The sequence below is a fragment of the Panthera leo genome, chromosome B3 (assembly GCF_018350215.1).
Source record: "Panthera leo isolate Ple1 chromosome B3, P.leo_Ple1_pat1.1, whole genome shotgun sequence".
In the NCBI taxonomy this organism is placed as follows: Eukaryota; Metazoa; Chordata; class Mammalia; order Carnivora; family Felidae; genus Panthera; species Panthera leo.
In genome coordinates, this window is record NC_056684.1 from 35,218,869 (window position 1) to 35,290,349 (window position 71,481).

The following is a 71,481-nucleotide window of genomic DNA, read 5'->3' on the forward strand; positions in this document are numbered from 1 at the left end:
AAATTTTTCAAATAGACAAAAGGATATATATGTATATTCAGTATATATATACTTACATATATATTTACGTGTGTATACATATATATATGCGTATATATATATATATATATATATATATATATATATTAGCATATGGCATAAAAATAGAAAAACGCCCAAGTACTCATTACCCAGCTTAAGAGACACAAACCACTATTAATGCCTTTGAGGTCCTCTGTATTCCTTTTCCCTACCAAGAGTAACCACATTTCTGAATTTTGTTTGTATATACATATACACGAGTGTGAGTGTGTGTGTGTGTGCACAAAGAGAGACTGAGAGAAGGAGAGAGAGAGCGTATCTCTTTAAACATTATATTGCTATATATGTTTTGAGGTCTTTATAGGAATGATATTGACATCTAGATATACTTCTGTAACTGACATTATTTTATTCAACATTTTGGAAATCCTGGCCTTGGTTTTGAAAACTGTCAATGTGGCTGTGAATACTGTAGTTGATATATGCCACAATTGATCCTTTCTCCTGCTGATGGCTTTGTGGGTCACCCCCTACAGTTTTGTTAGCACAGTGTCGCTGGGAACATTCTAGTGCACGTCTCCTGGTACACAGGGGCAACTCTTTCCAGGCTAGAGTGTACACGCAGGGTTGGAACAGCAGGGTCATAGGATACGTGTGCTTTTAGGGTACAAAAAGCATAAGACTGCCCATTTAAAAATGAATTGCTGGTCTTATTATTGATTGTAGGGGCTCTTTACGTGTGGAAGAAACGAACACTTTGTGATATGGGCATCTTATTGTTTAAATGCCCGGAAGAGTCCTGCAGCGAAAGAAACCTGTGTAAGCTGTTATTTCCCTAAGTAAGCTGAAACGGGCTGCTAAAGGAGATGTTGCCTTGCGGGCCAATTTCAGCAGCAGGACAAAGGCCCCCGTCCTCTACCCGGGGGATGAGCTTGCAGGGCAGACGCTCAAGACAGGTCTCCTGGTCTGCCCTTTATCTGACAGCTTAAGGGACCCAGCACCCACCAGGTCAGGCCCTGTGTGTGCGTGGCCCATCCCTCGTGGCCATCCCTAGAACCTGGAAGGAAACAAGGTTCAGAGCAGGGAGCTTTTGCCAAGAAAGACAAGCGGCTGTCTGATTCTACAGCCCGTCCTCGCTCCATCACATGACGTCCTGCTGGACGTACTTAGAACGAAAGCCTGAGCTCTGACTCCCCACGACACTGGACACTGGTTTGTCCCTCGCCCCTCTGGCCACAACCGTCGATCTTTGCCAGTCCCTCTCCTCCGGCTAGTGGTCTATGTTGCCTGGCGGGCTGCTTATTTTGACACGTACGTCCTGGCTCTCTCCTGACCCAGAGTGACAGGTCTGTGCCTTTCCCCTTTGGGCTCCTGGCACTTGGGACACAGGGAATGACTGGATCAGGGGTGGTGACGACAGCGAACGTGCATCGGGGGCTCGCCACGGGGGGCGGGCTCCGTGCTAAAGACTCCATGAGGGTCACCCCTTATCACTGTTCGCTGCAAACCCACGTAGGGGAGGAGACTGAGGCAGAGGGAAGTTTGGTCGTTGGTCCAAGGCCACGGCCACTGAATGCTGGAGGCAGGATTTGGATTCTAGAGTCAGGATTCGTACCCACCTCACGTTACCCACCTGACCAGATGGAGCCTGGGGCCCCCCCCCATCCCCCCCCCCCCCCTTTTAGCAGATGCCACACAGACAGGAACAGCTGCCTGGTGACGTCACAGGAGTCCAGGAAGCTTTCTTTGGCACTGCAGGGGGGCCAGTGGGAGCAGGCAGCCAGGGGGTGGGGAGGGCCCCAGGCCTGGTCTTTTGCCCCTTCCCTAATCCCCTGCTGCCAGCTGGGGTCACGGGCCCAGCCCAAGGACACTTGAGGCTCAGGTGAGGGTCTCCAGTTTGCAGCCTTGGTGGTGGCTTTGGGCAAGCCGCAAGCAAACAGCTGTGACTCCGGTCCCCAAGGCTCTCCCGCCCCCGTGTAACATTACCTGTGTCAACACTTTCGTTTTTTAAAGCGGCACAGCCGAGGCGGGGGCCGGGGTGGGCAGTGGGGAGGGAGGGAGCCAGGCCCTTATCAGCGCCCGGGTCCTTGCATATGTAACACCGTCATATAATTAACAGTGAAGATCATTTACATTGTCGCTTAGCTAATTTTCATAATGTTTTCTTTATTATCAGAGGAAGAAATTAACCCAAGAATTTATTTACATAGCAGCCTCAAACAGTAACAGCTTGCTAATTGCCTGTTAGGTGATTAATACGCTTACAGCAGATGCTAATGCGTCGTGGGCTTCCCGTTTCAAAGGTGCTCTTGCCGCACGCGTGTGTTTTTTGGCAGCTTAATTAGTGCAATAATTATGTACTTGTTGCTCCTTCTTTCGAGCAAATACTGTCAAATGCTTAAAAGATTAAAGTGAATTATATCCCGAGAACTCACGGCGCTAAGGTTGCCCGCTCGTGCTAACTTCGCTGTTGGTTCAAAAATAGAAGAGTATAAACTCGAGGGGTCTGATCTGTGGGCGGGGAGACACGACCACCCTGAGCGCCTGAGTTCTCGCGCTGGCTCTGCTCCTCACCGACAGAGAGACCTTGAACCCTGCCTCAGTTTCCCGCCGATGACAGAAGGGCATGGGAAAGAGGGGAGGGGACATTTTAGCATCGCAGGGACTCACCCATCATAGCAACTAAGTACGATGCGGGCATGGCGCTTGGGTCCTGGTTTGAACCAACCAATTGTTTGACATCTTTGAGATAATCTGAAAAGCTGGACCCTGGGCTGTGTTCGTAGGTGACCTCCAGAAGTCACTGCGGGTTTTGTTAGGTGTGAAAAAAGGGCATCCTGGTTGTGGGAAAGAGAAACAGCCCCGTCCTTTAGATACACAGGCTCTAAGTGTTTAGGGCTGAAATGATATGCTGTCTGTGACTCGCCTTCGAGTACCTCAGCCCCCTCCTAAAAGCAGCGGATCTGGTAGGTTAAATAAGATCGCAAAACGTGGATCAACGTCGGAGCTGGGGTGACTGGCGCCGTGGGGACCACTGTAACGGTTTTCTCCACTTGTGCGTAGGTTTGAAAATGCACATAACAGAGACGCGAGAACGGTGGAAGGAGAGGATAGCAATGCTATGTAGACACGGGCTTGAGAATCCAGCTCCCGTGTCCTTGCCATCGCCCCAGGCCAGGTGAGTGTGAGCTGGGCGGGCAGAGCCAGGATGGCACTGACCACCGAAGCGGAGACAGGGAGACCTTGGCCGCCGTGTGGCCTCCAGCCCAGGGGGCCTCGTGGATTTGGGAGAAAGAAGCCAGACTGAGTCGGAGGATGAGGGGTTGCCAGCTGGGACAAGGGCCTTGCAGTGCCCAACCTGGAAGAATCCCACAAAAACCACAACGCGTCGGTCCCCGGATGAATTTGGCTGTAGAGGACGCTCCGGGACCCTGCCGTGGCTGTGTCCTGCCTGCCCAGCTGTGGCTGCGGGAGGCATAGATACAGAAGCCATGACCCAAGTTGAGCCCCGCAGTTTCCTCCTCCCCGGAATTTGACACTCAAGTGAAGGGCCCTGGGGCAAACAGCAGTGACAAGAAGTCCCTCTGAAGACAGAGCCCGGGGGACGAGGAGGCCACCAAGCCCGGTTGCCGGGGCTTTCAGGGTGGCCCTGGGGGCGGTTTTCCTGAGGCCACAGGTCTCTTGTCCTGGGCCCCCTTGGGATCTTCAGCGATTCCAGAGGTTTCCAACAAGTCCGGTTTCTGCCTTTCTCACCTCCCTGTGTTGACTGAATTCCTCGCTACGGCCTGGCATGATACCGGTACCCCTCATCTCTGGCATTTCCCAGAGTTGCTTGTTTTCATTCATTTGCCTGACTTTTTGACGACTGCGGGTCTGTGGCTCCAGAGGGCAGAGACCAGATCTTGCTCTGGTCACCACCCATGGTCAGAATGTAGCACTGTGTCTGGCACATAGGGATAATCACTAATTTTTTTTTATTTTTTTATTTTTAAAGTACTTCCGTGCAGTAGAACAGGGAAGGAAAGTCAAACACACCCTTAAACTAGCCGGGGTAAGTTTCTGTTGCTGGCAACCAAATGGGCCTGAGTCATGAATGCCTTTCTTCAAAGGAGCCTCTCAAATTAGAGCGTATGAGAGAAAAGCAGAGGAGAGGGCATTGTTGAATGCCCCTGGATCCAGCCATGTCTGAAACCAACAATCCTTGGGCTTGTCGGTTACATAAGCCGGTAAGTCCCCCTTTCTGCACCGGTGATGTTGGGGGCAGGGTTTTCTGACCCACAGTAGGAAGTTTCCCATTTGATACAAAATGCTCCGGGAAGTTTGAGGTGGGTTATCTCGTCTGGGTCAAGGAAGCTTCGCGGAGAGTAAAAGCGAAAGGAGAGATCATTCTAGGTGTCGGGTTGGAGAGTAGAGGATATAAGCAAGGGGGTGCTGGTGAGAAAGCGAGGTAGAGACAGACGCCATGGCAGAGAGAGACCAGAAGGCACCAGTACCCAGAGAGAAGCCTCCAGAAGCAGAGCCCGACAGGAAGCGAGGACATCTTGCCATCCCGATGGGAAGGCACTTTGTCTTCCACAGTCCCCTTTCCCAGAAGAGGTCAGCCCTGATGCCAGAGGTTCCCAGAGCCTGCTGGCCCCTTGGACTCAGACTTCCTGCCCAGACAGGGCAGCTGGGATGAGGTCATGGCTGGGGAGAGTCTTTTATCCTCTTGCTAAGCGTCTTTCAGTAGCAATTGATGTCTTGCTTAATCTCAGAATTATCTGATTGTCACAGTCGAGTTTTCCACATTAGGCAGCGAGCCAACAAGTTACTTAACCTATAATTGCCCTTTAATGAAGCCCATCTTCAAAACTGAATTGTCAAAGGGAAACTTGTAAACACACAGCGAGGTCCAAGACCGAGGTGGCCCCAGACGTCGCAGCCAGGCCCTTGACTCCTCTCTGGCGTCAGCCACATTTGTCTGAGTTACTGGGGCTTTATCGCCGGCTGCCACCCAGGGTAGAGAGGAGTCTTGTGCTCCCAACAGCTGCCAGAAGCAGGTCAAGCCTCTTCTAAGCCAGCTAAGGGGGCTTGGTTCGGGTGCACACGTTCCCCTTTGCCAAGCGTTCCCCCCACCCCCACCCCCTTGCAATGCTCTGTAGATAGGAAAGTCACGGCCAACGTCAGGACTTGAACTTTACAGGCTCTCAGTCTGTGAAACCGCCTGATGGTAGAAATATGGCCAGTGAAGCATCCACGCTATAGAAAGAGTCAGTGAGGGAAGCTGGCATCCAAGAAAAGTTCTCACTGTAGCGGCGTCTGGACTGGGCTGACGCAGTGTGTGGTCAGGTGTCTAACCTCGGGGGACTTCCACTGACATCTTAGAATGTCGAACACAGCAAGCCACATCGTAGCTGTCTCCTATTCATCCAGGGCAAACCAGGGCAAGGGAAGAACTATCTCCAGAACACCTACTATGCGTCAGCTATGATGTCAGACAGTTTAGATACATTATCGCAAGCTAGGTCATATTAATCTTATTTTGTAGGTGAAAACTGTGAGGCCCAGAGAGGTTAAGTAGCTCGACCAACGTCACACAGCATGTGGGTGTGGCAGGACTTAAAGTCAGGTTTGCCTGACACCTTGGAGGGCTCCCTTATCAAGGTAATGCTGGCTCAAAGCCAAGGAGGGGGTGCCGATAAGATGGGCTGTGGATTTGCTTCAAAATTGCACAAAAAGGATGGTGGGGGGGGTGTGTAGGTAAAAATGGAGATGAAAAGACTCACCGGAGGCCGATAGGTGTCGAGGCTGGGTGATAAGTCCCAGCAAGACACAATTTCATTTAATTTTGTCATATTTGAAATCATATTTGAAGCAGAAGGGTCACCGAGAGGGAGCGCTAAGCAGGACACCGGCTCGGGTGCCGCCGGCAAAGCAGCAGGCGAGCCGGTCCAGAGGTGAGGGAAGGGGGACGTCTGGCCACAGTCCAGACCTTGGCCGCCAGCGGTAGCTCACGGCCCAGGGGAGCCGGTGCGTCCGCTTTAATAACTTCTATTTCACAGACACAGCCCTGACAACACGTTTTTTTTTTTTCCCGTATCTCCAGAGCAGGGTCATTCCCCCGCCGGGGCTGTGAAATCGTGGCTCTCCATTTCAGTCTCAGGTCATTAATTGAAGAAACTTGGCCAGCCCGCGCCTGGTGGAAGGCAGCTCCGGAGGAAGGGCCGGCGCATGTCAGGGGGACTCGAAGGGAACGCAAGAAATCAATGAAAGGGACAGGAAACGAATGCCTCCTTCCCCAGACCACCCTGAGACCCAGGGCCACGTGGAAACTGCGGACCGAAAAGGCAAACCCGGGAGCCTGGGGATGGCTTGGGATCAGGTGGCCCTAGCAGGGCCGGGTCTGCGTCCCCAGGCTCCACGGGCTACGTGGCGTCTGGTCTCAGGCCAGCCCTGCTGGGGGAAACTGCACTGTACCACCGGCTGGGGGTGGCGGCCCAGACGAGGCCCGCAAGGATCAGGATACCCCTGCAAAGGCCTTTCTCGCACAGACGGACCGGCCCCACCGGAACACAAGCCTCACAGAGGACGACGATGGCAACAGAAATGTACGCAGCTTTTTTTTTTTTTTTTTAATATTTATTTATTTATGGGCGAGTACAAGTGGGGGAAGGGCAGAGAGGGGGGAGACAGAAGATCCAACGTGGGCCACGCGCTGACAGGCTGACGGCAGGGAGCCAGATGTGGGGCCCGAACTCCTAAACCGGGACATCGTGACCGGAGCCGAAGTCAGACGCTCAACCGACCGAGCCATCCAGGCGGCCCCGCGTGCAGTTTTACAGCTTACCAAGAGCTGTCGCACACCGGGGGCTCAGCTCACCGTCCCAGCAACCCTGGGGCGGAGGAAGAAATGGAGAGCGGGTCAGAACCTGCACCCAGAGGGGGACTGCGGGGTGCCCAGCACGGCACAGCAAGGGGGACAATGGCTGCCCTCTGATTTGGGCGCGCGGTGCTGGCCAGGAACTCGATCCCCGGACCGGGGGAGGGCACAGGTCCCGGCCCCCCAGTGTCACGGCTTACCTGACTTTCGCAATCGTGGACGCTCAAGTTAGGCTCAGAGACTCTCTGTACGGTCCCGTGGCCTCGGACAAATATTGACGACTCCCACGGTCTCCTGGAAACATCGATAATTTTCGCCTCCTGGGCCTGTCTCTACCCTAATTCTTCAAGTTGTTTTGTGTCTCTGGAATATTAATCAGCCTGGGAGGACTGAAACAAGAGATGTCTCTTAGGAGAGGCAAAATGAACATAAATGTGTCTGGTATAGTAATGCCTTTTGTCACAGTGCTTTGGATTTCTCCAAGGGCCTTTGCTCACATTTTGTTGTCTAATTTGAAACAAGCAGTAACCCCGTGAGCTGTCGAGGATGGTAATGACTACCTTCTTCCTTAAAGCGGCAGGGAGGAGGGGGGACCAAGGTGCAGAATGGTCCTGTGCCTTGTCCAGCATCATGCTTTCTGACTTTTTCACCATCTGGAGTTTGAAAAGCATTAAGTCAGTCTTTTTTTTTTTTTTTTTAATGTTTCTTTTTTTTTTTTTTTTTGAGAGACAGAGAGACAGAGTGTGAGTGGGAAAGGGGCAGAGAGGGAGACACAGAATCCGAAACAGGCTCCAGGCTCAGAGCCTGGCTCGAACTCGTGAACCACGAGATCATGACCTGAGCCGGAGTCGGCTGCTTAACCAACTGAGCCACCCAGGCGCCCAAACATTCGATCAATATTTACCCTTAGGTTTCAAATGAGAAACTTGGCGAGGATGGCTGGGAGGAATTCTTACCCCTATTTTTAAGAAATAGATTTTCTTGGGGCACCTGGGTGGGTCTGTCAGTTACGCATCCGACTTTGGCTCGGGTCGTGATCTCACGGTGCGTGAGATTGAGCCCCGCATCAGGCTCTGCACTGACAGAACCTGCTTGGGATCCTCTCTCCTTTCTCTGTCCCCACCCCCTGCGTCCGCCCGCCTCAAAATAATAATAAATAAACTTTAAAAAAAAAGAACTAGATTTTATTATAAGGTAGTAATTATTACAAATGTTTACTGCTTCTTTGGTTCCTTATTATGTGTCTGAAAATGTATGCTTAGCATATTTTTCTCTTTTGAAGCCAAAATGTCAAACTTGAGACCTCCTGACTTTGCGGGGGGGTGTGGTGGGGGGGCCAGGGACAGTTGACAAAGCCCCCCCCCCCACTTCTTTCTTAGTGTCTCCTCAGAATTCCTGTTCAGGCAGAGGACAGGGTGGTCCAAAAAAGGGATTTGATGTCCTGCATCAAAGTTCATAATTATTCACATCTATCGCTTTGTATCAGAGCCAGGTTATTAACCTGTTTTCACCACTAGCCTGTGAGGGCCCTGAGTGGATAGGAAAGGAAAGGATCATATCTTGGGCTGGAGGGGAAGACTCAGGCAGTGGTGGAATGGAACTGGGAGGTGGGGACGGGGGTAGGAGTCCCGAGCTGGGACCTGTCAGGACATCACAGCAGTAAACCAGGGGGAAGGGAAGAATTCTTGAACAAAAGCAGGGACTAGAGGGGTCAAAAGGAGGGACAGCTCCCGGGCTTTTCAGGATGAGGGGTGTATGGCAAGTTTTACAGTGAATGACGGGGAAGTCAAGGACTAGCTTTCAGATTCTGGGGTGGACGCTCCGGGAGGCGGATGGTAGGCTCTGATCGGAACGAGGGAACACAGGGGAACGTGCGTCCTGGATGGAGAAAGCCGGGATGGTTTTGTTTCGGAAGGACTGAGTCCCCGGTGCTGAGGGGGTCTGGAGTGGAGATGTAAACTGGGCAGGTAGCAGCCTCTCGGTGGTGCTTAAAGCCACTGCGGACCCTCCAGTCCTCTCAGCCTGCCTGAGGGCTGGGCCTCTGCCTCTCTGACCCACCATCTGGCTCGCTGGGGGCCCTGGAAGACTTGGAGCCCTTGACTTCCTCATTTCTCGCGTTTCTTTTTGCCTTCCACCTTGCACGTGCAGTGAGGATGCCCGAGGTGCCACCAAGCTCATTCGGTGGCCCTCTGTGAAGCACCGACAGTCACCGAGCACCACGATCCAGCAAATGGAGCCAGCAAACGTGGTTTGAAGAGTTGGCTCAGCCAATGACTACCGTGCGATGTTGGCAGATCACCGTTCCTCTCTGGATACCACTTTCTCCGCACTTTAATAGGAAAGAGGATTAAGGGGTCACGTGGCTTGTGTTGGACGAGCTCTCTCGTAGGAAACAGCTTTAATGTATGAACACAATAAAAAACAAGCATTTGACAGCCTTGGAGAGCTGCCGAAACCAGGCAGAACCTGGATGGGGATGGTCCCGTGAAAGAAGGTAACCTCACTGGGCGATTCCTGGGTCTACGACTCTTCTCCTGAGTGTACCTACCTCCTGTTTGCGTGGCCTGGGCTGGCCAGAACCTACATAGAAAACCACACTATGTCTGATCAGGTGCCAGAGGCTGGAGCTCCAGTCTCCCAGAGGAGCTGGAACCGAGGAGAGAAATCCTGCAAAGGAGAGAACCTTGGAGGGGAGAGCCCCCAAGTGGCATGTAAACTACCCTCAAATCCTTGACTGATCCTTGAACTGTGCATGCGTGGGGGTGACATCAAGAAGCCCAGTGGAAGCATCAACTAGAAAGCTCTAGAAGCTGGGCAGAGATTTCAACTGTGGCCCGGCCACAGCTACAGACAGAATGTGGACTTTAAGTCTCACCAAGGGAGCAGAATAAAAATGTCCCAGACCTAAGGGATTCACCCTAAGACTAAGGCAAACCAAATATGACCCATCCCGTGAAAGTGCAAAGTCAAATCTCTACAAGTTCAAGGTGATTATCCAGTAGCTTCACTGCCAGCCAGAACAAAAATCAATATTCTTCAGAAGAAGATAACAGAATCCAGAGTCTCTGCAACGTTTTACTTGCAATGTCTGATATAAATTAAAGGGATAATAAGAGCCTGTTATGAACAAGATTATACTATCAAATTTTACAACTTAGATGAAATGGACAAAATATTTGAAAAACACAACTTACCAAAACCGAAACAAAAAGAGGCAGAAAATGGAATAGCTCTGCATCCGTTCAAGAGATTGGCTTTATTATAAAACAATCTTCCAACAGAAAAAGCTGCAATCACATTATGAGACTGATCGTGTCACTCTTAATTTCATTAAACATTTCGGGAAAAAATAATTCAATCTACACAAAGGATGTCTGTGCCTTCCAATTCCATTTGGCTTTGTATTGAAGATCTCAGTGCAACTATGCTGAGTAAAATATAAATAAAAGGCATTAAAATGTAAACATAAGAAGTAAAGCTGTCTTTAAATATTTGTAATGTTTATTTTTGAGAGAGAGAGAGAGTGTGTGTGTGTGTGTGTGTGTGTGAGAGAGAGAGAGAGAGAGAGAGAGAGAGAGAATGAGTGGGGGAGAGGGAGAGAGAGAGAGGGAGACACAGAATCTGAAGCAGGCTCCAGGCTCTGAGCTGTCAGCACAGAGCCCAACACGGGGCTCGAACCCACGAACCATGAGATCATGACCTGAGCCAAAGTCAGACGCCCAACTGACTGAGCCACCTAGGTGCCCTTAAGGCTGTCTTTACATTCAAGATTAAACAAAATTTTTTTTAAGTTTATTTATTTATTTTGAAAAAGAGAGTGAGAGAGAGAACAAGCAGAGGAGGGGCAGAGAGAGACAGGGGGCAGAGGATCCAAAGCAGCCCTGAGGTGAGGCTTGAACTCACAAACTGGGAGAGCATGACCTGAACCAAAGCTGGATGCTTAACCAAGTGAGCCACCCAGGTGCCCCGACACCATGACTGTTTTAGGTAGAAAATCCTAAGGAATCTACAAAGCAACTCTTAGAACTAACAAGTGAATTTAACAAGCGTAGAATACAAGGTCTACATACAGTAATAATAATAATATTTATTATATATTATATACTTATATATATTACATATATATGTATATATACATATATATACATATATACATATACATACATACATTATATATATACATATATATAGTATATATATATACTATATGTATATAGTATATATATATACTATATGTATATAGTATATTATATACTTATATATATTACATATATATGTATATATATTATATTATATATAAGTATATATAATATATTATATTATATATAAGTATATATATAATATATTATATTATATATAAATATTATATATAAGTATATATATAATATATTATATTATATATAAGTATTATATATAAGTATATATATAATATATATAAGATGACAAAACATTGCTGAAAGACATTTAAAAAGATCTTATAAACGATGAGCTATCTCATGTTCATGGAACTCAATATTGTTAGTATGTCAATTCTCCCCAAATGTATCTATACATCACAACAACCCCAGTCAGAATCTCAACAGAGATTTCCACAGAAAATGACAAGAAACATGTCATTAAGAATTTATATGGAGGGGCGCCCAGGTGCTCAGTCAGTTAAGCATCTGACTCTTGATTTCGGCTGAAGTCACGATCTTGAGGCTGTGAGATCGAGCCCCATGTTGAGATTCTCTCTCTTTCTCCCTCTGCCCCTCTCCCCTACTTGCTCTCTTTCTCTCTCTCCCAAATAAACTTTTTTTAAGAAGAATTTATATGGAAAAGCAAAGATATGGAATAATACAAATAATACTGAAAAAGAAATCAAATTTAGAGAACTTCTGCTACCTGATTCAAGATTTACCATCAAGCTACATAATCAAGACAGTGTGGTATTGACATAAGGAAAGACAGGTAAATGGAACAGACTAGAAAGACCAGAAGTAGACCCATACATATAGTGAACCGATTTCCAACCATGGTGCCAAAGCCATTTCACGGGGCAAAGTCTTTGCAACAAATATTGAACAGCCAGATAAATATATGGTAAAATAAATAAGTGAATAAGCGTAGACCCTTACCTCTCACCACACACAAACGTTAATCTGAGGAATAGGATAGTCATAAAGGTAAACGTTAAGACCGTACAGTTTTTGGAAAAAAATCTAGAAGGAAGTATTTGTGGCTTTGAAATATATGAATGGCCAATCAGCACTGGGAGCTGTGCTCCACATCATTAGTCACCAGAGACATGCAAACCAAAACCACGATGAATTACTCTTACTCATGCACCAAGATGGTTCAAATTCAAAGACCCACCACCTGAAACACTGGTGAGGATAAGGAACAACCGGAACCCTCATACGGTACTGATTAAGAATGCGAAATGGTACAACCGCTCCAATTACGTCACGTAAATTTAAATATTTGCCTTCTCGTGATCCCGCAATTCCACTCCCAGGTATTTATTCCGGAGAAATGAAGACCGATGTCCACACAATGACGTGTACACGAATGCCCACGCGGCCTTATCCACAACAGTCCGAAACCGGAAACAGAAACGTCCACGTACATGGGGCGCCTGGGTGGCTCCGTCGGTTAAGCGTCCGACTTCGGCTCAGGTCGTGATCTCACGGTCGGTGGGTTCGAGCCCCGCGTTGGGCTCCGTGCTGGCAGCCCAGAGCCTGGAGCCTGCTTCGGATTCTGGGTCTCGCTCTCTCTGTCCCTCTCCCCCGCTCCTGCTCTGTCTCTCTCCAACTCTCAAAAATGAATACACGTTAAAAAAAAGAGAGAGAGAGAGAGAAATGACCACATACAGTGGCACGGGGTAGACCAATGGCAATATGTTCGTATACTGGAACTGGAGTTGGCAGTAATTGGAAGCATTCAGGTCGTTGGCAGAAATCGGAACAGTGGTACCTTTGGGTGACACAGAAGAACTTCCTGGGGCAATGGAAATGTTCTATGTCCTGGTTGACACGGGAATACGCGTATCAAAAGTGATTGAATTGCCCCTTAAAGATAGGTACAATTTCACTGTGTGTACAGTTGGCCTCAATGGGAAAAACAACAACAACAACAACAACAACAACAAAATAAAACAACTAAGGAAGTTAAAAACCCAATCATTAGGACCCTGACCTTCCAGGAGCCTCAAGTGCACAGACCTAAGGCTTGATCAGACTGGGTCCTACAGCCAATGTCAGTGCTTTTCTTTCTCTGCATGAGCCACAGCTGAGGAATGAGAGAGTCAGCCGACCGGGGAGGGGCGGGGAGGAGGGAGCTAGTGGGCCCGTCCTGTCTGTCCCCAGCTGCCCAAACGAGTCATTTCAGCTTAAGAAGCATCTATAAATGAATCCTGAAGTCTGTGTGAGCCCATCGGTGGTGTTACCCGCTAGTCTGCTGTGTGAGTGTGTGTGTGCGTGTGTGTGTGTGTGTGTGTGTGTGTTTTATTTTAAGCCTCTTCCTTCTTCCTCCACTGCCATGGCCTTCGGAAAAACTAATGATTCCCCTGGGATGATGCGTGACCCCTAATCAGAGGATAAGTTGTCTGGCCAACTTGGTTAGACGGCAGAAGAAAATTTCCTGGAGGGCTGCACCACCAGTTGGATCTAAAAGGACTAATGCTTTCTTACAGCCCTTGTGTCCACGGGCGGGAGGAGGCCAGATGACCTGGAAAAACACACAAATAGAGTCCCCGCGTGAGTGACAACGCCGACACAGATTCAGTTCTGCCCTTTTGGGACACCCCCCTCCTTCCCCAGGAGATGGGCCAAGACAGAAGAGAAAACGGGGAGGGGTGTTTAAATTAAAAAAAAACAAACAAACAAGTGGACGGGAGAGGAGGAGGAATCAAGGCATCCGACAGAGGAGAAAGAATTTCATCCTTTCGCGGAGGGTCTGGCACTTTTCAAAATGCCCACATCTTTCGGTAAGAGGTGGGCTGGCCACGAGCTGGGCTTCCCCATTTTACAGATGGGAAAATTGACACCAGAGAGTTTCTCTAGGGCACTTGCTCAAGAGGACACAGCTAGTAAGGGAGCAGAGCAGATCCAGAGGCTCTGGGGACCTGCAGCCCTCCTCCCTGAGGGTTCAAGCCACCCTTCTGCTCTCACACCAGCACCCACTCGGCACAGCCTGGAGGCCAGCGGGAATGCCCTGTTTGCAGGGCATTATCCCGTGCAAGGTGAGGGAACTTAGCTCCCAGCCCCAGGCCTTTTTAGGAAATGTAGCTCTGCGCGAAACACTGGGCTTTGATGGGAAGGAAAGAACCGGGTCTACTAATTAAAGGTCATTTCGAATTTTTTTTTAGCTTTAAAAACAGAGGAGATATGTTTAATTCGGGCTGACCGCAGTCACGGGGCATTTCCGTGAAGCTCGGGGATCTGTGGGCTGAGTCTCCTTGACTCTGAGAGATCACTGGATTTTTTTGTTTTGTTTTGTTTTTTTCCTCCCTTTCTGGTTTTGTTTTGATTTTGTTGTTGTTGTTGTTGTTGTTGTTTTAAAAATACACACACTCCGGAGTTGAATACTTTGACTTCTTTGATGCAAGGGAAGCCAACCACGGATTTCTAAAGTTAGAAAGGAGTCGGCATTGGCAGGGACTGAACTAAACCATAAGCCTCAGAAGCCTCTGCCGCCGGCCCGGGGCCACCGCCTGTGCGGTCAGCGCCACGTTATTATGTTCTCCTGAGAAAACCAGAGACCCAGAGACCTCTGGTTATACTGCCCCTGGCTCGCTGCCCGCGGACAGGGCGGCGGGCGGGGACGGGAGTTGTGATCACCCCTGCTCAGCCACGGGGACAGGAGGGCTGCTGCGTAGCACATCCCAGGAGAGGGCCAGAGTGACCCCAGCGTGCGCCCCACTCGTGTTCCTAAAAGGGGGGATGCTTCCCCGCACAGGACCCAAGAAGCCTGCCTTTCACCCAATCTGGGTTTGCTAAACTGCCAGCAGCTTCCAACAGCCCATCTTTCCGGTGAGGTGGAGACAGCAGGTCTGAGAGATGAAGACAGAGAGTGTGTGAGTGTTAAACCCCGACACGACCAATTGGATTCCTGGATGCAGCCGTGCCTGAAGGAGGATTACTTCTATGAGCCAATCGATGCCCCCCCCCCCGCTTTTTTCCACCTCCCGCTATAACTACTTTGCATTTGATTCCTGTCACCTGCCACTGAAAGAGAGCCAAGCAACCTGTGTCTTGCTCATCTCCGCATCCCTAGCAGCCAGCATACAGGAGCAGGCTTGTTAAATGAATGTCTGAACCTGCTTAGACCGGAGGGGACTGGAGTTCGCACCAGGGGAGGGAAGTACTACCAGGCCTTGTGTCCCAGGCGCTTTATAGAGATTATTTCAGTGGATTATTTCAAGAACCTTGCAGGAAGCACTAGGACTGTGCTCTCTGCTTGAAAGATGGGTAAAGTGAGGCAGAAAGGGCTCTTAGTGAAAAGCCAGGCCCCTGGCCCTCCAGGGGAGCCCACACCACAGTTGTGGGCTTGTTGTTGTTGTTGTTGTTGTTGTTGTTGTTGTTTTGGCCCCAGGTCCCTGTTTCCCCTTAGGTGTGAGGAGGATGTCTGTTCCCACATGCTAAACACTGTAAACCTGGAAGCAGGTTTCTCACCTCCCCCCGAGTTCCCCGACCATCAGCTTTTCTCCACGACTTCATGTCTCTCTCTGGCACTTGACCCAACCCACGCTAGACCCACCAAGTTCACCCCAAATTTCAGTTGGTCAGTGGATCCAGGGTAGGGCCCGAGTGAATTTTGTGGCGGGGGGGGGGAGGGTGGGGGGAGGTGTGGGTGGGTTTCTGAGTCCAGAAGTTTCAGGGTATCATGAAGGCTACACACAGTGGGCAGGCCACAGGTGACAGAACATGACAAAGGGGGTCCTGAAGATGGATGCATGGGCTCTGTATTTGCACTGTCACCAGGACCGAAATGACCTAGAATGACGGAATAGGAAGGGACCTCAAAACTCTGGTGTGCCCGCTCACACGCCCTGACCGTTGCTCCTGACCCGTGCTAAGAGGTCATAGCCTTCCCTCCTCCCGAGCCCAGATGCCCCTTCAGATCCTTCCCAGACAGCACTGCGGGTAAGCCCACCAATCAGTGGAAGACGCCTCACAAATAAGACGTGCCCTCAGACCCAAGTCGAGAGACCTCATTTTTGCAGTTGCGAAAATGGAGTCGTGGCACGCAGCGAGAGACGTGAAAGGACTGGTCCAAGGTCACACAGCCCAGCTGGAAGTTGCGACCAGATCTTTCGATTGGGTAAAAAAGTCCGTCGTTCTTTCTTCTCATTGCTGACTCAGTACTATTAATAGATGGTAAGATGCCAACCCAATTCAGGCTGTCCATATGCTTAACTGGAAAATAAATCAACCAAATGGATGGGGCTTGCTGTTGTGGAAAGAACATTCAGCTGGAATTTCATTTCGGGTCTGGCCATAAACTAGCCGTGTGACCTTGGGCAAGTCAATTCACCTCTCTGGGCCTCGGTTTCTTCAACTGTAGATTGTGAGGGCAGGGTGATCTTTACAACCTCTACCACACTTTCAAATACTAACAACCTATGATCCCATGTGCCCAGCACTGTACCAGGAAGTTTTTAGGCTCCGAAGAAACAGAAGGGAAGAAACAACCATATGCTACAAAAAGCAATACCAAACGGCACATCTGGGAGCTCAGAGGCGGGGGCTTCCTTGCGGGGAGCGGAATTAAGCCCGGCCTGGAAGGATGGACAGATAGAGGAGGCGAAGGGCACTGCAGACAGTAAGAGGAAAATAAGAGAAGGCAGGGAGGAGAGAAAAGCAGGCCATGTTTAGGAACGAACAAGATGGCTGGAATGGAGGGCGGAGGGAGCCTAAGGAAAGCAGTAGCGAATCAGAGATTCGCACCCGTGGGGGCCGAGGCCAGCGTTGTAGAAAATGGTGGGGGGCGGGGAGGGGGACCTGGTCCCTACAGAGTGCTGTGGGGTAATCTCTTGCCCCATGGAATAAGGCCCTTTTGTGCAAGTGTCCAAAATTCAACTCAACCTGACTTAACCGAGCCGGTGCATTTATCAACTCACCTAACCAAAAAGCCCCCGTGTAAGCTTGAACCACCGCTGGATCCCGGGGCTCAGAAAACCTCATGGGAACGTGCCCTTCTCCATTTTTGCTTCCTTCTGTGTTGGCCTAATTCCCAGGTAGCCCTTTCCCAACTGCGGGCAAACGGGGCCCAGCAGCTCCCTACTTCCCCGTTGCCACTCGACAAGACCAGGGTGACCGCAGCTCCTCGTTCCGCCTGCTTCTGCAGAAGTCCTGGGGCCGATGCTCTTTGGCCTGGGTTTGATCACGTTCCCGTGGCTGACCCAATCACCAGCCAGGGGCTGGATGAAATGCTCTGATTGGCCAGGCCTGGATCAAGGGCCCCGCGGCAGGGCCGTGGAGTGGATTCTGCCCGGAAAGGGACCTTGGAACCTGGGAATGTAATGATGCTTCTTAGAGAAAAATCCCAGGGCTGTTATCAACAGAAGGAGCGGATGCATCTTGGACAGGCAACCCCAAGGGACGTCCAGGGCCAAAAGAGCATCTCCTAAGTATCTGTGGACAGCTAGGAGACGTCTTGAGGACCAAGAGAGACCTAGCCGTGGTTCCTCGCTCCGTGCGGGGCGTGCTCATGCCCGGATCTCCAATTCCGAGAGGCAGAGGTGGGGGGTGGAGGGCGATGGGGAGCTTCTGGGCAGGTCGCATCTTTCTTAAGTTAATACTTCTTGGAGAGACTCAGCAGCGGGGCAGGAATTTGTTAAATTACATAAACATTATTGTGACCCGTAAAATTCAATGAATCTCGGCCTGTTTACCCGCGGCTGGCTTTAATGTTTGCACAGTGTAATTTAATGTGTCAATTTGCTCTCAAATAAAAAACATCTGGTCCTCTGACACGGCAAAGAAACTGGAGAGCTGATGTTCGCAACCAGCTACAAGCCCCAATCAGAGATGACGTTTGGGGCGAAGGAAAGGCCAGGGACTCGGAAAAGGAAGCCAACGTTGTTAGGACCCGTTCCTGGCCTGGTGACAAGCCTCTGCGTGTGAGTCTGTAAGATCAGTAAATTCCTAATTAGAATTAAGAAAAGCCGAGAAGGAGCACATACCGTCTTCAACTGGCACCCATTGTGCAATTAAGTTTCCTGTGGCTGTCCCCGCCAATATTGACATTCATACTATTGGATTTTTAGCAGTCTTGTTATTTTGTAATTGAGACGAGCAGAAAGAAAATTACACTTTCCTATACAGAAGATTCCAGCTAATGTCCCCTTGCTATATATAGTCAGCCTGGCCAAGCCCTCTCCCTCCGGATTCCCCAGGAGTCGGTGCAGCTTGGGAGAGGGGGAGGTGAGATTCTCAGAGTGTGTGCTTTTCCAGTGAGATCATGTATCTTGGTCTGGTCTCCACTAAATAACGGTGCGGCTCGTTCCTGCAGACGGAGGCTGGACTTTGCAGGCAGGTCCTGAGTTGGAGGTGCTGACCTACATAGAACAGGACAGGGGAAGCGGAGTTCTCCTTGGAGACAGGTGGGGGCTTAAAAGCCTTTTAGGGGCCTGGTGGGGACCCCCGGGGGGGCCGCTCATCCATTCTGACTTTGGGGCCCCACCCAGAACTGGGCGGGCAGAGGTGGCCCCCCCGGGGGAGGGCTTGCGGTGCTGGGATACATCATCCATTTCATTTTTCGGCGCCCTCTTCCTCTCCTAGCACCCAAGCCCGGGCCAGGCCGAAGGGAACTGCAGAGGGATGGTTTCCACCCCAATAAATGCTCGAGACGTCCTGATGAAAAAGAACCGGGCCCAGAGCCCGGGCAACCACCCCGCTGGAAGGAGCCAAGACTGCTTTCCTGGCCGAGCAATGATGGGGTCAGAGCAAGTTCAGGCTTTGCTTTAATTGAGTAGAAGATAGTTCTTCCTTAAGGGAGCCCTGAAATAATGCTCCAGCCGTGCAGCATGACTTCCCATATTGTCAGAGGGGATTAGGCAGGCGGGTTTGTAAATAAAGAGTGATCCTTCTTCCCCCCCTCTAGGACAAACAGATCATATTTTCTTCAGGTCACCAGGGGCTGGGCTTGCTCTAATCAAATCCTTGACATTTCACTAGGACTCCAGGAGTTACACGCGTTCCGTGATTGAGCCCTTGGTCATTACCCATTTTCCTAAACGGTTGCTATTTTCCAAACCCAAGACATTTTAGGGAAGTGGGAAAGAGAGATGTCTGTCCAACAGTGTGGAGAAGAAGGGGAGACAGGCGCGGGGTGCAGAGAGGCGTAGGGACTCTTGAGGTCGAAACGGTATCTCCATAAGCACCCCCAGGGTCAGTTCTCAGGACCACCAGGCCGGTTTTCTCATTTCTTCATCCTTCCATTCATTTGGGCAGCAACAGTTTTTGGAAGACCTCACCAGGTGCCAGACACCGGAGTAGCTGGTAAGTATAAACTTGGATACGACCTGCCTCTGCCCGCTCCAGAGATCCCCCCACCCCACCGGTCTCATGGGAGAGACCCGTATGCAGGCTGATAACAAAAAATATCCCGAGAAATCAGTGTGTAAATGTCGTAGAACCCCAAAGTAAACAGAAAAAAAAACAAACTGAAAACCAACGAAAAACAAAGCTTTGTCCGGAAAGGACACGGGAGGCTTCACGGAGCAGGTGACCCAGGGTCTCGCAGGATGAGTAGGGGTTGGCCGTCCCCTCCACCCCTGCACCGGCTCCTAGGGAAGAAGCTGAGACTCAGTGGCACCCAGCTACGAACATCAAAGCCAGACTGAACACAACCCTTCCCGCCCACCTCCATTGCCATAAACAGGTGTTGTCTCCCTCCAGCTCCCACCAGGAAGCCCTACGCACTGGGACAAAAGACCCCTGAACCTACACCACGAGAGATAGGGTGGGGGAGCCCGTCTGCTGATCTGACACACTGTAGCCACATAGAAGAAGCGTCCCTGCCTTTCGGGTCTGCTTCCGCATTCTGGAATGATCTCCACTTGTGTCCGTTCTTAGTGAACAATTCTTCCCCTACGGGGGGGAAAAAATTATCTTGCAGCTTGTGTCCACTCCAAACACAGATGACAAGAAGGCTTGGAAACGCAGCCTAAAGAAACACTCAGCAAACTGTTCCCCAAACAAGCCTTTCGTCCTGACCTTTGCAAGCCAAGAGCTCCACTTTATAACTTGGGAATGCACAAATATTTACAGTTGTAGGGAAGAAAGCCAACGTCTGCTGGAGGGTCCCAGGGTTGGGAGACAGCCGAGTGCTCATCTAGCCCGGCGTCGCAGACGCTGTAGGGATGCTCTTTGCAGAATCTCCCGGCAGATGGTCACCCAGAGTCTCCTCGCATGCCTCCCGCGACGGGAAGAAAGGCCACCACCCTCTGAGAAGGCTCCCTTCGTCGATCTGCTCGTTGCAAAGTCCTGACAGCCAGCCAGAGTTGCCTCCCAGGAACCTTGCCCCCTGTTTTTTGTTTGTTAGAGTTTATTTATTTATTCAGAGAAAGAGACAGAGACAGCGCGAGCAGGGGAGGGGCAGAGAGAGAGGGAGAGAGAGAGAATCCCCAGCAGGCTCTGCGCGGTCAGCACCGAGCCCGATGCGGGGCTCGAACTCACACACGTGAGATCGTGACCTGGGCCGAGACCAAGAGTCGGACTCTTAACCGACGGAGCCCCCCAGTGGTCCCTGCCCCCTCTCTTGGATGGGCCTCGAGGATTGAGTATCTTACTTCCCATGTCAGCCTTTTGAAGGCTGGGAGTCAGCTCCCCTGTCTGCCTTCCACTCTCTCTTCTTCCTTGGTTCCTTTGTTCATTTCTTGGGGGACCTCCCTTGTGGGCCCCTGGCCGCTGAGGTCACCTCCCTTCATCATGGCCACACGCTCTAGCTGATTGACGCCCCTCTCCGAACACGAGCCCCCACATCTACTGCAGCACGCGACAGCTGAGCTTCTCACCGATCGGAGCCCTGTGCCACTCACCTCTCATCCCTAAACCTCAGCTGAGCTCACCAGGCAGTGCAATCAAGGTAAAAGGGAAGGAATACGACTTTCTTGAACTCCTGTCACACTGGGCACTGTTCGTGTTCTTTCTAAACACTCCGTGCTCGGCACCACCCTAGGAAGTAGGTATTCGTCTCCTTGTTTCACATTTCTGTGAACTTGGCCTCTGACACAGAACCGAAACTAAGGAAATCAACAAAGCAAGTCTTCCAGGAGCCTGAAGCAGAGGGGAGAGAATGGGCCCGAGTGGTTACTCTCACTTTGCATTTGTTTCTACCAGGAAGTCTTTGGTCCCCGGGAAACTGATTTGAGACCTTTGCTCCGCCCCTCTCTGGCTTCGGGACATGGGGCGAGTCAGTTAACGTCTCTAAGCCTGGGGTGGGCAACTTGTCCCTGTTGTCCGAGACTGCCCGGGTTTTACTTTTATTTCTTTTTACGATTTATTTATTTTTGAGAGAGCGAGTGCAAGCGGGAAGGGGGAAGAGAGAGAGGGGGACAGAAGATCCGAAGCGGGCTCTGCGCTGACAGCAGCGAGCCCCATGCGGGGCTCAAACTCACGAGCCTCGAGATGAAGACCGGAGCCAAAGTTGGACGCTCCACCTCCTGAGCCACCCGGATGCCCCTGAGACTGTCCAGGTTTTAAATGCCAGTTTCTATGTCCCGGAAGACAGGCAAAGCAGTATGATCGGTTGCCCTATGAAGCTGTGAGATGCACAAAATCATAAGCTACCTCGCAGTGCTGTCTTGAAGTTCAACGAAGGTGACCTATGTGACCGGCCCCAGTGCTGCGCCTGGCACATAGCAGACACTCAGCTTAGGTCCTGTTTAACGTGAAAGCCTGGTGAATCATGGCAATTTAGAAAGAAATAGAGGCCGGGGGCATGGCCATGAGCAGTTTCAGTGGAAAAGAATTTAAAAAAAAAAAAAACATAAACAGGGACACTCGATACAGGGTCTCACGGTCTCTCCAGGGTAAATATCCCGCTGTGGTTCAATTAGGCGTGGCAACTGTTAACCTTGAACGTGACTGGGGGTGACAAAGAAAAAGCTAACTCCGGAGCATTTCACTGTCTGCTAGGCAGAGCAGGGTGGATCCCCTCGTGCGATAAGCGCCACACAAAATTCGACACGGGCTTTGGTTCCTTAAGGGTAAGCATTCAGCCACCCTGACGGGCTGGCAGCCGCCCAGCACAGTGGAGGAAAAGAGTCCCGAAGAGAGGCTCCCAGGAGGGCCTGAGTCTGCAGTTCACTCACCGGGCCAGGGTGGACAAATCGTGCTCACGCTTCCGGTCCTGTCTCCTCATCTGTAAAATGGGGAAGAGAAAGTAGACAAGGTGTTGTCTAACAGAGAGGCAGCAGAGCGGAGCGATCAAGGGCATGGGTCCACCACCCACTGGCCGTGTGAACTTGGGCAAACGGGTCCGCCCCTCTGTGTCCTGAGTACTCGGTAAGTATCAGCCCTTGCGGGTCTGACTCTCTCTGACAAGGCCATTCAACACCAACCCTCCCCCCCACCCCCACCCACCCCCCCCCCCGGGCCCACTCCATCCGCGCTCCCACCCCCTCTCCAGGGGTTAATGCAGCAGAAGCATTAGGATGTTGTTGGACGCTTCCTTTCCCTCCCCGAGCTGCCTCCTCACTCGGCTGGCTCGCTCACGTTGAACTTGAGGCGGACTCAAACCTCCTCATCTTTTTTATGTGAATTGCAGTCAAGCCAGGTCTCCCCCGTCCCGTTCTTGTGCAACTGACTTTTTGGAAACGGCATTCAAGACGTGAGATTTATTGATGTCAAATTTCATCTGGTTGCTTTCGACCCAGCATTCTCGACTGCCGAGCTCATCTTGAACCTTAATTCTCTCATCCCCTCCAGCTTTGAGTCATCTGCAGATTTAATGCACATGCTTTCCATGTCTTCATGTGAACTGTTGGCTTAAAGAGGCTGTTTGTATAGATAAAAATAGAGATAGAGATACAGGCTGCTCTACAGAGCAAGAGGGGGCCTCATGCGTGGGGCTGAGCAAAGGGAATGTTCTCTTGTGGGAAGCGGGGCCTCATGGCCCTCAGTCGGCGTTGAAGCCTCTGCTGTCTGTACCCGCTTACCGGCACTCCTCTCCCTGGATCCCAGAATGTTCTCAGTGATGACAAGGGAAATTCACTCCTCAGCCCCCCTAACTGGGGCCCCTTCTAAACAACCAAATCCACAGGGAGGGTCTGAATCCCTGCCTGTCTACACCCGATGATGCCCCAAGCCCACTCCTGCCCCTCTCTCCTCTCATTGCTTCCTAAACTGAGACCACCCCCACCTCGGAGGCCTTGGCTAAATACCAGCTGTTAATCCAAGAAATCAGTTCTCACTCGAAGGTCATGGGCCACGGTGTCTTACTGTGTTTCCCACTCGGATGTTTCCATTTTAACAGAAGACTTCGCTGTCGGAACAACAAGGGCACAGCCGTGGTAGATCGGTTCTTGACCACCTGCGGCCGCGCGGGGCTCTGCCTTCGGTCCAGGGTCCCCGAGGGCACCCTGGATCACAACGCGGGGCACACGGCACACTGGAGGGTCGTGACTACAAGCCGCCACGAAGAGGCTCAGGGCACGCTGGTCAAGACAGCAGAGAAAGACGGAAATAACATTCTAGGAGTACTGCCTATTGCAAGTAGTTTAAATAAAACCCCAAGAATCTGTTTCTCCAGATAATTTGGCAACCCTCTGGTATTGTGCTAGCCCGTTGGCCACTGATTACAGGGCTTTCCAAAACCCCATGCCCATTCCAAACCCACACATACCCGTGGGCACCCTGAGCCCCAAGACAGCCTGCTGGCTCATGAGCTCAAGCTAATCCCTCTTTGATATCCGTGGTACTAGAACCTTTCTGCTTTGTCCACAGGGTTCTCTTGTAGGGAAGAATTTGCCGAGGAGGAGGAGGAGGGGGAGGAGGAAGAGGAGAAGGAGGGCGGGGGAAAGAGCACTTGCCCCTTACTGAGTGCCTGCTCCTTGCCGGACGTTGTTCTAGAGCCTCTAAAGGAACCATAGATTATCTTTTCAATACATTTAGGAAGCACGCTTTTACTACTCCCATTTTACAGAGGCATAAACCGAGGCCCACAGAGGTAAAGTAAACTGCCCGGGGCCACAAGGAATAGCAGAATTGGGATTTGAACGCTGGGCTCTTGATTCCACGGTGCACTGTTGACCATGGCTTCATTTCTGTAGCTCTCAGAGAGCTCACGCTGTTATTCTCTCCCGACCTAAGAAGTTTTGTGGGAATGACAGGAAGCTGAGCCAGGACAGAACCTTGCCCACCACTCACGTGAGTGATGTGAACAGGGTCACAGGCCACGGGTGATCCTGCAGAGCTGGCGACCCGGCTGTCTGGCTTGTCATAGGGTGAATTCGGTTACCTCTAGGGTGGTATCACCACCATTTGGAGGCAGTCCCGTGATGCCCAGGAAAAGGAAAGCCTTCTTTGCTTTTGGGAAAGCTTCGGTGAATGCACAATCCTTAAGCAATAGGTTTCAGTGCCCTCCAGCCTTTACTACCTGTATACGCCTGGGTCAACTATTTTATTTTGCCTTGCTGGGCCACCATTTCCCCATTTGTAAATGGGGATTAGTAACAGCGTTTCTGTGAAAGGTGAGTAATTTACATAACTCCATTAGCATAGTCCAGGGACATCTTAAGCGCCTCATACGCGCTGCCTCATTTTTTGTGCCTCCATCACCATCACGACCTCCATTTCCATGAGTTGCTGGTCCCGCGTGAGGCCATCCTTGTCCCCATTGTACAGAGACTGGGAAACTGGGTGCCAGGATGGCCCGGCCAGGACGATCCGGAAGGTCCTGGCTAGGGCCAGGCCTCGAGCCCCCCGTCAGTTCAGCCTCTCCCCGTCCTCATGATGCTGCGACAGTTTTGTCTTCCCTCAGAGTCCAGATTTGCAAGAAAGAGAGCAAGCTTCTCCACCCTTACTGGGTGTCCCAGTCACTGGGGATCTTGTTAACCTGCAGGTTCTGCCCTGGGAGGAGTGGCTGTGGGCCTGAGACTCTGCATTTCTAGGGATCCTCCCTCCTTTGTATAGGAGGGGCTCTACCCTCCAGCGGATGGGAGCCCTGGAGCCCTGGAGCAGCCTCAGAGAAACCAACAGCCGATCCTGGGGGTCCCTGGAGCAGGCTTCTCATACAGCCCCCTGTGTTTCCAAAGTGGCGCCCTGAGGGATGATGCTGGGGAGGAGGGGCCTGTGAACTGCCCAGGGCCCGGGAGGGTATCTGTGCCAAGACGGCCCTCCTGCTCCTGCTCTCCTTTTGCTTCCTTCTGGCTGCTTCTCTCAGAGCCTGACAGTTACAGCAAAAACCGTCCTGCTCTCCCACACCAGGCCCCCGCCGCACGGCGGGGCGAGAGCACCCGCAGCCTGCGGAGAGGGAGCTGACATTTGTCTTAATTGGAGTTACCCGTGTAAATCCCGCCCGTCCCCTCCCTGCGCCCTCGGCCTGTGATGAGCCAGGGGGCTCTGAACACAGAGAGGTTCCTAATCTCCCCGGGGATACACGGTGTTATTAATGCAGGCGCTGGAAGGAGACGTTCCCTCTCGTCAGCTGTGAAAGGGAACTGGAGGTGAGTGGAAAGAAAGGAAGAAAGAAAGAAGGAAAGAAAGAAAGAAAGAAAGAAAGAAAGAAAGAAAGAAAGAAAGAAGAAAGAAGAGAAAAAAGAAAAAGAAAGAAAGAAAGAAAGAAAGAAAGAAAGAAAGAAAGAAAGAAACGGAGGGAGGGAGGAGGAAAGGAAGGGAGGAAGGAAGGAAGGAAGACCAGTAAAGGAGAAGACGGGCTGCAGGGGAGAGGAGGGAGGTGACATTCCTGGGTATCTGCATCACACCTTCGGGGCCAACAGTGTCCCTCCCCCAACCCCCCCAGTCTTCTGCAACCAGCCTCTCACCCACAGGCTTTCCAACTCAGCTGCACAAGTCGCCTGGAAGCTGTAAAAATTGCTCATGTCTGGCTCCCACCCCCAGCGATCTTTATTTAATTGGCCCGGGTGTGGCTCGTGGACCCTGGGTTTTCAAAGCCCCCCGGTGATTCTGGTGTGCAGTCTGCTTCCATCTCAGCTTCCCTGGGAAACCTCCCCTGATTAGTGCAGACCCATCCATGCCCCAGTGGAAACAGCTCATCGTCTGCGTCACCCACACTGCTTTCGATCCCACCAGCCCTGTTAATTCTGCACAGTTGGATGGGGGCAGGGTGCCAATGTCCCCCCCCACCCCACACCAGGCTCATTTGGTTGCAGAATGCACAAAAGGATCTCACATGTTCTTTCTCGTCTCTTGAAGGTTATGTCACAAATGAGCGAGGGATTGCACCTGCTGCACAGCCACCGACTCAATTCGGTCATTTAGCCAACATTTATGGAGCCCCTCCTAGGGCCACAGAGCTCTGGGAGATTTGAAAGCATATAGGAGGCGCTCTCTGCTCTCATGCCATGCCTAACAAGGATAGGTTAGACAAGACCACAAATAACAATGACAAAAACAAGCCCTGGAGGCTGGAGGGTAGGGAAATAAAGAGGGAATGACAACGTATCCAACACTTGGGATGTGTCAGGCAATGTCCCGGGTGACTGACTTACGCCAGGTCATCGAAGTCGATGACAGCCCTAAAAAATGAGGAGGTATTATTCCCATTTTACACACGAAGAAGCTGAGACTCAGAGAAGTCAGTGGCTTGCCCATGGCCACCCAGCTAGGGTGTATTGATGCCTAACTCCGAAAAGAGAGTTTTGCTTTTAAAAAAAATTTTTTTAATGTTTATTTATTACTGAGAGACAGAGAGACACGGAGTGCGGGCAGCGGAGGGGGCAGAGAGAGAGGGGGAGACACAGAATCTGAAGCAGGCTCCAGGCTCCAAGCTGCCAGCACAGAGCCCGACGCGGGGCTCGAGCCCACGAACCGCGAGATCGTGACCTGAGCCGATGTCACACGTTCAACCGACGGAGCCACCCAGGCGCCCCGAGAGAACACGCTTCTATGAGGAGATGAGGCATGATTCTGGCTAAAGGGGAACCCGAGAGAATCTTAAGGAAGACCAAGGAGCTTACTACACAAACACATCACCACGGAGGTTCCTTGCATCAGAGCGCCACGTAAGAGGAAGTGGCCTTAGTGGACAGCCATGTCCCAGGGGGAGCTGGAGGGGAGCACAGATTATGAAGCAGGGTATCCAGAAGACCGGGCCAAGGCTGGTGGGAAGTCGAGAAAGGAGGGCCTCTCTGGGGGATGAAGTTCAGAGCGTGGAGGGGGTGAAAGTGTGGCCAGGGACAGAGAGCAGAGTGGGAGACTTCTGTGCTCGTTACCAACTGGTTAAAGCAGGTCGGGGGAGCACACACCAGTCTGGCCACTCTGAGAAGGTGGGTGCACCTTGGCCTGGTCTATGTGGCTGAGTTAATGGCAGACCGCGGTCTCTTCCGACACAAGGCCTGGATGAGGATGAAGGCAGGAAGCACTCAAATGACACCCTGGGCAGGCTGGAGGAGGTGCGCAAGGAGCCAGTGACTCTGTTTTTCTGGACACTGAGGTCCACTTGTCACCAGTTGACTATGATATTCATAGTATCTGAACACCTGCCATGGGCAGGCATGGGATCCAGGTGATTCCTGTCCTGGAAGAGATGATAATTTCTGAGAAGATGGGGGGAAGGGAACTAATCTTCAAAGATCAGGATGGTGGTGGGGGTGGTGATGGTCGTGGGGGTGACAGTAATGGTGGTAGAGGGCTGGTGATGGTGACAATGATATAGCGATGATGGTGGAATTGACGGTCATGATGTGGGTGGTGGTTACGTTTGAGTGACTGATGCCCAGATGGCTAATATCTCTATAGACTTTTTCCTGACTCACATTTGTAGCTCCCTCATTGTCACCCCCTCTTGTGTTGCGCAGATCTGTGACACTCCAGATGTCCGCATTAAAACCCTTTACCTTCTCTCGTTTTCCTCTGAGCAGACCGTCCTTCCTCCTTTACACCCCTGGCTTGGGGAACAGCTCTGCTGGCCCGCCAGCCATCAGAGCTGGAGGCCTGAGTCAGTCTAGACTCCTCAAATTTTCTCATCCCCTAAATTTCGCAGTCGATTACCAAGTCCTGGTGATTTGGCCTCTTAAATATCTCTTGAAGCCCATAGTCTCCTCTCCATCTCCCCTGCTCCTGACTTCCTTGAGGCCACATCACCCTCCTGCATCCTGATAGACCTCTGAGCTCAACTGGCCTTTCTCTAAGCCACCCCTCATCTCACTGCCAGAAGTGACCTTCCCTCAAGCAGATTCAACCAGGCCACTCTCCAGGGTCAACCCCCTCTCTGGCTCACAGAGAAAGAGCACGGCATAGATAGCAGACATAAGGCAGCCCCAACCCAGCCACATAGCTCCAGTCCCATGATCTTGCAGCTCTCTGCTCCTGCCTTGCAGATTCAGGCCTCTTTTCCTTTGCTCATACCAGTCTTTCTATCTTGGACACCTTCTTCTTCTCCTCCGACTGGTACAACCCTTCCTTGTGCACCTGCCTTGTTCAGTCCTTATTCATCTGCCTCCTGTGCTGTGCCATGAGCTTCTCTAGGGAAAAGGACCTGCTTTCTCATCTCTGAATCCTGAGGACCTAGCACAGGTACTTACTAGCTGCTTCCTGAATTAGAGACCAGGAATCTTAATCTCAGATATCTGTGTGGTGCCTGAAACTGTGCAGAGAGCTGTATCTCCCATAATCTCGCTTGATTCTCACTATCTTCATGCAGGGTTGCGGGTGCCATTTGCTTTGTTTTACTGACAGGAACACAGATTCAGCAAAAATGGTGAGATGGCTTGCTCCAGGTTACCCAGGAAGATAATGAGCAAGTCATTCTGCATCTCAGGTATCTTGACTCCTGTGTGGGAAATGTGTTGATTTCACACCAAGAAGCTCATTTCCTCTCTCTTGAGAAACTCTTGAGGCTGAGAAGTGACTCATGTATGCAAGACCTGCCCACTCTTGAGCACTAGATACTTGTGTATGGGGAGGGAGAAATGGCCTTGGATTCCCAGGGAAAGATAGTGAACACAAGCATCTTGAAGGCACAAACCCATAAGAATGGGGAAAACAAGAGAAGAGACAAGAGTCACAAAATTTGAAAAGCTGGACAGCAGGTAGAGAAGCGGTAACCAGCTTAGAAGGAGAACTAGGAAGCACTCCTAAGCTGGTAGTAGGAAAGGCTAAGAACCAAATTGATTTACCCAGGACAACCCACAAAAGCCTCAGGAACTGGCAGCACCAGGTACTTCTGGAAGCAAGTGAGGAGAGAGGGCAGACATAAAGATTACTGAGTGAAGGCAATTTACCCAGAGGCAATTATAACTCCAGATCTTTCCCTCTGCTCCTTATAGCTGGGTAACTATTTCTTCCCATAGCTGAAGCCTGGAGATAAGAGGGAATCTCTGCAGCAAGATGAGGCATATGAGGCCCAGCTGAAGGTGAAGGTCTGAACTGAAAATGGGGACTAAGAGAACATTTGTATGCTAAATGTTGAGGTACCAGAGCCATCTTCTCCCAGTTGATTCCAGTAACCCGCATCTAGATGTACATCCTCCAGGCAAGACACTGGAAGCCTCTTCTCTGAGGGAAAAGAGTAGCCTGAAAAGAAAGATCCATGGGGTTTAAAACTTTACTCCTGCATACTTTGATCAGAAAACTGCTGAAAAATGGAGATATCAACCAAAATGGGGGGGGGGGGCACTAAGAAAGAGGAAACCATAATACAGACATAGATGAAAAGGGAATCCCCCAGTGATGATTATGAGAGGCCAGGATGACAGTCATGACCCAGGCAGAGATGGTAGCCAGTCTCAACTGGAGAAGATAAGAAAACCCCATGAAACCCTGTTCATGGAAATTAAACAAATAGAAGAATTAATGTGCAGCAATGTGTCTACTCTCTTCAGAAAACCAAAATGACCATTTTGAATATTGAATGAATAAATTAATAGGAAACTGTGCAAGCAACAGGAAAAACAAAAGCAACTATCAACTCCAAAAAACACAAAAGGTGTCAGGAAAGAGAAAGGAATCTTACTACAGAAATCCGCTCTTAAGCAGTAGTAGTTATTTCATCATAATAATGTCAGCTCTGACTACTGATGTAAGAAATTAACTCTATGACTGTATGGGGAGGGTGGAGGCTAGGACCTGTGCATGTGTGTACCAGGTGTATATGTGTGTGAGGGGAAGAGCCAAACCTTACTGTCCCAGAATGGAAAGTCAATCAACAATGCCTAAAACAGAAATATCGAGAAATAGTCATGCAAACATGTTATATAGAGTTATGAATCCAAGTATTAGATGAAATCATCTAAACAATTCCAAGTGCTTGTCTATGAAAGAAGGATGCTGGTGAATGCTGTTTGCCTTAATAAACTTTGCAGAACGAGTTATTTTTTTTCTTAATGTTTATTTATTTTTGAGAAAGAGAGAGAGAGGGTGAGTGGGGAGGGGCAAAGAGAGAGGGAGACACAGAATCTGAAGCAGGCTCCAGGCTCTGATCTGAGAGCCCAGAGCCCGACGCAGGGTTCGAACTCACGGACCGTGAGATCATGACCTGAGCCGAAGTCAGACACGTAACCAACTGAGCCACCCAGGCACCCCTGACCTGGTCAACTTTTTAAACTGCATGATTGTACACTTTAACTCTAAAAAAGAAATAACATAAACATTTCACAAAACAACTAAAAGAGCATGGGCACCAGAATCAGACACTGTCGACACTCTGAATTGGGTGGCCACAGACAAGTTGAGTAATCTTTCTGAGTCTGTTTCCTCATCTGCAAAATGGGGATAAAAATGTAGTGCACATGACCGCAGCGAAGATAAAATGTGGTAAGTATCTGACGTGCTGAGTACTAGTATGTTCTCAATAAATATCTGCTGAGTGTCAATTAAGACACCCAACTGCCTGCAGTTTTGTTTGTTTGCCTGACAAATGTCCCTTCTCCACTCCATACCTGCCAGAGGTTATTTTCATTTATTTGTGTTTTGTTGTTGTTGTGGATCTCGGTGTTATCACTAGTGCCCCCCGCTTCTTCCTGGCCCCCACCTTCTCAGATTAAGGCAGGAAGTGCAAATTCACAGATTCACGATGAGGAGTGAGGCAGAGAGTAACTCAATCTCTCCTTTTCAAACCACATAAATATGTCAAGTTCACTTCTTGTTTTGGCCTCTACTCTTGTACCTCCCCCACCCCCCCTTCCCCCGGAGCTACTTTTACTTGTAGCCTCCCAGTTCCCTCTCTTTGGCTATCCCCTTTCCCCTTGCTTAACCAAGCAGAACCCCTCCTTCCTTCCTTCTCTGCCCTTGCAGATACCCTGGACTCTCAAGCATAGAGGTGGGAGGCCTGAACCTACAAGTGAAACCAAGCTGGGGCGGGGTGGGGGGGCCTCCTGGGAAAAGGTGGAGTTTCCAGCCAGGCCTTTGGCTCTGCTCCTGGCTCAGTGGGAACATCATTGAATTGTCTCCTGCCCTGATCCCTCTCCCCGACTCCAGTCACACACTGACAGCTGCTCCCTGACATCTCTGCCTCAGGGTCCCCTGGTGCATCAGTGGACACTGAACTTACCACTCACCTCTCCATCACCGTTTTCCCTGTGTTGTATCAGTCTGTTCTTGATGGCTGGAAGATCGTAGTGCTGTTCAGTGGAAGATGGAATCGGGGGAGGAGGAGTCAGTCTAAGGAAGGGTTGGGGGGACTTGACTTCACTCACGTTGAGTTTGAAGGGTAGATATTCCATAGACAGTGGGACCCAGTGGTCTGGAGTTCAGGAGAGAGGTCTGAGAGTGGGAAAATAGATACCTGAGACCCCCAGACTGAAGAAGCTAACAGAAGGCATGGATGGGGATCAGGGAAGGACCAGGAAGGAGCTCAAGCATGTTGAGTGAGGACAGAGAGCTGAGGGATGAACCCGGGGGACACCTCTCCTTAGTAGAAGGTACAGTAAGAGGAGCATACCAAGGAGTTCAGGAGAGGCTCCCACAAGGACCCTGGGAAACATCCTGCATGGGCACCATCTTAAAAGCCAAGCCAGAAGAATGTCTCAAGAAGGGGGAAGTGGTCAACCTTCTCAAATGCTGCAGGGAAACTGGGGGAGAGAGAGAGAGTGAATCATGTCTGTGTCACAGAGGCCACAATGACCTTGACCAGGGAAGTCCCTGGGGTGGGGGCAGGGAGCTAGACCACACTGAGTGAAGAAGAGGGAGGGGGGAGAGTGGAGATGGTGAAAATAAACAGCTCTTCCTGGAAAGGTGGCTGAGAAAGAAAGGCCAGCGATTGCCTGATGGCCTGGGGAGGTTTAAGCGCTGTTGGGAAGGAGCCAAAAGTGTGTCTAAATGGTTCCTAGTCCCAGAAAGATGCAAGGCTGTGGTCCCAGGCACGGGGAGATGGACCTGAGGTAGACAGGAGGAGGCTCGCCCCTTCCTTCAGGCAGGACCACGGTAGGGAGAGATCCTTGGGAAGGGGCAGGACCTTGGCGGGGTTCCCTCCTGCAAGCCAATCTTCAAACTTCCTTTGTTTTTCCAAAAAAAATTTGCCAAGGCTAATGTTCATGAAACACCTAATTCTATCTCCCTGGCACTGTTCTAGATGCGTTATGTATATTATTTCTAACCCTGCTGGGATCTGAGAAGTGGGCACTACTAAACTCACTTGTGCCTGTGAGAAAATTGAGCCTGAGAAGAGTTAGTATCTAGCCCACGGTCACATGAGCAGGGAGTGCCTTCCAAGATGGCTACCCAACTCTGAGGAATTCCCAAGCACTCGCCCGATAGTGCCCTCTGGCCTCCTAGCCCTGCTGTCATGAACTCTGAATGATTCAGCCACAGATGCACAAGCTCTTTTGTTTCTGCTCCGAATGCCCGTGGCCTCCTTGCCTGCCACTTAGGAGGAGACTCGTCCTTCCAACTTTCCCACCTTCCCTGGCGGATCTTCCTGGTCCCTCCTACCACGCACCACATCCATGCCTTCTTATGCCATTGACTGTGTTGTGTTGAAATGATCTGTTTTTTTTTCCCTCTGCTCCACACCCCAACACTGGCCTGTGAGCTCCTCGTGAGCAGAGACCCCGTCTTATCTGTCTCATCTATGGCTCCCAGACAAGTGCCCGGCAGATGGTGGGGGCTAGAAAACAATTTGTCAGATGAGTACGTGAAAACTTGCTTTTACAAACCAACAAGGGCAACTTGGGCATTAAAGCAGAGAATGAGGGAGAGAGATTTGCAAACCACGTATCTGACAAAGGACTTCTATATCTAGAACGTGTAAAGAACTCTCGGAACTCGACAGCAAGAAAGAAAATGACCCGATCAGAAAATGGGCAAAAGACACGAAGAGACATTTCGCTGAAACTATACGGATGGCAAAGGAGTACCTGAAGAGATGTTCAGCATCATTAGCCATTAAGGAAATGCAGATTAAAGCCACAATGAGATTGCAACGCATACTTATCAGAATGTTGAGACAAACTTTAAAAATAGTGACAATGCCAACGTTGGTGAGGAGGCAGGGAAAAGGATTCCTCACACAGTGCTGATGAAGCAGCCCCTCTGGAGAAATCTGACCGTCTCTTAAAAGTCTAAACGTACGCTCACCATATCCACAGGGACCTGCCCTCCTGGGCGTTTAGTCCTGTGAAGTGAAAACATGTCTGCACAAAGCCTGGGCGTGACCGTTGGCAGCAACTTTATGCGTAATAGCCACAAACCAGAAGCGACCCAAGTGTCTTCCACTGGCGAATGGTTAAACAAACTTGCTACATCCACACCATGACTACTACTCAGCAATGAAAATGAGTAAGATGTTGGCACACCCAGCAATGTGGATGGATCTCCAGGATGATACGCAGAGCAAAGAAACCCAGCCCCACAGGGTCATGTTCTGTAGGCTCCATGCATAGAACAGTCTGGAAAATGACAAAAGTACAGAGATGGAGAACAAAATAGTGGTCGCTGGGGATTAGGGATGGTGGGGAGAGGGTGAGGCGTGACTGTAAAAGAATAGCACAGGGGAGAACTCTGCAGGAATAGAACAGGTCTGTGTCTTGACTGCAGTGAGGGCATGAATTTACTATTCACATACCTTGCACCAGTGGCATTTTCCAGTTATGATGTTGTATTGTTGTGAGGTACGATACAACCATCAAGATACCGCGTGGAGGGTATACGGGGCTGTGCTATCTTTGCAACTTCCTGGGAATCTACAAGTATTTCATAATAAAATGTTATAATTAGTTAATTACACTAACAGATTTTAACTCGCAGTTAAGAAAGAATCCTTAAGTCTAAACGGATATAAATAGGGGTGCCTGGGTGGTTCAGTCCGTGGGGCGTCTGACTTCGGCTCAGGTCATGATCTCGCAGTTGGAGAGTTCGAGCCCCGCGTCGGGCTCCGTGCTGACAGCTCGGAGCCTGGAGCCTGCTTCAGATTCTGTCTCTCTCTCTCTCTCTCTCTCTCTGCCCCTCCCCTGCTCACGCCGTCACTCTCTCTCAAAAATAAACAAGCATTAAAAAAAAAAAATTAAACTGATATAAATAAATGAGAAGAAGGGAAACTCTTCTAGGATTCCAACCAGGAAATACAGAAGGAATGTTGGAATCAGAAAAATCACCTTTGGCAACCACCATAGCAATAAGTGCTTCAGGCAAGGACGATGGCCCCGATGCTAAAATTGGTGAGCAAGCGTGTGATGAGAAACAAAATATTTACATAGTCTCAAGAAATGTTCTCACAAGATACTTAACACTTTGTGAAGGGGGAAGATAATAGTTTTTCAGCGGAGAAACTTGGCCGACCCCACTTGAACCAAATGATCAAGGCCAAACTCACCAGCGAGGGGACCGGTCATCATCATGCCCCCCGCCTGACACGACGCACTGAGAAGGACAGCATCATTTCTGCGGCAGCCTGCCAACCTCACGTAACCTGCATCTATCTCATCAGGAGGAAACACCACCAGACAAACTCAGAGCAAAGGGCAGATGCAAAATAACTAGCTGATTCTCTGCAAAAATGTCAAGGTCGTGAAAAACAAGGAAAGGCTAAGAAAACCGTCCCCTGTGGGAACAGGATCCTATGCTAAAGAGACACGGCAACCAAATGCAGGTGGCATCCTGGATCAGAGGAAGGATATTAGTGGGGCAACTGGAGAAATCTGAATCAGGTATATAGATTAGTTACCATTGTAGAAATGTTAATCTACTAATGTTGACAACAGTACTGCGGTGATGAAGGAGAATTTGTTGTTAAGTAAAAACACGCTGAAGTAATTAGAGGCAAAAGTATCTAAAGTGACTCTCGGGGCGCCTGGGTGGCTCAGTCGGTTAAGCGTCCGACTTCAGCTCAGGTCACGATCTCGCGGTCCGTGAGTTCGAGCCCCGCGTCGGGCTCTGGGCTGATGGCTCAGAGCCTGGAGCCTGCTTCCGATTCTGTGTCTCCCTCTCTCTCTGCCCCTCCCCCATTCATGCTCTGTCTCTCTCTGTCCCAAAAATAAATAAACGTTAAAGTGACTCTCTAATTTTATATTACATATGCAGATATATACACCCACATATAATATATGTGATTGTACGTATATCTACATACATATGTATATAGATATACATATACACGTATACATGTACGTGTAGAGAGAGAATAACAAAACAAATTATAAAGGAAATCAGCAAATGTAACATGCTACCATTTGGCAAGTTCTTTGCATTGTTTTCGTCCCATTTTTTTCAAATCTGAAAATATTGTTATAAAGCTTAGAAAATAAAAAAAATTAACAGGAAAAGTTAGTAAGGCGTTTCACAAAGAAGAAATTCTGCAGTTCAGCAGATCGGCCACTCAGAATGGCCAATGCGGATCCGTTGCCTCAAGAAAATCCATTCGGGCCGCCCTCCCCCAGGATCGCCCGCGTGGCCTGCCATTACCGACTCTGGCTTCCGGGTAGAGGAGGAAGGCGCGGTGGTGTTCAGCCACCTGCCTCTGAAGTGCAGCCATGCCCTGATCCAGCAGGGGTGGGCAAAGGAGATCCTTCTGTCTTTCTAGATCTTTCCAACCTCTCCTAATTGGTCCTCTCAATGCCTCTTCCTTCCTGGAGGAACTGAAGGATCCGGGCAGACATGGCTAGTTTAGGAGGGCAGGCTTCACCCTGTCCCTGTGGTGTCAAGGGGGGGTGCCTTGCTCCCTACAGGGGGCCAGCTGAAGCCCGACATGGCTGGGGCCCCTCCCGCCTCCCATCCTATACCCTCTACATCTCGCACAGCTCAGAGCCAGAAGTCAAGAAGCAGGATGTGTGATTTCCATTTTGCTTTAAACTGGCTTGGCATCCGGGAACAAAACCCTTAACAGCCCCAGACCTCACTTCCTCATCCATTAAGTGGAGCCACGTTCATCATCCATCCATCCATCTATCCATCCATCCTTCCTTCCACTCATCTTTCCTTCCAGCCATCATCCATCCATCCTTCCTTCCATCTATCCATCCTTCTTTCTTTTCTTCCTTCCAGCCTCCATCCATCCATCCATCCTTCCTTCCTTCCACTCATCGTTCCTTCCAGCCATCATCCATCCATCCTTCCATCCATCCATCCTTCCTTCCATCTATCCATCCTTCTTTCTTTTCTTCCTTCCAGCCTCCATCCATCCATCCATCCTTCCTTCCTTCCACTCATCGTTCCTTCCAGCCATCGTCCATCCATCCTTCCATCCATTCATCCTTCCTTCCATCTATCCATCCTTCTTTCTTTTCTTCCTTCCAGCCTCCATCCATCCATCCATCCATCCATCCTTCCTTCCTTCCACTCATCGTTCCTTCCAGCCATCATCCATCCATCCTTCCATCCATCCATCCTTCCTTCCATCTATCCATCCTTCTTTCTTTTCTTCCTTCCAGCCTCCATCCATCCATCCATCCTTCCTTCCTTCCTTCCACTCATCTTTCCTTCCAGCCATCATCCATCCATCCTTCCTTCCAGCCATCATCCATCCATCCTTCCTTCCAGCCATCATCCATCCATCCTTCCATCCACCCATCCAGCCACCCATCCATTCATCCATCATCTTTCCGTCCACCTATCTATTCAACATTGACCCATTTATCCTTCCATTCTGTCATCTTTGTATCCAACCAGCCATCCAGCCAACACTAATTCATCCATCCCTCTGTCCACCTTTTTTCTCATTGGCCAAACAGTGCCAGACACCGGGCTAGATTCTGGGGATTAAGTGATGATTGGAACCAAATCACAGTGACAGCTCACAGCCTAGAAGAACAGGTATGCAAACTAAAACAATGCACTATGAGCTTCAATGGAGAATACACAAGGCAGTATTGGAACTTGACTGTGGGGGTTGCGATGGGGGGTGAGGGGCAACGCTACAAAATGGAGTCACCTGAAAAGAAAAGCTGGAGGGACAGCAAAAGAATATGTTACAGACCAAGGGAGCAGTGGCTGCACGTTTGGAGCCACGGGGTGGCCTGGGGGATGGGATAGGTCCAGTCAGAGGGGAGACTGTGAAGGGGGCAGTGCAGCTGGCGAGGCAGCCAGGCCAGAGAGCAGGCAGATGGGCCTTGGGGGCCATCCCCAGTGATGCCATCCCTGGTCAGCCCTCTGCCGCTGGAGGATGGCCGCTTGCCTCCAAACCCTTCACCACAGGCCCGAGTAATAGTGCTCAGCCCTTGCTGTGTCTGCAGTTATTGGAAGCCCAGGCCACTCGGCCCCACGTGGGACAGCAAGGTCAGCATAGAAGTTGCCAAGGCCACCAGGTCAGGGCTGAGGTGGGGCCGGCCAGGGAGGGCGGCACCCAGGAATCCGGGCGGCCTGCTTGGAATTCTTGGTGGTTCCCTGAATTGGGAGAGCCGCCCCTGCTCATTTGCCGGCTGCGGCAGGGCAGGGCCCACGCCCTGGGAACTTCTGTGTCGGCTTCGGTTCTCAGCTGCTGCCTGTGTCAGGGAAAGTAAGTCATCTTGCTCCCTCAGCCGCAGTCCCCCCGCCATCCGGGAACATCAGGCTCTTCCGGGCTCTGAAATCTCTATCGGTGGGACCGACCGCTGCCTTTCTTCCTGGGCCCGCAGATCTCCTTGGGAATAGTAAGCCCTTCAGCCGTGGGCCGCGACCCGCCGGTTCTGTTCTGCAGATGGCCCTTCCACAGCCATGGTTCCCCACCCGGCACTGTGCAGGGGGAGCGGAGCGGGCCCGAAGCCAGCATCCGGGAGCAGGATGCAGGGGGACTGAGTTTTCTGGGACAGAGGCTCCCAGGGGAGTCTAAGGGGGTGGGGGCAAAGGTCTCAGGGGCAAGAGTTCAGAGGGAGGGGAGAAAGGCACTTCAGATGAGTGCCCCCGCCCCCGAGATAAATTCTGCTGATCACGCGGCTGTGCCTGGGGCCTGGGGACCTAGTTTGGAGATTTGAACTTGAGCTCCTGGAATTTATTCTAAACCTGGCTCCCGGCTAAGGCGGCAAATGAAAGTTACCCAAATCCTCAGTCAGCGGCTGATGATACATCCACCGTGGCCACCCGCCTGTCTGCCCACCTGCAGGGCCTCCCGTCGGCCACCTTATAACCACCTCGTCTTCTGGCCTCAGGCCAGACACCCCGCAAGGGGCCTCGAGAGATACCAAATCATAGCTGCCTTCCATCTGAGTGTACCCCTCCGGGCTTCCCGTCGGGGCCCAGGGCTATGGGGTCCCTTCTGCCTTCTCCAGGCAAGGTCCCAGGCGCTCATCTACACAGCCAGCCAGTGTTGTCCTGGGGCTCTGACTCCATTTTCCCACGTGGGCCTCTGACCCTTCCTTGTGCGGTGGCCATCCCGTTCCTGGGAAGCCAAACTTCAGTCTTGGCAAGAACAGTGGTTTACTGACACTTAGTGAGCACTTACTCTGGCCAGGCAGGGTCTGAGTCTTTCCCACTACCGTGCTGTTCGACCCTGTGTTCGCTATTCCTCTCGTTCCTGTTATCTGTCAGCGTGGCCAGGCTGCAGAAGCCTGCAGCATTCGTTAGGCACCGACCTAGATGTTGCCGCGAAGGCAGCGTTTTTGTAGACGTGAACAACATCTACGATCGGTGGATTTTAAGAAAAGGAGATGATCCTCCGTAATCTGGGTGGGCCAGGTTTAATCAGTTGAAAGGCATTAAGAGCAAAACAGAGGATTCCCCGAAGAAGAAGAAATTCTGGCTGTGGGCTAGAGCTTCCGCTCGTGCCTGAGCATTCCCTCCTGCCCTACAGATTTCAGACTTCCCAGCCCCCACAACCATGTAAGCTAATACCTTTATATATCATCTCCCACTGGTGCTATTTCCCTTGTAGAACCCTGACTAATACCCCTCCCAACAGCGAGTGGGCCAATGTCACGTGATTAGCAAGGAGGGGGACCCCGGATTCAAATGGAGGCAGCCCAACTTCTGAACATGGGTTCTTAACGTCTAGGCCACACTATTTCACCGATGCTAGCGCCTTGCCTTTATAGTTCCATTTTATTGATGAAATGCAAAAAGGTTGAGTAACTTGCCCAAGGTCACACAGCTTATAAACGGAGGTGCTGGGATTCCAGGCCAGGTCTGTGTGATCTCAGGGCCTGAGTCCTTTCCGACATCCTCAGTGCTGTGCTAAGAGGTGGCTGTCCAACAACAAATATGTGCACACATTTCTGCATACATAAATATATTATGAATTTTAGTGCCATTAAGGATCCTAGGGTATGACATAAATAATAGGATCTACAATACCCTTCATTATAAATTCCATCGAGTCAATCGATTCCCACAGAATGCTTCCATCGATAGTTCCTAAACCCTTGTATCCGTAGCCAGGTCGTTACTATTGACAAATGAGTATCCTTTCTACGCGCAGGTTAGTTGATATTTTCATTTTCATTAATGGGTTAGATGAGAGTGAAACCAGACATTTATGCAACAATGAGACAAATGACTTTTCTGCTGAGTTGGGGCACAATTTCGGAACACTGGAAGAATATGTCTTCGATATTTTTGTGCCATTTACGATGTAATTGCCACAACACGCTGGCTAGTTTAACCTACATCATTAACATTGTCTCTGTCATTCTCCTAAGTCGAGACAAGGATCAAAACAATCGTCCGGCCCGGATGTGTAGTATTTGCCAATTTCCATGGTGTAACCATTCCCGCCAACATGAGCTGCGGAGGAGGAACCAGAGACAGACGCGCACCTGCACACCATTACACAGCATTTCCGCACACAGACCGATATATGTGAACAACCTCAAGAGCGGAGTTCTCAACTGTTATCAAACAGACAGGAAGTGATGAGTTTTTACTATCCATTAGCGTTGGGTTTTGAAATAATCCACTTCACTGTAAATTTATCGGTTACATTTTACACGGTAACTTTGACAATCAGCTCACGAGATTTCGGAAGAACAATTCGCTCACAAACCTGTATGAGCTGTCTCCAGGACACCCACGTGTACACTATGCTTTCACCCGCCTACCCTCAGAGCTCCCGCTAATGATTATACGTAAATAACAACGTGGCACAAATTGTGGGGCCGGGTAGTGTAAAAAGGCATTCGCGACGATTTTCACGTAGCTTTCTAAACGAGTGAGATTTGAATAGATTACAGGTAAGTACAATAAGAACTAAAGCCAGCAGTGTGACAAGCTCATTCCATACGTTGCTGCTTTACAACGCTTTACAACGATCTGGGCCAATGGGTGCTACAACTGTCCCCCGTTCACGGATGAGAAAACTAAGGCACAAAGACGTTGGTCCAAGGTCACCAAGTTCCACTGTGGTAGAGCTGGGATTTGAACTCAGGGAGTTTCAGAGCCTACACTCCTAGAAGGGTATTAGAGAGGAAATAAATCTTCTGAATTTTTGTTTAAAAGAAAGAACAAGAGAGAGAGCAGAAGTAAGGGACTGATGTCTGAGGCTCCCTCTGCTAGTTTCCCCATACCTATTTCTACCAAGGGCTAGGAGGGGTCCCCTCGAAAGGACAAACTCTTGGTCTAGCCCTCCTGAGCATCAGAGAGTGTCTCAGCATATGCTGACTTCTCCAAAGATATTTTGCCTTCTGTCACCAAAGGGTCCCTTAGGTCACATCGACGGCATTACACCTCACCCAGATCAAGTTTCTGCCCCCGCACTCCAGGGCTGGGGAAGCCCACCTACCCTGGCTCCATGCAGGGCCACATGGGTTTCAGGGGTCCTCCCCGGCCAGCCTTGGTCTCCATGCCATCTGCTGGGTCCTGAGTCTGCTTAGAAGCCCATCTGGTGGACTGAGAAAGAAGGTTTGGTCAGGCCAGGTAAGCAAAGTCCATCTGTGGGTTCACTGTGGACAGTCACCACTCTCTCCCTGTTTCGCGTTCATACAGAATGTTCTAGAAGGAAGGGGGAGGAAAGAAGGATCCCTGAGGAGCCTGAAGGCCAGACGGGCAGCCAAGACCAAGACAATGGAAAGAAACGGACGCCGTCAGGCCACAGGCCAGGAGCTGGGTGTCTCACGTGGATGTCCACGTCCAGGGGCACTTGGAGAGATCAGACGGCCTCGCGTCCAAGTCCGGGTTCTAGCCACTTCCTTGCTATGAAACCTTCCTTATAAAATGGAGATAAAATAAGACCAACCTGACTGGCAGGGGGACTGGATGAGATAATGCCAATCGAGTACTTAGCATGAGTTGGTGCCTCTTTAATCATAGCATACATTATTCCAAGTCTTCTTGTCCCCTATTCAGTGTGTTTTTCCTAAGGACCTACTATGCACCCAGATATTTTCTAGGTGTGGAGAGGAAGCAGAGGAAACATGGGAGAGGTGGTGCGTGTAGTGGATAAGCTCGCAGACTCTGGCCTGGCTTCCCGGGTTCACATCTCGGCTCTCCCGCTTAGGAGTACCGTGATCTTGGGCAGGTTTCTTCATCCCTGTGCCTCCGTTTGCTCATTTGCAAAATGGGGAGAAATAAAGTACCTACCTCAGACGGTGCTGTCTCTGTAAAGTGGGGGAAATCATCGGGCTTGCTTTCCTCACAGACCACTGGAACAAGGTGATGGACACGAGAACACTCTGTGATCTAAAAATGGGGCAGGGTCAAATGAGACGATCGTTGTTATTAGTGTGGTCTCTGCATGAGGAGAGACAGGGGACAGCCAAAAGACTTTAATTCAGTACAGATAAAGAATGTTCCTCAGTGCTGAGGAAGCCATTGTTGGGCAGGGGTGGGCGGGTGTTATCTGTGAGAACTCTTGGTTGAGGAGATGCCTTTCCAACCCACCTGTCCCAGGATTTCCAGAAGGACCTTTCCAACACACATTCCCCTCCATGGCTCTCCTTTACTAATGACCCTCTGAGGACTTTCTACTGTCTGTGGACCAGTTCTAGACCCCCTTAAGGCATCCAGGTTCTTTATGGTCTGGTTCCTGCCAACCTTGCAACCGCAGAGCTAGATTTGGGTGCTCTTCCTCCTGAGTTCTCTCATCCTCCCTGATCGTGCCCAACTCTGACTCCTGCCTGGGATGTTCCTCTACTTCTCTGTCTGGACACCTACTTATCCCTTAAGAAGCACTCAAGCACCACCTCCCTCATGAGGTCTTTCTCGATCTCCAACAGACCGTTATTCTTTCATCTGGAAAGGCCTCTTGTGCACCTATTATATTGTCATTATTTATTTCCATATGTATCTCTGAATTAACCGGGCTCTTGAGGCTTGGGACCATAGCTCATTCATTTTTGTAATGTCCACAGTACCCAGCTCAATGCCTAGCACTGGTCAGGTGCTCCAAGAAAGTTAATTGGTTGAAGGCCAATGGCAGAGATTTTCAAATGCCCAAGAATTCCAAAGAGATATTTCTGGAGTCACCACAATGCTGATGGGAAAGCTGAGTGGGCAGAGTTATAAAAGTCAAAACAAGGTGCCATGGAAAAGGATCCATTAGTGAATGAGAAAGGGCTCCTAGAAATTAAAGTTATTATTGCCAAAAGTTGTGAAAATCAATAGAAAGCCTAGAATACAATGTCAAGGAAATATTCAAGAACATTGAACAAATGACATAAAATACAAGAGAAAAACATATTCAGATTGGATCTGTTCAAAAGGTTCAACACCCAACTGCCAGTAGGAGTTCAAGAATAAGAAAAGAAAGAAGCTGAGAGAGAGAGAGAGAGAGAGAGAGAGAAGATTATCATAGAAATAATAACATTAAAAAAAAAAAAAAAACAGAGCCTAAAAGGGACACAGAGTCATCAACTTTAAAGGGCCCAGAGAATGCCAAGCAGATGTAGAATTTGGGCAATTTAGGTATATCAACGATTAGAGAAGATCCTGGACATTTCTCAGGAAACCAGAATATCAACTTACAAAGAACCAGAATATCTACTTCTTTGACTGACAAAGAAGCAGGATCAGATAAATGATATCATAATTCTCATCAGCAACAACAGAGGCCAGAGGAATAATAGCCAGCACTTACATGATGTTTATTATGTGCAGACACTGTTGTAAGCACTTTGCATATACAGACTAATTTAATCTCCATCACAACTCCACGATTTAGATACTATTTTATTCTTTGTTTATGGATGAGAAAACTGAGATACAGACAAGTTAAGCAACTTGCTGGACCCAGTAAATGGCAAAGTTTAATATTAGAACCCTGGCAATTTCATGCCTGGCTTTTAAACTTCTTCACTGTATTTTCTCTCTAAGGGCTAAGTGAAAATGGCTTTTAACCTGGAATTCAATAACCAGCCAAACTATCAGTCTTGAGTGAAGAAAAAAGAACTCCCTCATATTCAAACATGCAAGACTCAGAAATTTAATTTCCATGCCTCCTTTCTGAGAAGTTATTTGAATATGTATTCCAGTAACCTGATTTGGAAACCATGAAGGACAAGTTATGGGATCAACACTGGTGGAATTAATTCAAGGATCTAATAGAAAGGAACTCCAGGATAATTGCTGTATAGCTGACTCAGGAAACCCTCAGAAAAAATAAGAGCAGAGAATTAGGGACCATGGCAGAATGAAATCAGAAAGAAGGAATGAATAGTTTCAAGCAATATATAAAAGGAAGTTGGAAGATTTTAGGAATATGGCAAAGAGGCATGTGTTTCTTAAAAAAATAAATACATAAAAATAAAAAAGGAAACCCCAGCAGATAGCAGGAAGAAAAATCCCTCACCGAGAAATTAACGGCGCATATGCGAAGCAAACTAAATTTCTGACACGATTTAAAGGAATTGGTAGAGAGTAAAGAAGGAAAATTCATTTAATGCTGATGTGAGAAGCCTTTTCCCAGGAAAGGCACACGTGTTCTAACACTGTCTCCCTATAGAAGGAGCAGTTATGGTTCACAGTAGGCTTCTTGGTTCACAGGGAACAAAGTTACATCATCAACATCGTGTAAACACCGAGCCTTGGGTTTCTCATAGACAAAATAGGAAAGGCTTAATAATGACTACAAAACAGGAGCAAATGCTGTCATCCTCGACGAGGTAAATGAGACGAGAAATCGGGCAGCAGAAGACAACAGAACTGGAGGGAAACACAGGGGACCCATATCCTCACCAAAAAGTCCCAGCAGGGGCGCCTGGGTGACTCAGTCAGTTAAGGGTCCAACTTCGGCTCAGGTCATGATCTCACGGTCCGTGAGTTCGAGCCCCACGTCAGGCTCTGTGCTGACAGCTCAGAGCCTAGAGTCTGCTTCAGATTCTGTGTCTCCCTCTTTCTCAAAAATAAATAAAAATTTTAAAATTAAAAAAAAAAGCCCCAGCAATAGAGGGTGACAAATATTACTTGAATTTACAAAGTGTAAGCAACAGATAAACTAAAATAGGGACATTATTAACAAAACTTGGGGAGAGGAAGGGAGGTAGGGCTGGGGTATAGGAGTTGAATCCCCACCCATCATGGTGGAGCATGCACAGAGAAGGTCAGGTTGACCAGATGCCCTGACTTGCCCTGGACGGGCCCTTCTTATGCCTGTTGTTCTGTGTAATTACTAGTCCTATCCCTTTTCACTTTCAACAGTCTCCTGGTTGGAAGAATCATAATATGACCTTATCCAAAGTTGATTCATAAATTGCATATATATATATATATATATATATATATATATATATATATATATCAGTATGAGCACATGACATGGGGAAACCACCAGAGAAAGTAGAACAAAAACTGTTCAAAGTGGATGACTCATGGGAGGTGGGGGTGGGGCAAAACACATTTGTCAGAACGCACCCAACTGCCCGGTTTAAATGTGTGCATTTACGGTATGCAGATTATACCTCAATAAAGTGGATTAAATCAAATATGGTAGTCTTGGTGGGCGGCAGGGTAGATGAGAAGTCATTCTAGATTATTTGATATACTGTTTTATAAGATACCTAAAAACTTATATCAAAAATATTTTTAAAAACAGAATTTGGCAAGGCAATGCTAGATGATGCCTTTGGCCCTTACTGGCTCTGGTGATCCTTGAGGTTTGAGACCAGAAAAGGAGAAGAGGGTATTGTCTCTGAGCCCTTTTTTTTTTTTAATTTTTTTTTTAACGTTTATTTATTTTTGAGACAGAGAGAGACAGAGCATGAGCAGGGGAGGGTCAGAGAGAGAGGGAGACACAGAATCTGAAACGGGCTCCAGGCTCTGAGCTGTCAGCACAGAGCCCGACGCGGGGCTCGAACTCACGGACCGTGAAATCATGACCTGAGCCGAAGTCGGACACTTAACCGACTGAGCCACCCAGGCGCCCCATCTGAGCTCTTTTTTAAACTCTTCTGGATGAAAGGGGGATTCAAAGAATTAGATCACTAGTTCTCATTAGATTTCCCCGAGAAGCTGAAAAGTTACCAATGCCTGGGACGCACCCCCAAGAAACTCTGATTTAATTGGTGTTTGAAAAGCCTCTTTGGGCAGCCAGGCCAAGGACCCCTGAATTCGGTGAGGGAGGCCTGGGCTCCAAGATGAGAGAAATTCAAGATGGCAGATGGCAACTGAGTTGCTGATTGGGCAAGGCCTGCAACCCACGTGGTAAACTCTGAGAGCTGCTTAGAGACATTAAATGAGTCCCTGTATCTCGTCCCACTATTCATAGGCTGCAACACAACGTTTCTCAACGTGGCCCCAAGCAAGATTTCCTACATATCCTGAGATGCCTGTGCAAAACGCAGATCCCTGGGCCCCCATCCCAGACCTGGGGAATCAGAATTTCTGGAGATGGGATTCAGGAAGGTACTTAAAAATATTTTTTAATGTTTAGTTGCTATTTTTGAGAGAGAGAGAGAGAGAGCGAGAGAGAGCGAGAGGGCGCACAAGTTGGGGAGGGGCAGAGAGAGAGAGAGAGAGAGCAACAGAAAATCCCAAGTGGGTTCTGCACTGACAGCAGAGAGCCTGATGTGGGGCTTGAACTCACAAACTGTGAAATCATGACCTGAGCCGAAATCAAGAGTCGAATGCTCAAACGACCCCAGGAAGGTACATTTTAATTAATGTCCCAGGTAGTTCCTGAGCCCACAAATAAATGAGACCCACAGCCCACATGGGCCTTCTTTGCATCTTTAGAGTGGGCCAAACTCCTCCCACCTCAGGGCCATTGCCCCTGCTTTTTCTTCTGCTTGACTAACGGCCCCCACCTCCAACTCACCCTTAAGTCTAAGCTTCCTCTGGGAAGTGCTTTTGATTCTTTTCTTTCTTAATTTTTTTTAACATTTATTTATTGTTGACAGAGACAGAGCAAGAGCAGGAGAGGGGCAGAGAGAGAGGGAGACACAGAATCTGAAGCAGGCTCCAGGACCTGAGCTGTCCACACAGAGCCCGACGCGGGGCTCGAACTCACCAACCTCGAGATCATGACCTGGGCCAAAATCGGACGCTTAACCGACTGAGCCACGCAGGCGCTCTGCTTGTGATTCTTCAGGCAAGGGAAGTTCTTCCCACTATCCGCCCTTGAGCGATGCAGACTTTTCCTCCACGGTGTTATCACAAAGGTAACTTATAAAACAGTGTGAGTGATATTTCGTTCGATGCCCCTTCCCCGCTCTTATGAAACCCCTTCCATCGTGTCCACTGGGTTGTTCTCAACCCCTGGACCCACACCTGGCACCCAGCAGGGCTGAAACGAGCCACTCCATGACAAGGCGGGGGTGGGGGGGGGTGGGGGGTGGGGGGGTGGGGGAGAGCAGAGTCAGGATTCAACCCCAGACCTGCCTGACGCCAGCCCTGCTTACCGCCCGTGCTGAACTGCCCCATTAGAGCCATGACCGGACCAGACGTGGGAATCCTAAGCGTTTGCTCCATTCGCCAGACCCCCAAACCACTCCTCTTTACACACAACCTTTTGATAACACTGAGAGGCAACAACGAAGGGGCAGGCAAGTGCTTGCATCTTCTCTCCCAGCCTCAACACCAGGCACAGTGAGGGTGAGGCACAGGCAGAACTGAGTCCCGCCTCCCGGCAGTGACTTCAAGCAGATCCGACATCCAAACAACCCCCATGAGCTCCACGAAGGCCTGGCTCTCTGTCCTTTAACGTGTTCTGATAGCATCGCCAGTGATGGGTCCGCCTGCGTCACAGGCGGCATTAGTAATCGACTGCTACGCTTGCAGGCAGAGACAGACAAAGAGGAATCCGCCAGATCAGTGGCTGCCCAGGGGAACATCCAAGAACCAGGTCTGGGGAATCTTTTCGGGGCTCGGTACATTCTTATGCCTCCTTCGGGCTGGAGAGGACTCTATTGTAGCTAACTCACCTGCTTCCGGTACCAAAGCGCCAAGGGCCGCCCCCTTTTGAAGCGTCTATTCTCCTGGTTCACAAAACCTTAAAATGGATCAGAGGCGAAAGTAAGGGAAACTGTAGCGTGTAGTCCCTGCTTCTGAAGATGCATTGCCAGCTGGTGTGACTGATCGTGCCCAGGGCCTAGAGTAAAACTAACAGATGCCCACGTTTGCTTCCTGCCCCGAATGAAGTATTTTAGAAACCACAGAGTAACCCCCACCAGCAGTGGGAGCCACTCCTATCCTGCAGTTCCCTGAAATCCCCGCTCTGCCATTCAGGCCAGTGCTGCCCGGAGGCCCGGTCTGGTCAATCTGCGAATTCCCAAGCAGAGTCTGGAAGACATGGGGATTTGCTGAGACGTTTGCTCTAGTCTTGGTCTGGAGAGGCTGTGTCCAGGCATGTCAGAGGCCAGAAGTGGTCTAGGCCAGGTCTTATCAAATTCTGTCTTGTGTCCGGAAAAATTGTGAAAGATGAAAATGGAGTCGGGGAGAGAAAGAAAGAACCAAAGAGAGAGAGCGATTACCGGCTATCTTTCTGGGGTTTGTTTTTTCTCCGCCTTTCATGATCTGAGCTCTGTTATAGCTCTGGAAATCGGAGCAAACCGATAGCAATGCAAACGATTCTTATCCACAGAAATGCAAATTATGCCCCGTGCACTGCCATTGATTATTGTCCTATGGAGTTTTGGCCAGTTTTGTATCTGTTTGTAAATTCAATTCAGATTCCTGATGACCTATACATGGGTCTACTCTTTGAACTGTCTTTTGAGGTGATTACAACATCTTAGTGGTTTCCTCGTTCATTGACGCGTGAAATAAAATCTTTGGCCCAGATTCATTTCATATTTGTACGAGAATCATGATTAGACCTCTTTTAAAATTTTCATATGGGCATACAAATCACCTAGGGATCTTACGGAAGCACAGATTCTGATGCTTCACAGTCTGGGGAGGGGCCTGAGAATGTGCATTTCTAATGAGCTCTGGGGTGACGCTCATGTTGCTAAGATCCACGGATGCCGCTTAAATGTTACCCTGCCTCTTTAAGAAAGTGACGATTTGCCGTAAAGTATCTCGACCCAGCAATCGCACTACTAGGTATTTACTCCAAGAACACAAAAATACTAATTCAAAGGGATACAGGCACCCGGGATTTTTATAGCAGCCTTATCTACGATAGCCAGATTATTGAAAGAGCCCGAATGTCCATCGACGGGTGGATGGATAAGAAAGAAGATGCAAGACACATGCGCACGCGCACACACACACACACACACACACACACACGCTGGAATATCACTCAGCCATCAAAAATACGACATCTTGCCATTTGCAACAATGTGGATGGAGCTAGAGAGTATTCCGCTAAGGGAAAGAAGTCAGAGAAAGACAAATACCACGTGATTTCACTCACAGGTGGAATTTAAGAAACAAAACCAATGAGCAGAGGGGAAAAAAAAAGACAGAGAGACAGAGAGACAGAGAGGCAAACCAAGAAAGACTCCTCACTCCAGAGAACAGGTGGTACCAGAGGGGAGGTGTTTGGGTGACGGGTTAAATAGGCGTGCACTTGTTGTGATGAGCACTGGGTGTTGTAGCAAAGTGTTGAATCACTATATTGCAGAGCTAAAACCAATATCACACCGTATGTTAACTAAGTCAACATGTTAAAGTTTTATTTAAATTTGTAAATAATTTTTTTAAATCCATTTTCGAAAATTAAAATTTTTATTTAAATAAAAACTGAAAACACAGGTCTCGATATAATGAATAGGTGAAAAAGTTAGCTATTACCTCTACCTTAGGTTTGATTAATTAGCATAAGGAAAATGTTAGAGATGTTTGGGGGGGGAACGGTGAAAGGATAATGGGACCCACTATCCTTGCACGAATGAGGTTATGAAAAACTGGCCAACCCCTAGCCCTGGGTCCCAGGGCTTGCCCAGGATTTCAACACTCCACCTGTAATGTGAACCCCACAAGCTTGCAAGGCCCTCTGTACGTTTCCATGACCTTGCCAACTCTGCACAAGGTCCCAGAGGGGTTGGAGGTGGGGGAAGGCGGCTCCTGGCTCCAACAGGGTTCCCATTCAGCCAGCCTGGGCTTGGTTGAGTCTAGCAACGGGGTTGGGAGCTCACTACCCCCAGGATGTTCCTGCGCCTTGCAGACCAGAGACTGAGTGCTGAAGAGTCTCTGGGGAGCCCCTCCGGAGCCAGGAGCCCTTCTATCGATGGAGCTGTGCACGCTGGGAGTTTTCCCGGGCTGCACTGCTCAGGCAGACCCTGGACTGACTAGGAAACCACACAGGCCTTTGAAGGCAACATTCTGATCTGCTGTACATCAGCTCCTGGGACAGCGACTCTGAGCACCGCCACTGAGGTGTGCCAGGCTCGGGGTCCCTGTGGGCTTATGAGCCATTCCCGTAGGGGATCTGGAGAAAGGCACGCTCACTTTTCCACCTCCCTGGGCCTGGGAAGGTGCAGCGTGTGAAGGGCTGGGCCCCTTGGCCGGCGCCCAGGGCAGGAGGACCAGAGCGCATGGAGGAGCCCAGGGCCCGGCTGAAAGACTCCCACGTGCCCCGGATCTTGGGGATCTTGGACGAGGCCCGCTGCGTCGCCAAACCTCAGTTTCCTCACCTGCACTGTGGGGATGCTCTTCGGAAAGGGCGGGGGAGGGGCGGGGGGGGGCGGCGGCGGTGGCCAGTGCTCACACTGTGTCCCCCGTGTGCTTGCACACACAAGGCTCCCCATGGAGGTATCCCAGCCCGGCACTTAGTAGGTCCGCAGAAAACAAGTTCTTCCCCCGGGACACGTGGCGTACACAACACTCTTCTCTGCCTTCTCAAATCCAGCCTCGGGGCGGGTTTTCTACGCTCTGCCAAAGCAAACAGAGAAAAGCCCTCTGCTTGGCGTTCACCATTGCTTCCTATTTTTCCGACAGGCCTAAGCCTGGCCTCGAGGTTTGCAGGCGCGGGCCATTCTCTCCCTGGCTGCTCTCCCAGCCGCACACGAGGATGGCCGTGGCCGCGGAGGGGACTCCGGCCTCCGAGGGCTCCTGCCCGCGGCCGAGGGGGCTCCCTCCGGGGCCAGCCGGCGCCGCGGGGTGGGCCAACCGGGCTCCGGACCCTGCGTGCGCCCCTTGCTTTCACCCCACGATGTCGGGGCCGTTTCCCCACATTTCAGAGGAGGAGACCGGGGTCTGGGTAGCTGGATGGGTTGGCCCCGTCTCCTGGCTAGAAGCCACAGAACTGGGGTCTGAGACCAGGTCTAGTTCCCTTCAAGGTCAAGTCCTGGCACAGGATAGAAACAGAAAGCGTCTAGGGCAGAAGGGAAGAGGTCCGGATCAGCTGGAAGGAGCTGACCGAAATAAAGGAAGTGGCTCCTGCCGGGTGTGATTTGACCAGCTGAAACTTCACCACAGGCACCACCTGGGGCCTGGGAAAAACCACGTACTGTGGCATCGAAGGCCTCTGTCAAGTGCAGGAATCCCTGGGTAGCTGTCCACTGGGTCCAGGGTAAATCCCAGGGTCCTTAGCGGCACAGTGAAGGCCCTCTGGGATCAAGCCCTTGCCTGCCTTTCCAGAATCTTCTTCCGCCACCATGGCGTATGCTCCAGCTTCTTTGACGTTACCTACACATGCCCTGTCTTCTCCACCCCCTGCCCTTTGCTCTCTGCCTGGAATTCCTGTCAAAGTCTGATCTGCCCTGTAAGGTTAGGCTCAAAACCCGACCCTAGAGTCCTTCCCCTTAATCTTCAGAGCAGATACTATAACTGCCCCCATTTACAGATGAGGAAACTGAGGATAGAGGTTAAGGTCTTGCCTGGGGTCACGCAGTCAAGTCAAGGGATCTGGGGACATCCGAGTCTCTCTACCTCACTTTCTCCCCCAATTCCCCAGAAATGATCCTAAAGGCGGTGCTCCTTCTGGGGGTGGGGGTTGGCAAGGAGACCAGAGGTCCTAAGCCCTGGGGTAGTGCTCAGGGCCCCGTGCACCTGTCCGCTGCCTTTGAAGACACATGTCAGATTGTACTTTCCGATCTGGGGATCTGATTCGTCCTGGTTCTAGTCCCAGCCCGGGATCCTCCCAGTGGGGAGAAGTTGACATTCCTTTGTGTTTATGGGGCTGGGGGAGGGAGACAGCAGAAGGAGAAAGGGGTTGGGGGAGGTTGTTTTGAGGCTGTTTCAGTCAGCTCCGTCCCTGCAGCTTTGTTCAGACCTCCCATCAGGGAGCTCTGGCCGGCCATGCCTTCTCTCCAGGGCCGCCACTGGCCTGAGTGTCCGCCCTTCTTCCTGGCTCTTCTCTCCCTCTTCGTCCCTTCCTTACTCCCTCCTGCCCTCCACAAGGTTGGGAGCTTCATCTTCAAGCACCTGTCTGCCCCTCTCTCCCTCTGCTTCCCCCCGCCCTTCAACCCTGCACCTGCCCTGTCTCCAGCTTATAGAATCTGCCTTCCCACCAAGGTTGTCCTGGCAGGTCCGATCCAGCCCGGTGTGGACTCCCTCTCCTACGTCTCCCGGGGCGGGGGGGGGGGGGGGAATCTTTCAACTTCACAGGGCCACCCTTACCGCGGAGGAATGTGCTGATAATGGAGGAATTTCAGGCATCTGGGAGCCAAACTTATACGCGGTATCTGGCCTTCCCAGCTCCAGCAGACCAGGGATTTGACATGGCTGGGAGACTGGAGACTTATTCTCTGTGCCTAAAGGCGAAGAGAAGGCATGCCTTCCTGGCAGCCTGTAGGTCTGGCTCCTTCCTTCTCGGCTTGTGGAAAACTGCTAGGACTGGGGTCAGCGGGGCTCTGCTCTGGCCCTCAGTGGAGTTCGATGGCTTAGGTAGAGCAGAGAGGTCCCAGGCATTCCAAGAACCACATCCTCTCTCCCCCGCTGGCTGGCTCCCCGTGCTGGCGGTTGGCCAAAGAGCAGGCACCTCGGTCACTAACATCGTGTGGCCCGGTTGGCAAGTGTCGCAACACAGTGCTGATCAGTAAGTCCGGAGAGCAAACCTGCTTGCACGCGCTTTGCATATAATGACTCGTGTAACCCTCACAGTGCGACCTAGGAGGGAGGAACCCTCGTTATTTCCACTCTACAGAGGAGGAAACTGAGGCGGCGGCGCCCCCGCTCAGGCAGAATTTAGAAACGAAACAAAGGCGGTAGGAGAGACAAAGCTGTTGGTCGGTTTCCCAGCCCGGTTAAAAACCGTCCATCGGTTCATTCCGCAAACCCTGTTACCAGGCCCGGGATGCCGACATCACAGAAGGACACGGAGGACTGGAAACCGATTGTTGCCAACGTCACGACAAAGGACCCGTGAGAAATGGGGACTGTGGGAGCCCAGAATAATGGGGAAGTCTGAGAAGTCTTCCTGGAGGAGGCGACATCAGGCAGAGAAGAGGCATTTTCTGAAGTGAGAATTGCAGGTGCGAGGGCCCCGTGCGGGTAGGAGAGTCATGTCACTTGCGAGAGGCAACAGGAGGTAGAGAGTGGCAGGTGTCACAGAGAAAGGGCAAGGGGCTTAGGTTTGGGATTATAGTAAGACCAAGGGAACCTTTAAAGCCTATCTCACGGCAAGAGGCCTTGAGAAGGTGAGGGTTCTAAGTTCTTTCAGTCAAAATTCTTAAAAGGTTCAAGGTTCAAACGGCACGAAACGCATGTAGTGAAAAGATTCCTTCAACCCAGTCCAGCAACCCAGGTCCCTTCCTCAAAGTCAACCAACCTCACGAGTTTCCTAAATGCTGTTCCAGAGGTATGTTACTCTACGCTTATATAAACTGCTCTTTCTCGCTCCCTCCCTCGCTCTCTTTATCTCTCTTTACATTTTTTAGCCCCAAAGATAGCACCCTCTTGACGCATCCCTTCACCTGCATTTTTCTCACTTTCAAAACACGCCTTGGCAATCTCTTCTATTTTCGCAGAGCTGTGTCGGGCCGCACAGTCAGGAAGCATTGGGTTTTATTTTACCAGCCCCTATGGATGGACACTGGGTGTTTTTTTTCTGATCTTTAGCTCTTATGATAAACGTTGCAGTAAATTACCTTATACACAGGTAATATTCTCTGCGTGCAAATACATCTACAGAAAAAGAATGGCTAGCAGTAGAATCATTGAGGCAAAGGATATATGAGCCTTCAACTAGCCCCTGGAATTCTCCGGGTTTTGTCATCAAAAAGAAATCTGGAAAATGGAGAATGCCGACTGATCTCCAAGCCATAAATAAAATCATACAACCTTGAGAAGCTACACCATTAGGTTGATTAACACACTTGCTTAGCTGACTTTGTGCACATAGTCTTCAGCAATTATCCTAATAAAAAGAAGCTTCATTCTGGAGTTGGGGCCTCATTCCGACTCGAGTATGAGGACCTTCACTTAACTGCCCTTTGTTTGCCGTCTCATCTTTTGCGACTCTGGCCATACTCCCTGCAACAGATACATACGTTTTATTTGCATCGAAAGATGTTTATTAAAGTTTAAAACTTTTAACGACAAAAAGGAAAGTACACAGCTCAGTGAGTTTCGCATGTGTATACGCCCACATGAGCACCACCCAGATCAGGGTATAGGTTACTGCAGAATTTACTGCCCTGTCTTGGTCGATTTCACTCGCTAAGGCAATTTACTAACCTGACCTCTGTCACACAGATTGGCTTCATAAAGAATGCGGTCTTGTGCCATGTCCGTTGGTCGTAGGACTAAGAATGAAATCGGTGTGCACATTCTGAATGTCGGTGCATATGGCCAAGGTGCCCCACGCTGTGAGGGACTGACTTGTTATGCACGTAAATGCACCTCTTAGCACGGTGCCCGGCACACCATCAACGCTCAAAACCTCGTCAACCCAACTCCAGGAATCACAGGAAAATGCTTTGTGAGTCCGAGAGCCCCCCTCTGAGCAAGAGATTGTGATTTTGGTAATGTGCCTCCCTGGAAAGATCAGGTAAGAGCCAGGAGGGGTCAGGAAACCCGTTTCCACCCCCCTCCCCACCCCCAGGGAAACCTCCGTGACTAATAGTAATAACCCTTCTGCTCCTGTAGTTCTGGCCTTTCGAAAGCACTTTGACAAGCACTAGTGGTTCGCAGCCTGGCTCACATTAGGATACTCTGGGGAACTTTCCAGAAATACCAATGCCAGGGCCCCACCCCCACAATTCTTATTTAATTCTTCTGGGGTGGAGCACAGCCATGAGTATTTTGTAAGCTCCCCAGACCATTCTAGTGTGAAGCTGGGGCCAGGAATCATCGAGGACGCTGTTTCGGGTCATGCTATGGAAGGGGAGAAATTGATGAGGCTTGGGGGCGGGGAGGGGGAGGAGTTATAAAACAGTATTAAAGTATTACAATAGTGCCTCCGGCCAGCTCAGGAACAGTGCCAGAGCTAGGGTATGGATAAGGAAATGGGCTGGGAGAGGGGAATGCCCCCATGGTCACCCAGCCGCTCGGTGGCAGGTGCTAGATCCAAACTACAGGGCCTCCCACTACAGACGCAGCACGCACGCGTACGCCTGCCTCCAGCTTCTGACCCCCATGATGCCTAGACAAAAAGCCTAGAAGAAAATATACCAAGATGTTAACGGTTGGCATCTCTGGCTGATGCGATAATAGGTCACGTTTCCTTCCACATACTTTCCTGCCCTTTTTTAAGCTTTTATCAGTGAGCATGTATCATGCTTATCATCACAAACAAGTAAAAGTCCTTCCAAGTTGTCGAAGTAAAGAGCATTGCCATTTTCTGGAGGGGCGAATTGAGTCCAAAGGCGTCCAAAGGGAGCGGGTGACAGATTTGGGGCCACACCTATCCCCCGAGGCCCATGCAGGGCTTGAGACATCTCAGAGCGGGGACAAGTGTGATCTCTACCTAGAGGATGGGGCTCTGGAAAGATGGGAGGAAATACCCCCAAATAAAAGTTGCTGCCTTTAAAAAACTCAATGTTATATGCTCCTGTAAAATAGCTAGGAAATTTTTAAAAATGAAAATAAGGCTAAGTCCCCAATCTTGCCACCCAGATTAAACAGTGGGGAAATGTGTGTGTGGGGGGGGTTATTCTTTTGGACAAGTCTCTCTCCATAAATACTCATATAGATCCGAATATGCATAATTTTCCACCAATGGATCACGTCTCTTTGCAACCTTTTTTGTAAATTCAAAAACACGTCCTATATATGTCAGTGAATACGTATACACATCAACCTTGGAATGGCTGCATCGTATTACATAATGTGCCATAAAACATTTTGCCTTTCTCCTGGTGATGAACATATTTCTGCGTTCTAACCACATTTTGTTTTTGTGTTGGAAAATGAACATTCTAATATATTCTATGAAAAACTCTGGAGTAAAGTTTTTTTATTTGGTTTGTTTTGTTCTTGTAGAGGGAACAGTGGCTGCATTTGGGTTTACAGATGTATGTGTGTATACATGTGGGTCTTTATGGATTGCATTGATTTAAATAATTTCATTTATTTTTTTTTAATTTTTTAAGGTTTATTTATTTTTGAGAGGCAGAGACAGAGCGTGAGCAGGGGAAGGGCAGAGAGAGACGGAGACACGGAATCTGAAGCAGGCTCCAGGTTCTGAGCTGTCAGCACAGGGCCTGATGCAGGGATCGAACTCGTGAATGGTGAGATCGTGACCTGAGCCGAAGTCGGACGCTTAATCAACTGAGCCACCCAGGCGCCCCTAAATAATGTAATTTAAAGAGTATTAACCCCATAGACATCTTATCAAACTCGCTCTCTCTCTTGCGCTCTCTCTCTCTCTCTCTCTCACACACACACACACACACACACACACACACACACCCCGCAGCCAATCTCATTCTCCCTGCACGGAAGATGCTGGGGCGGTAATGGAATCGCATGTCCAGAGGCAAGCATAATTGAATGGCTGAGGGCATTAAGTCCTTGATTAAACTGGTTGTTCATTTGAAGGGACAATTAACCCAGCTAATATTCCAGGCCAGCCCAGTGGGTCTGCCCCCATCAAAGGACATATTGAACAGACAATAAAGTGGCTGCATCACCTTTATGGAGGAGAGTAGGGCTCTGGAGTCTTTTACCCAAAGCCTGCTGCCCAGGTCAGGCTGGGGCCATGGATACTTCAAACCAAGGAGACGCCAAGTATAGCCAGCCTGCTTGGGGTTGCACAAGCTTGAGTTAGTGAATGGAAGAAGATGTTTCTTCTAGGGAAGTTTTCTCTCCCAGAATTAATGACGTCCCACCCTGCTTGTCTTCGTCACATTCACATGTGACGCTCGGAGCTTCAGCAGCCATCTTGTGACCATGTGGAAACCTCACTGGTCTGGCCCACCTCTGGGCCTTCTGCTGTGCCACAGCTTTCCTACTGTTTAAGTCGAGTTGGGGTGTCTCATTTTAAGCAGCAGGAAGCATCCTGACTGAGGAAGAGTAGAGGTGAAGAAAGGAGGAGAGAGGGAAGAATCTTCCTCCCCTTTCCCTTCCATTGCCCAGTGTCAATCCCAGCGTAAGGTCTCCCCCAGAGCACACATGTTCCCAGTTGCCTGGATCCTACAAGGTTGAATCCAATGGCTGTACCAGTTCTGCCCCTAGGGGTCTGGTCACAGAGGTGACTGGGTTGTAGGATGCACGGAAAGGGAGCCCAGGCCTGGCCCCAGTGAGCTTCTTAGGTCAGACAGGGCCAGAGTAATGACTGACCGGCCACCAAGGTTGACCAGGGATCAATCCCACGGGCTGGCAGAGACCAAGAGTGGGCAGGAGTAGAAGTAGGTGGGTGGCTTGGGGGCAATCCAAACCCCTGAAGGAGCAAGAAGAAATAACTACCATTATGGAAGCATGTCTTCAAACGAGGTGCGACGCTGTGCGTTTGCATGGATTGCCGATATCTTCATGATACCTATGACGTAGATGCCATCACCCCATTTCCAGATGTGGGAACTGAGGCTCAGAGGGGGTAAGTGGCTCTTCCAAAGGCACACACTGAACAGGATGGAGGCAGATTACGATTCGAGATTGTACACCTCCAATGGCCTTAACCACCTTCCGTCAACCCATGCGTCCATACGTACAGCAGGCCATCATTTATTCTCCCACCCATTCTACAAACATGGTCCGATCCCCTGTCCTGTGCCAGGCATTATGCCAGATGCCAGGAAAAGAGCCGTGACAGTCATGGACCCTGCTTTCTCAGGGCCCTAAGAGGACAGAGGCTCCTTCGGCTGAGAGCTGAGGACCACATTCAAGCTCGAGGTTAGTAGCCTCCTCACACCATCTAGGCAGGAGTCATGAAGGCATCTCCTCAATTCCGACACCCTTGGGAACTCTCTGAGCCTCGAAATCACAAATCTTGCATTGAGTTTGCGTCTTGGGCCTGTGTGACCTTGAGAAGGCGACCTCTCCATCTAGGCCCTCAGATTTCTCATCCACAGAGCTGGGATCCAACTGTCCTGTGTACGTTTTGGGTGTTGGGAACATAAACGGAAATTCTGATTGTAGAGGGCTTTGCAAACTCCAGTGCTGTAGGCAAATATCAAGCCGTAAATCCAGCTCTCCATGTTTTTATTTTAATTTTTTTTAATGTTTATTTTTTTTTCAACGTTTTTTATTTATTTTTGGGACAGAGAGAGACAGAGCATGAACGGGGGAGGGGCAGAGAGAGAGGGAGACACAGAATCGGAAACAGGCTCCAGGCTCCGAGCCATCAGCCCAGAGCTTGACGCGGGGCTCGAACTCACGGACCGCGAGATCGTGACCTGGCTGAAGTCGGACGCTTAACCGACTGCGCCACCCAGGCGCCCCTTAATGTTTATTTTTGAGAGAGACAAGAGAGTGAGCAGGAGAGGGACAAAGAGGGAGAGAGGGAGACACAGAATCCAAAGCAGGCTCCAGGCTCCGAGCCATCAGCCCAGAGCCGGATGCGGGGCCCGAACTCACGAACCATGAGATCATGACCTGAGCCGAAGTCGGACCAACGAGCCACTCAGGCACCCCCCCCCCCCTCTCCACGTTTTAAGGAGTGATGTGTCGTGACGTTGATGTGATCAGGTCTCAGGTAACGATAACCTTTAAAAGCTTATTTGCCTTGTGTCGTAGACTTGTCCTGGCACACGCCATTGGAGGACTCGCCCGGAGCCTCAAGCGTGCCTATGTGATAACCCCCCCACGACGGTCATAAGGGGAGGGGGCTGAGATCCATGCCACTAAGCATGGGCAAGGTTACATGGGGACTCGGATGCCAGCACTCTTATCCAGAGCCCTGCCCCAACTCTGCTGGCTACTGGCCGTGTTGGAGGGGGACTGTGTTGGGTCAGACGTTCTTTGCGGTTCTGCTCGCCAGGAGGTGGTCAGAAATGGGTACCCTTTCTTCTAGGTGTAGAGGAGAGCAAGCTCTGGGGTAGAGCAGCTTGCCAAACGAGGGGCAAAGCAGAACTTTCGCCGCTTGACTCACGGCCGTGAGCCTGGGGTGGGGGTCGACGAGGAGGCGGAAGCAATGTTAGATTTCTGGAAGGGGGGTTTCCAGTTTTTAGAGAATCTATAGACTCCTAAGATGACACACCCCATATTTAAAGGTTGCAAATACCAATTTCATAATAAGGTGGAGGCTGGCTTTCATTGATCTCTATTAAAGGCATTCACAAATGATTTATCGATTAAAAGGAATAGAAAAGAAAATCACCCCCCCCCAAAACCTCACGTCACTATGATTTATCTGATGCTAAGGTTTAGGATATCCTGAGCAAGAGCTGTGGCTTAAAAAATGCAGAAATAAATTTTGCAATACCAAGGAATCAATACACTACACTCAGACAGAGGCACAAGGTAACGTGTAGAAAGAGCTCTGGAGGTCATAGATGTCTAAGAAGCTGTGTATCTGTGTGTATATGTGTGGATGGGTACATATATGCATGCGTTGTACGTGTATCTGTGTATATGAGCGTGTAGGTATGTGCGTGTGTTGTATATGTGTGTGTCTGTGAGTATGTACACGTATGTGTGTTTTATGTAAGTGAACGTGTCCGTGTATATATAGCCAAGTGTGTGTGTGTGTGTGTGTGTGTGTGTGTGTGTGCGTGTGTGTGTGTGTGTGACCTTGGACATGTCCCCTCTGTGTCTAGCTTGCAGTCCCCCCAATGAGAAAACGAGAAGTACAGCGGCACCTGGGTGGCTCAGTCGGTTCAGCGTCCGACTTGACTTCCGCTCAGGTCACGATCTCACAGTTCATGAGTTCGAGCCCCGTGATGGGCTCTGGGCTGACAGCGTGGAGCCTGCTTGGGAGTCTCTGTCTCCTACTCTCTCTGCCCCTCCCCATTCGCATTCTCCCTCTCTCTCTCTCTTGCTCTGTCTCTCACCTTGGGTGCATCACAGAATCACCAGGGATTGGGGGGTGCATTTAGCAGTAATGGTGGCCAGCCCTTCAGCAAGTGAATCAGAATCTCTGAGCACAAAGACAGCCCCCAGCACTGCCCATGTCCCCCGATGATTCGAATGTCAACAATCCCAGTTGAGCACGCCTCCCTGGTGGCCGGAGAACACCCAGGCACTCTGGACAGTCTGCTGGTCTCACAGAGACCCAGTTAGGTTTTCAGCCATCACTCCGCTCCAGAGCTTTCTGTCGACCTTGGAAACTACAGATTTCAGGACCACCCTGGAGTTTCTGATTCCAGAGGTCTGGCTCGGACCCGGAAATCTTCACTTAAACTAGCTCGTAGGCCCCTGATGGTGATGCAGGGGGTCCTTGGTCGTTCTCCAGCCCAGCAGCGGGAGGCTTCAGGGGCAGGGCTGCGTAGCAATGGTGGGGTGCCCCAGGGCCTGTGCACAGGATGCTTTAGAATAAAACGCTGTTGAGGGGCGCCTGGGTGGCTCTGTCCATTAAGCGTCTGACTCGAACTCAGGTCATGATCTCACAGTTTGTGAGTTCGAGCCCTGCGTCGGGCTCTGTGCTGACAGCTCAGAGCCTGGAGCCTGCTTTGTAGTCTGTGTCTCCTCCTCTCTCTGCCCCTCCCCTGCTCATGCTCTGTCTCTCTCTGTCTCTCCATAAGAAATAAACGTTACAAAAAATGTAATGAAAAGAATAAAACGTTGTCGATGGCAGGAAACCCTAGCTCCCACTGCTCTTGCCTCCTCAACTCTCAGATGTCCTTAAAAAAAAACCAGTCTGACTTGTTCCTTCCTTCCTTCAGTGGCTCTGATGATGAGACGCTGACCCCTAAACCCCTGGCCCTGCCCAGGGCCTCTCCTCGAGCCTGCTTGGGTGGCTGTGGGTCCCGTCGTCCCCGAGGCTCACTGTTGCCGGCCGCCGGACCTGGCTGAGCTAATCCTCCCGCCCGCCTCTCCGAGCCCTCCTGACCCCAGATGGGTCCGGGTCCCCAGTTTCTCCCGCCCACAAGTCCCCAAGCCCCAGGATGAAGCCCAGCTCCCCCACAGACCATGTCCCTCGGGAGGGCAGGCCCGTGTTGCTGGCACTCGCCACTCTTACCTGGCATCCTCTTGTCTGCCCCGGGCCAGCCATGTAATAAGGGCTCAATAAATATTTACAGAATGAATAAATGACACAGCGCAAACACACACTTCCTCGGTCTCGATGATTCTCACCCCCAATAGGTTTTCCAGCCGCGCTGAGTGAGCGGGCGGGGGAATGCATAACAGAGGATGAAAAGAACGCCAGCCACCCCCGGCACGTGTGTACGCGTATGTGCACCTGCATGTGTGCGTGCGCGTGTGTGTACGCATATGCGCGTGTGCGTGCGCGTGCGCGTATGGTAGCCAGAGGCTGCATTTGGGTCGCACTCAGAGGCAGCTTGACGCGCGGCCTTTTTCCAGCGATCACGCGGCGGCTCCTGGAGTCTGGTTTTTTCCTCCGTGGAACAGGGCCCTACCCCCCGGGGCCTGCGGGGCGTGGCAGCGCTCAGAGCCAGACCGCCGGTGGGAAAGGGGACAGGAGACGTCTCGGTTTCGGTTTGACCACTGTAGCTTGGGGGTAGTAGAAAGAGCAGGGCTCTGAGTCTGCTCCGGGTTCAAGTCCAGGCTCTGCCTTTTCCTCGCCAACGTCGTGACCTTGGACCAGTCCCTCCTTGTCCTCTTTGGCCTGGTGGGAATAACACCGATGACCCAGCCAGCTGGGGAGGGGCGGGGGCGGGGACTGGCAGGACCAGCTGCTGATGCCATGGGGTTTGGCTCTCACCTTTTTAAAGGGAATCTTTCTTCAGGGGCGCCTGGGTGGCTCAGTCGGTTGAGCGACCGACTTTGGCTCCGGTCATGATCTCACGGTTTGTGAGTTCGAGCCCCGCCTTGGGCTCTGTGCTGACAGCTCGGAGCCTGGAGCCTGTTTCCGATTCTGTGTCTCCCTCTCTCTCTGCCCCTCCCCCGCTCATGCTGTGTCTCTCTCTGTCTCTGAAATAAATAAACATTATTATTTTTTTTTTTTAAAGGGAATCTTTCTTCAAACATCTGTCTCCTCCTCCTGATCTTCCAGCAATGCCCGGCACAGGGCAAGGCATACAGCTAGCGCTTAATAAAATCTCGTCGGCTTGATTTAGCCCCTAGCCCAGAGGCTGGCACAGAGTAGGCCCTCAGTAGCTCCCTTTCCCTCCTTGTGACAGCACTGGCCCGAGACTCAGGGGCCCGGCATCACAGCCGGGCTGCGCGTGTGCACGCGTGTGCCCACATCCCGTCCCCCTGACCTTGAGCAAGCACATACCCTTTTTCCGGGCCTCGACCTCTTCTCAGGTCAAAGGAGGGGGCCGAGCCCATGCTGCTCCCGTGTTAAGTTCTGCTTTGGTTGAAACCAACCTGCCCAGGAATGGTGTGGGCCCGGCTGGGGTACCCCGGGGAGGCTGGTGCGGACTGAGGGCTGGCTATCAGCCCCAAGCTGGGTGTGTTCCTGTAGGAAGGGAAGCCGAGTGCCTTTCTTACCTGCTGATAATAGAAAGCTGCTCCTTCAGTTGACTTGTTCCCTTCTTTCGCCCTAAGCTATGAGGAGTAGATTGGATGAAAATTATCAAGCCTCCTCGTCTAGAATAAATATTCTTGAAATGGAGCAAGTTATAAATAAGCAAGCAGCAATATCCTGTGTTATGAATATATAATTTCCATCTTTAATAGCTGACTAGGCCCCAGGGACTGTCTGAAAATGGCCTGTCTGGTCCTGATATTTGATGTGTGTGTTTTTTTTTTTTAAAGGCCCCCAAACTTTTGTTTCTTAACCCTTGGAGAGTTAAGTCTCTGAGAGAAATAATGAGAGTTGAAAGTCACGGCGAGCCCAGGTAACAAGGGCAGGTAGTTTCTTTTCGAGAAATTCTAGAGCGTGCAAAGGCTCGCACAGCGTCAGAGTGAAGGCTGGGAGGGGCGGTTGAGTTTGACTTCTCCTAAGCCCTCATTTTACAGAATCGGAGTGGAGGCCCAGAGAGGCAAAGAGACTGGCCCAAGGTCACACAGCGATGAACCATATCCCAGAAGCCCTAGAATGCAGGCCTGTCCATTTCCCCAGGCTACTGGCTGGCTCTCTCTCCTAAGAGGCTGCCTTCACAGGTGAAGGGAGAGCCTCGGGACCCCCCCAGTTCTGCAGTCAGGGCTATCCCCACACTAGGGCTGTGGGGTCTCACCGATTGGCCCCTCCACCTCCTGGCTCTGCTCAACAAGCTGGTTGGATTCTCTCAGCCTATTGATGTCCTCATCTGTCGAATGGGTATGGAGACGGTTGCCAAGGACTAAATGGGATCATGGGTGGAAAGTGACCATCTCACTTTCCAAGGAGAATGAGTCTTCTCCAGAGCCCCACATCTGCCCCTCTGGTCCCCAACAGCGCTCAGCAGAGGGCTGAGTGCCAGACAGCAGATATCAGGTGTCGACTGACTATGTGTTACATTCAGAAATGCGTTCACTCATTTAATCCTTAGCATAACACTGTAAGGTGGGCATCGTTAGCCCCATTTTAAAGATGAGCAGGGGCGCCCGGGTGGTTCGATCGGTTAAGCGTCTGACTCGGACCTAGGTCATGATCTCGCCATTCCCGGGTTCGAGCCCCGCGTCGGGCTCTGTCCTGCCAGCCCAGAGCCTGGAGTCTGTTTCCGATTCTTTGTCTCCCTCTCTCTCTCATTCTGTCTCTCTCTCTCTCTCTCTCTCTCTCTGCCCACCACCCCCCCCACTCACGCTCCGTCTCTCTCAAAAATAAATACATATTAAAAAAAAAAATTAAAGATGAGCAAAAGAAGGTTTGCTGAGACGATTAGGAAACTTGCCCAAAGTAATGCGGCCAGGCACCGTGGGGCTACAGCCTGATGCAAAACCCCTTGTCACTTCTCTCTGCTTCCTTCCTGCAAGATGGCCCGCTTTTCCCAGGATCAGGGTAAAACTGGAAAGCCAATGAATTCAGCAGCAAGCTCCCCGATGGTGGGAACAGGGCCGGCGAGGGGGGAGATATTAATGCTTGTGCAGCGTGTGTGTTAAAATGTAAATGTCCTCTCCTGTGGGTCTCGAGGTACGCTCCTAATTACGAGCCAGCGTCTGAAGTTCTGATCTTGATGGCATTCGCTTTAATGGCTTTATTTTTTTTTAAGCTGTTTAATTACTAATCAGTGCTGCCTTGCAAGCTAATGTGAGATGCGCGCTTTGCATATGAGGACAAGGGCCTTCCTCGGGGTTGGGGGGAGGCGAACAGCTGAGAAGCCTGCCAGGGGCCGTTCGCTAGGCCAGCTGGCCTCTATCCCCTTTGAGGGGTCCCCCATCCCCGGTCCCCAGACCTCTCTGCTCTTTGACCCTTAGCTCTGAAATCACAGAATCTCATCCCCTCTGGGAGGAACCTCAGCAGTATGCTAGCCTGGTCCCACCCCCCCTCCCCCGTCACCAAAGGGGAAACTGAGGCCCCAAGTGGGTTGCGATGACCAGACTTGGTAGGGCTCCTTTCTCACTTGCTAATTGATTTCTAGCACATATACTCATTTGCATTCCCAATTTCAACAGTCAAAAACTTTCCAATGCTAAAACCTCATTTTCTGAAGCTAATTTAGGTGTCATTTTCATTAATAGCTTGGCAACAATCACGCAGCAGAAATTTCTTCCAGGTCAGAGCGAGAGCCTGGGCCAGGGACTCAGGGTATCTGATAAAGCCTGCTGTGTGTCTGGACAAGCTGAGTCACCTCTGGTCTGCAGTGTCCCTCCACGATCCGACGGCGGTGGGGGGGGATTGAGTTATCTCAGTGTTTTTCCAAACACTAGTCTAGAAACCGCTCTGTAAAACAGAGCATGCCACAAGACGTAAATATTTGTCATTCAGAGCCGACAAAGTTTTTTTTTTTTGAAAGGTTACAGGGTCTACTGAGCTTGGGCCATGCCTAATGCAAGTTAATCAAATTGTTGCTTTTGTTTCCTTCTGTGTTTGTCAACGTGTATATGCTATGTGCATTTCCTATTCTAACCCAGCGCCTGGTGGCTTTCTAAGGGATTATCTTTTCAGGGCATATACATTAGTCCCTTTGGAGCACACAGGTTCCCGGGAGCATGATATGGGAAACCCTGGTGGGGACAGGTCCCAGGTCTCTTCTGCCCTCACTCTACGGGTCTCCTGGGACCCCAGGAGACAAGGAATAAAGGAGACAGCTCTCAAGACATCCCCTTCGCCGTCAGACTCGGACCAGTCACTTCCCCCCAAACGTCACCAGGCTCTGATTCAGGGACACCCTCAGGCTTTGCACCCAGGGTCCGTCTCCAGGCCTTGATTTTGCCGCTCTTGGCCAGGAGACGTGGGTTGGCCGTACCCAAGCTCTCCTTGCCCTGCCTCGCGGCCCTGGACAACTTTGGGTCCCCTTCGGCCCATCCTTCTCTTCACATGCTTTTCCCCAGTCCTGCCCGTCACGGGAGCCTCGTTGAAAGGTACAGCCTCAGTGCCCTGGCATGAGCCGAGGCTTGAAGTCAGAGTCAGATTCGGGTCCTGTGTCTGCAGTTTCCTCGTTATATGGCGCTGGTCCAATGGCTGAACTTTCCTAACCGGGAAACGAGAAGCGATCGTGGTCCTGACCACTCGGTTTGGGGGCGCGGAATAAAAGGGCCCCACCTCTCGCCTTAGCCTGAGCTCCCTAGAAAGCAAAGCCCGGGGCAAAGGCTTGCGTGCTACCTCTGTTTTAAGGAGTACGGCTCCAGAGACGCCAGAGTGAGGGAAATGATAAGCAAAGCTGGAGAGAGAGAGAACGAGAGAGAGAATGTTGGCCGCCCATGCTGTCAAACGTGGCTGATGCGTCGATCTCACGAACACGGCTCTCAGAAGGCCGGATGGTGGCCGCGCCATAGGATTGCCCAGGAAGAGGAAGGACGAAGAACGCACCGGAGGCTCCCGCAGCCATGGCTCAAAGGGGTCCCCGTGGTCTGTTTGTTCCTCCTGCTTCCTCAAGCACAGGTATGGGTGCCGCGTGGGTCTTCTATTTCAGGCCTCGACAGAAGAGCCCCCGCAGCAAGAATGGGGCGTGCGTGCGTGGGGCCGAGACATGACCGACAGTGCTTCGGGCTCGTGCCCGCCTTCGCTTATCAGAGTCACACAGCGTGGCCACCGCGGAGGAATAAGGCAGGAGCAAGTGTCCCAAACCCCGGAGACCGGCGAGGTCAGGTGGATCCCAAGTGGCATGTGAGAAAAGCGTCTGCCTGTGCGTCCACCCCCTGTACCGCCAGATCTGCTTTGCCCCGCCCCTCGGTCCTGCCCCCCTAGCAACATCTGGGGCCCCAGCTTCTTCTGAAAACAGAAGGTTCTCAGCTGTGCTCCGGCGGGAGGCCGCGATGGGTCGCAGAGTCTCCTTCCGACCTCTGGGGAAACTGAAGGCAAAAGGGTTGGTGAAAAAAGGCTTAAGGAAAGCAGTGATGGCTGGTCCCGAGGCCCCAGTGGGGTGACCCAACGCTTCGAAGCCCCACGACTCTGCCTCCGCGTCCCCTCGTCCTCAAGCAGCAGCTTGGCCGATCTGAGTTCCTTACCGGGTGGGGCGATCCGGACCACCATGCCCTAAGGGATCGGCGCCCTTAGTTTGCCACGTCTTTATTGAGTTGCTTTGTGGCTGCCACTGTTCATTCACAGATCCTTTTCATCAGGCCAAGGGCCACCAAGATCCCCCCAGAGGGGTCCTGCCTTCAATGGCGGCAGCACCTAATCCGGGTGAGTTGCCCCCCGCCGGGACGGTGATTGCTGTCCTTGCTTGCTAGTCTACTGATATGATCAACCTAAAGAGACGGGGGTGGGGCTGGGGGTGCCACAGCTTTAAGTCCACCGGGATCACGGTGCCACCTGCAAGGAGTGTGAGCCCCACGATGGAGGTGTCAGCTGCCTGGGGACCACGGCCCCTCACCTCACAGATCCTAAGTTTTGTGGGGACAGGGGGGCGTAAATTCTGCCTGAGGACCCCCGGGGGTGACGGTGATGGCAGACGAGCCCTTGTCGCCAAGGGCCATTTATTGCTTTTGGGGCTAGGCCCTTAGACCACATTCTAAAGGACAATAGTCCAACCTCACAGGGGATTGTCCGCTAGCTGGCACCTCAGTGCCACCTTTAACAGGCCCTTTCACCCTTGTAACAGGTCCTGCTTCTGGGCGATGGGGACGCAATAGACCGGGGGATCCCATGGCCCTGCGCTCACTGTCATACCTCTTTCACCCCAGCCATATGATGGGCCACTTGATGGGAGCCACTGGCATGTGGGAAACTGTGTAGGTAGGTAAGGTGTTCTATCCAGTGATGGCTTCGTATTGAGCGTAGGAAGGAAAACCCCCCATGCGGTAAGAGCAGATCGCTTTTCTCTCAGGGATAGGAGGAAGGCTCTACTGCGATCCCTAGATCCCTCTAGTGCGACCCCCAGAAGTGGTGGGGTCGTCTTCTGCAGGGAGGGTTGTACGTTGGGGGTTCAGAGACGACAGTTGCTTTTGGCAGACCGGGCACTTTATAGCAGCAGTAATGAGATGAGCCTTGGTGAGAGGGGTTCCTTGCTGCTGGGGCGATCCATGGCTCCCTTCCTGGCCACCATGGCTGATGAGGTGGGGACAGAGGCTAATGGACACCCGCAGGATGAGTTGTCCTGCCCTCCTGATTGGTAAATGCCTCCCCAGCAGTGGGCGTTGACATGAGCCCCCAAGACCTGCCCACTGCGTGCCTGTTCTTAAGTCCATGCGTATACTGTGCCTTTCCTTTAGTCTCTTATTCCTTCCAGATCTTCCCATTTTCTTCCTTCCAAGCCCTTGACCACCCAACAAGCCGTTTCCCATTGCCTCTGTGTACATGCTTTCTCCAGGTCACCTTTCCTCGCGGCTCTGTCCACCGGGAGAATGTCCTTCCACCGCTGTCCCCTCAAGCCACGTGGATTGGGACCGTCGCCCAGCACAGTCTGTTTTCGACAGACGACGAGGCTTCACGTTGACCGATCTATGAACCAGGCCTGAGTCGGCTCCTGAGTGATCACGGAGGATCCCTGCCCCTTGAAGTGCGTCGAGAGGAATGAGTGCAACAGTCTGGATCACCCGTTTGTGTAATTTACTCGTCCTCCTGGACGTGATTGGACTCGATCCTGAACGTTCTATCTTCCTCATCAGTAAACTACCCAACCTGAGGACTTGGCGCATGTGATAACACACGGCTCGTGATGGGCGGGTCTGGTCCCCCAGTGACTCAGTGTCCCATGCCAAGTCCGGGAGGTGTCCAGAGCAAGAGTTCCCCGCCATGAGATGGATGGCCTTTCCCTGGAACCTTGAGGGTACATCCTGCAACTTTTCAGTGAGTGCTTGCCGCGCACTTCCACAGCCTTGTCTGCTGTGGGGATGTCTAGCAGAGGTCCTTCTGGGTCAGATGGGTCCAGCGGTGGGCGGTTCCAACCACAGCCTGGACGTGCTCCGGAGCCCTGTCTCGATCTCAGAAAGCCAGCTTGCTTTAGTCATGTGCAACTTACGAGATCTAAGAGGGTAGTAGCTTTGATTTTTATTAATGTTTTAATTAATTGTTTGAATAAACAAGGCATTCAAATAGTTCCAAAATTAAAATGTAAAAAAGGCATGTAGTCAACAACCTCCCCCCCTCCCCCTGATTTTCTTTCTAGCAGAGACCAACTGTGTTTACTTGCTTGTGAATTACTTTAGAGATATATACATGCATGTGTGCATGCATGCATGTGTGTGTGTGTGTGTGTGTGTGTGTGTGTATCTTCCAACCTCCCACCATTATCTAAAACGATAGGTAGTTTATAGCTCTGTCCCTTACTGTAACTCAGCAGTGTAATCCCAGGGGCACCCGGGTGGCTCAGTCAGGTAAGCACCCACCTCTTGGTTTCGGCTCAGATCATGATCTCACGGTTTGTGGGTTCGAGCCCCGCATCGGGCTCTGTGCTGCTGGTGCGGAGCCTGCTTGGGATTCTCTCTCTCTCCCTCTCTCCCTTCCCCACCTTCGCAAAATAAATAAATAAAAATTAAAAAAAATAACAACAGCATAATCCAGCCATTTCGGACAGCAACACACAAAGAGCTTCCTTGTCATAGTTCACAACTTCCTGGGAGGTCATTTCATGGATGTGCCAAACCATGTAAGCATCGTCCTAGGGGTGGACGTTTCGTTGTTTCCAATACTTTGTAATCACAGAGAGGATCGCAATGAATAACCCACTACACATGAAAGTACAGCTTCCCGGGAGGCGTGCCCTTGTCATTTTTAAGGATACTTTCAGATGGCTCCACTTGAAGTCTGTACCGATTCACATCCCCGCGGATGATATAGAAGGGTGCCCATCTTTCCATACCACCTCTCTGAGTGCGTTTTAATTCTTGCCAATCCGATCAGCAGAAAGTGTCATTTTCGTGCCCTTTCATTTGCTTGTAGGTTATTTTACGAAACTTTGGTGGGTTTATGCCTCGTGTCACCGGCCAGTTTTGAAGGGACTTGGGCTCTCGCAGACTCCATGTCGTAAGCCTTGATATCTAATCACAGAAATGAAGGAGGGGAGCAAGCACCAGGCCTAGCCTGTTTCTGGCCCTCTCCCTAGTTCCAAGCACTGTGTCTGGCGCCTAGCAAATGCTCAATAAACACTTCTTAAAGATGGGCTGGATCAATCAGGCCTGGGGCCTGGGACTCTGAATGCAGAAAACTTACTGCTGAAAGGTCAAGAGGCAGAATTTGAGTCATGGTGGCCTTTATGGGTCATGAAGAAGCCACAAGCTGTGAGGAAGGACTGAGGAAGCTCTGAACGAGCAGAGGAAGCCGGACAGCAGAGAGGGAAGCCAGAAGTGCCCAGAAGTGAATTTCTTCATGTGGTCCCAGGAAACAAAAAGTGAGAGTAGTTTCTGTTACCAACGGCTTCCCAGTGGGGTCTCGTGATTCCTGGAAATGAATTCAGAGTTCGCTCCTTAGATTTCCACGTGACCCTTGCACGACCTGACAACAAGCGTTTCTCTGCTGGAGACTTCCTGGATCGAGGGTCCGCTCCTCGCCATCAAAACATGGATCCCATGTTATGAATGTGGAATCTGAGACTCTGAGGGGTGGAGTTCAAGTTCTCTGCCTGCCACGTCAGCTGGCTCCGTGAAGTTGGAAGCTTGGACCAATGCACGTGGGAAGTAGTCAGTATGTATTTGGCCATCGCTTGATTGGTTGATTGGTTTCTCAGTGGCTTGATCTGAAGGAACAATAGATTTTGTAGCAGAATGTATTTTTCAAAATGGCGGCAATAGTAACTCCTGTCCCCCGTGCTCTTTGGCAATGCAACTTTGACCTTGCCACTTTCCACTTCCTTATCAAGAAATGGACTCGAATTCATGTTTCTGGAAAGAACTGGGCTCTAATTCATGTTTCTGGAGTCTGGGCTGGGCTTCGTAACTCCCTTAGAACCAACACAATGCTTGAAGCTTTTGCTTTGTCTCTTGGAACACTTGACCTTAAGATGCTCTCCCTCTCAGAACCCAGCATCCATGCTTCGAGAAGCCCTATCCACCTGGAGGGCCCACATGGGGGTGCTCTGCTGATCAGCCGGGCTGAGCCCAGACTTTGAGATATCCGGCCCAGGTACCAGACAGGTGAGTGAAGAATCCTCCGGAAGATTCCATCCCCCAGCAGTTCAGGCTACCCCCAATGCATTCAGACCTTCCCTGCTGAGGCCCCTGACATGTCAGAACAGACAGAAGCCATCCCCACTGTGTTCTTTCCAAACTCCTGACTTCCAGAAGCTATGAGCTTAATAAATCAGGCTTTATTTTACCCCACTAAGTTTTGGGGTGATTTGTTACTCGATAGGTAACTGAAATTGCTCACTGGAACAGATTTTCTTTCCCCTAAAATTGTGACTTCACTTCTTATTCACGTCCAGCTGAGGGGTAACAGATAAGTTCTAAATCCAGTGAATATTTCCCTGACTTGAGTCCATACACAAAGGCAGAGTTTTCCAAGACTGGGACTGGCTATAAAAAGAAGTTTCCTTGACTTTAAGCCCGAGAGAGCTTTGTCCTTCAAAGTTGGTGAAAAGAGGTCTTCCTGATACATGAAGGAATGACATCTGTTTCTTGGGTTAAACGCACACACACACACACACACACACACACTCTAGCCTGGCTTCCTGTGCAGACAATGTAGGCTCAGTTTCTCAGTTTTCCGGGAAATAGTTATCCGGTTAGGAAATTCTCCAGTCAAGAAAGCCCAATCTGGCCATTTTGCTCCGGGGAAGGCGCTCTGGCACAGGAGTGGGCCAAAGAGTCATCTCTTCCGGCAAGCGTCCTCGGGAAAAGCTGGCACCCCCAAGGAGCCCCCCAGTATGCACACTGCCGTCCCGCGTATACCGCAAGCTCCCGCCCGGCGCGCTGCTTTTGCAAACT

At 50.6% G+C, this 71,481-nt stretch overlaps 1 long non-coding RNA gene across 7 annotated transcripts; it reads right to left on the reverse strand.

Moving 5' to 3' along the window:
- Positions 1 to 13,046: 13,046 nt before the first annotated feature.
- Positions 13,047 to 34,289, reverse strand: LOC122221848. 7 transcript variants are annotated; one of them, XR_006203464.1, is made up of 4 exons: positions 31,548 to 34,289; positions 22,585 to 23,525; positions 22,182 to 22,231; positions 13,047 to 13,588 (listed from the first exon to the last, which is right to left on the reverse strand). It is a non-coding gene; the product is annotated as an uncharacterized LOC122221848 (long non-coding RNA). The 7 variants fall into 7 exon arrangements; XR_006203461.1 differs by lacking the exon at positions 13,047 to 13,588 and having other exon boundaries at positions 22,167 to 22,231; XR_006203462.1 differs by lacking the exons at positions 13,047 to 13,588; positions 22,182 to 22,231 and having other exon boundaries at positions 22,503 to 23,525; positions 31,548 to 32,060; positions 33,565 to 34,289.
- Between the last annotated feature and the right edge of the window lie 37,192 nt (positions 34,290 to 71,481).